Raw genomic sequence first — 72,089 nt, 5'->3', positions numbered from 1 at the left:
CAACTTTGACCATGTGTCCTGTCACTGGATACCAGGGAGAAATGCTCAGCACCTCCCTCTCCAATTCCCCTCCTCAGAAACTGCAGAGAGTAGTCAGGTCACCTCAGCCTCCTTTTCTCGAGACTAGGCAGAGTCTTCAGCCACTTCTCATAACACATCCTTTCTAATCTTTTCACCAGCTTTCTTGTCCTACTCTGGGCACATTTGAGTACCTTAACATCATTCTTAGATTGTCACACAGAATTCAAGGTGAAGCTCCATTAGCACTGAATACAACAGGAAAATCATATCTGTTAATAAGCTGGTGATGCTGTTTGATGAATCCTGGGATGTGATTTGCCCTCTCAGCTGCCAGGGACACACCTTTCATTCAGAATGAGCCTGCTGTTGACCAGAACCTCCAGATCCCTTTCTGCAAGGCTGCTCTCCAGCCACTCCTCTTCCAACTTATACTTGTCCCCAGCATTAATGTTTTCCAGATGCAGAATTTGGTATGTTTTTTGTTGTGTATCTTGTATATCTTCCTACAAAATTTAAATGTTTGACCTTTCTGGTTGGAAAAAACTTTATTTTATTTCAAATATTTTCATAGCGTAATATAGGGGAGTTTAGTTACTGTATTAAGACATCTCTACTACCCATTATCACCAAGGTGTGTGAGGAAGAAGTTCCTAACAAATATAAATGTAGGATACATTATAGTCATCCCTGACACTAATACATCTTGCTGATGTACAAGTCACAGACAAGAATATATTCATAATCTGGTTAGATTTGTCCATTTGCAAGGGATAAAGGAGCAAAGTGGGATTTTTTTTTTAGTAGCAATAATGATGCAAATTATTATTCACTTTTTGTACATAGTTAATGAATCAAGCAAAACCTTGAAATCCAAAAGCCTCATATGGCAATATTCACAGGAGGAGCCCAAAGTGATTAAGAAGATTTCTCCCACACTCGAACCAAGTTTTAAAATGTACCCTTGGGTACAGAAGAAGCACAGTCAATTTCCCAGGCTAAATATCAAGATTGAAAATGTGAGATTTATCACTGATCTCTGTCTAAAAGATATACTCTCGAGCACTGCCATCCAATCACATAAAAATGTGGATTACACTGTCAATTTGACTACTGCATGTTCAATACATCTGTAAAGATAGTAATCTCTGTGACAGCAGAGCTGAGGGACCCTTAGAGGATTTTAAGATGAAACAATGCAGAGAAGATGATTACAGAAAGGTGTCTGCGGGAAAGAAACTCAGAAGGAGATTTATGTTTTATAAATTTGCACTTGCTACCTAATTGCAAAAGACATTCAGAAACAAATCTCTTCAGGGGGAAAGAATGTGACTTTAGCACAAGTTCAGCTTTGCTGTCAATACTGCTGGTAGACTTTTCTGTCCAGAAAAACTGTAAACAATTGTTTCTTAGATAGATCCTGCGTATCATTGAATCACAGAATGAATTGGCTTGGAAGAGACCCTAAGGATCAACTAGTTCCAAATCCCCTGCCATGGGCAGGGACACCTTTCAGTGGCACAGAATGCTCAAAGCCCTATCCAAGTTAACCTTGAATACTTTTTTGTACTTCTATTTTTTACTAGATGATCAAGTAATTAGAGTTTTACATAACATTATTTGTGTCACCAGTAAATAGCAGGGTAAAACTGTGCCATATTAATTATCTTTTAAAAATTAGACATTGTTACAAAACATGCAAAAAACCCCAGTGAAAAACAATTGAGTAGTAAGACTAAAAGTAAATATGAAACTGTTATCCCGAACCCCATAACACATGAGAATAAAGGAATCATTTGACAAATCTCATCACAGACTATTTCAGGCAGAAAATAGAATATTTGAAAATATGTTAAGAACTTATGCAATCACCGACCAATGTATGTTATTGATAGAGGGCAGAAAATATTTTAAAACTTCCTAATTAAATTATTCATCAATGTAGAAAAGGTAATCAATAAATAAGAGAAGCATGGATTTGAATATTCTTTGTTATTTTGCATGATAAAATTGCGAGAGATCTGCAAATTCATCAACTGGAACTATTTATTCTCAGTCTGACTGTTTCAAAATAGAAGGTGAATCTTATCAAAAAGAACACTAAGTCTTAACTCAGAAAATTATTTCAGGTTTTACAGGTGACACAATAAAGACTGACAGAAACCTCCAGGCATTACTTCATGAAATGCTTTTATTTAACCAAGTTTTTGTAAAAAGTTAAAAATGAAAACACTAGAATGGAAATTGCCCTTTAGACAAATGGTGTAGTACACGTATATCCCAGGGCAAAATTTGCTGGATGATGCATACATTATACAGAAACTCCCCAGAACCCTGGCAACCAGTGTCTATTTTAATCTTCCTCTAGCATGGGTTGAAATACAGATAACTTTGTAAAATGGCCTTACATGAAGGCAAAAAACAAATGTCTATGGGACATTGAGCATCATGTCCAAGGGACATGAGGGACATTGAGCATCATTTGGAGCGTCAAGAAGACATTGGCCACTAAGATAAATATAAACTACTATAAATTCTTTGCCCCTTTATGCAACACAACATATTTGAAAACTATGTTGAAAAAATGTTATACATTAGTAAATTGCTTATATACAAACATCTCTTTGGAGATTTATAAATGAACAAACTACCTTAATTGTGTGGAATTTTCAACATGTTCTCCCAGCCTACTAGTTAAAATGAAGAAACATGTACTCCTATAGTAATTTAATGGAAAGGATAGCAGGGATGACAATCTAAGAGAAAATATTATATTATCTGTGAAATATCAGTCTTCTAGGAAGAATAATATAAACATCATAATCTCTTGGTAAAATAGTAGAAATCTTTCCATAGGCTAAGTAAGCATTACAAAGAAACATGCCTTCACAAACTTGTTCTGTTAAAAAAATAGGTTTTGTGTTTACATGGATTTGATTAGAAAGCAAAACCAACCATTTGCTGCTGAGGGAGATTTATGTTTCAGTGTTAGTAAATTTTTTGTTTGTCTCCAGCACAAGGAAGCAAGAAGATAAAACATGGGGTTTTTGTTCTTTCTTTCCTTTTTTTTTTTTAAACGTCTCTTTAAACACTCCAATGATATGTATGTTATAAATACCGTGCATTTCCAGTCTTCTGCTGCTACAAGCACTGTCTCCTGACTAGTAACTGAAGTGCTAAAAGTGGCAAAACCCCTGAGTGTCAGAGAGGTTATTGCATTCTTCTGTCACTCACAGCTTTAAACTTCCAAGAATTTATTATTGTTACTTTATTTATAGATTTGCTTGTATAACCAAATTCAGAGACATAAACAATGGCTTTTGCCTTATTAGGAATAAATATTTTTAATTACATTTTTCTCTGTCGAACTTGACTGGAAATCACAACTATTGATAAGAAGTTGATGAAAAATACTATTATGTCCTTCCTCATGGTGTTATGGTTAAACTTGAGTCCTGATTCAAAAGGAGAAATTTGCTGCTTTAAGAAAATATAAAGTATGGTCATAAAGAAACATAAAAAAAATGAACTTCAGTTAGCTCATCAGATTCATTTAATAAAACTTGTGACATGAAGACCAAATTACCTGGGCTATGTTGACATCATCAATTTTGCAAGATCCAAGAATTTTGCAAAATCCAAGAATTTAACAAAGTTTCATTTGAGTTCCCTTAGTACTTAAATTCTGTGTTTTTCAAATACCCAGAAGCATTTCAGTCCTGTTTGTGGGCTAGCTGCTCAACAGATTCCTCACATTAAGGACTTTTCTGGATCCACATATCACAAGTTTTCAATGGGATTCTCATGGGTGACAGCACTGAACTCCTCCTGTCAAAGCAAGATTTACCTAAACGTCCTTGGCACGAGTGACAAGTGAGCTATTGCTGCACCATTAAATACAGGTTGGAACCAGGAGCTGGAAGACTAAGGTGATTAAGTTTTACTCCCAGCTGTGTCTGAAGCTTTCTAATCTGCTCCTCACACCTTCCAAAAGTGCCCTAACTCCTAGTTTATAGACTATGGGGAAAAGTAGAGACAGGTTTCTCTGCACCACTTCTACTGGAGCTGTTTCCTTCTGATTAGAATAACAGAAAAATTAATAGATCAAGAAAATGAGAGAATGTGTTTATCAAGTCTGTTGATGAGATCACTGCTGTGGTTTAGGAATGGTACTCCCCAATTCAGTGCACCCACCAAGACTCTCCCAAACCACATGCTGCTCTCACTCCCTCTAACCCATGCCCTTCTTGCTTTGGCAGGATTTGGGAGCACAAGAGGCAAAAATCAAGGGTTGAGACAAGAACAATTTACTGGAAACAACAGTGCAATTATGTTGCAGTCCTTCTCCCCGATGGGACCCCTCTGTCCCACCCCCCGTGGTGAGAGCCTGCTCGTCTCAAGGCACAGGCGGCCGAGGGGGTCCTGGAGTGGATACAACACGGACTCAAAGTATCTAGACACAGGAGGCTCAAACTTGCTGGAGTAATCCCGGGTTTATTGTCTGTCGTCCATCCGGGGCAAGAGAGAGAGCGAAATGCTCTGGGTCTCATCTCTTATACCAGGGGGCAGGGGTGATTAGGGGATGCAGGGAGGTCACAGCCAATGGGAAGGGGGAAGGGAGAAGGTTCTCAGGTAGGAACTCACATTACACAACCAGAGGTGAGTTTTACCCTTGGGAGGTACCAAGATTTTTAGATACACTACAACACCTCACCCTTTTCTGTTACACAAAAATGAGAAACATGGATTTGAGTAAGAGGTAGGTTATTTCTAAAAAAAGGAAACAGAAATTTTTTAAAACATATTCACAGTTATAGTATGCAGGTCAGAGGCTAGAGAGGTTTCTTCTTGCGGCGTCTTCTCTTGGAAGCAACAGCCACTTGCTTCTCTCCTCTTCTTGCTGGTGCTGGATTCTTTGGAACAAAAGGTTTTACCCATTTCTGAGGAATCCATCGGGGGCCTGAAGGGGTGGATACACACGCGTAACCTCGCCCCCAGGTGACAAGTTCATAGGGACCCTTGGTTTGCCGAGTTTCAGGGTCCCTGATTAACACCGGTGGATGCTGTGACAATTTAAACTGATCACCACTGTTAAAATGCCGAGTCACAGGAGGATTCATGTTTTCAAATGAGCAGTTTAGGAAGTTAATGGTAAACAGAGCTTTACAGAGTTTCTGTTGTGGAGACATCCACACAATTAGAAAACAACCAGTGACAGACACAATATTAATAACTAAAGGAGAGAATTAGTCACGCGCAAAAATGCTCACTGCGGAGCCTGCAACAATAAACGTCTCTCCCTCAAACACTTTTTCTTGACTGAAAGGAGTCCCTGGTCCTTGGAAGGGAGAGTCCCTTTCCCCCACACCTGGTAGTGACTGTGAGGAAGTACTGAAAAACCATCAGGTCCTGGCCATAGACTCTCAGGGTACTGCAAAAACTTAATCCAGTCCTGGCCAGAACCAGGACAATCACTTAATAGATCTGAAGTTGGTCTCCTTCTCAGGCTGTTTTCACTTAGCTATAGAAAATTAAGTGGTGTCTTGCAATAAACACCAGAAGACTAGAGGAAGGCAAGAATCATTGAATCCAGACCCCTTTTACTGTAGGAAGTGCCATCATATACCTCTGCTGGTATAACATAAAGATAATTACCAATGATAGAATCATAGAACTAGGGCCTGGGGAGAGGGACAACTTTCACTAGACCAGATTGCTCAGAGTTCCATGCAGCCTGATCTTGAACACTTCCAGGGATGGGTCATCCTCAGCTCTTCTGGGCAGCCTGTTCCACTACTTCATCACACTCAGTAAAGAACTTTTTCCTAATATCTCATTTAATCCTACTCTCTTTCAGTTTTAATCCATTCACCTTTATCCTGTCATTACAAGTTCTTGTGAATAGTCTCTCTCCACCTTCCTTGTAGGCTGTCTTCAGGTACTGGAAGGCTGCAATTAGGTCACCCCAAAATCTTCTCTTCCCCAGGATAAACAAACACAATTCTCTCAGTCTTTTCTTCACAGGAGAGGGGGTTCTTCCCTCTGATCATCTTGGTGGCCTCCTCTGGACTTCCTTCATCAAGTCCATGTCCCTCCTGAGCTGGGGACCCCAGAGCTGGACACGGTACGCCAGGTGGGGTCTCACAGTCAGTCAAAATCCTAACCAAGTTTGGACAGTACAGTCATTAAACTTTTAGGTTTCCTCTTGAAAGTCACTTCAAATGAAAAAAGTAGCACCAGCTGAACTGTGTGTCTGTAGAAACAGAACAGAAAAGTTTGATTCAAAGGCTCTTATTTCTTCTGATGTGCATAAATCATCTGATACCACTGAACAGATCACAAAAAATCTCATACACTGTTGGCAGGAATCTGTTCAGACTGCAATAAAAAGATCTGTGTGGCCATTATAAATTTATGTGGTATATTCCTCTTCAGTAAGATTTTGGACATCAGTCTCTGTGAATTATGAATTTCAGGTAAAAACCCAGTTATTCTAAAGCAAAGTCCTCTTAATCAGATATACATTGGTACAAATAATTGCTCCCCATGTGGTACTAAACCTCAATATGTTAACATTTTTACTGGAGTTTCAAGTAGTGTTTATGCATACAAAAATTTAGAAACAAAATATATCATCTTCAAGAAAGTAAACATGAAAGAATATCCCTTATATACAATAGTAATTAAACAACATGTGGAACTTCCAATGCCATATGGATTTCTTGAGATGCCTCATGCCTTCTCATGTAATATTCCATTCTGTCTTCAATCATTTATTCATCAATGAATACATTCTATGTGTGTGGTTCTGCCTAGTGAATTGGGAACCAAATATTACTTTTCTATTTATTTCAAACTAAAATAAACCTACTTTCTGGTTTGTCCTGTGAATTTATAATCTTATATCCTTACATAGAAATTATTTAGGCATTTTTTGTGGGAGATGTGGGTATAAGATAGGTGGTCAATATTTAGCCAATGCACAGGATACGGATTGAAGTACTTATTTGCCAATCTGATTGAGAAAAAAATGGTATTTGTCAATTGAACATGAATAGAATCACATTTTTGGACAAGGAAGATAACAGTATTCACTTGATCAAGAATATAAGTTTTTGTATGCTTGCACACTTTGCTTTCTAGTCTTCATTTATTTGACAACCAATAGGGCTGTGCACAACATGCACTATAATTCTTTAGAAACCCCATATGAAGTTTAATTCCAACTCCAAATGAGGCATTGATCATTTCAGCAGGAGGCAGATATGAGGAATACAGGTGTCTTGGCTAGCAATCTGCCCACTTAGAATGCTAAATTAAGATTCCATTCTTAGTGAACCTTAATAGCAGTAGACGTTATTTCCAGAGGTAGGTTTTCCTCTGGGACTTGACAACCGCTTGCCTCTGTTTGCTGACTAGAAAAAGATTCTTGCCACACAGCATACAGAGTGACTGCTTTACAGACCCCTACCACTGACGGAAAAAGGTAGATAATACTAATTATGTCTCATACTGACAAGTAACTTTTCTGAGAGCAAAGACATAATGACAGAGCATTAGCTGCATTTTGTTACACCTGAGAGTGATTCAAAAATCAAAAATGGAGATTAATTGGACTAAATTTTTACCTAAAAGTAATGAAGGCAGATGAGGAGCTAACAAAGAACATCTCATCACAAGCTAAACTTAACTACTTTTTGCACATACTTTTACTATATTTTTACTTTAGCACATGAACAAGATGTGGTAACTAACATACGAGTTAAAAACATTCATTTTGAAATCTGAATAATAAATTCTCATATCCCTGGTTCCTTCTCTGTTTTCCACCACATTATGATTTTTCTGCTCAAATTTGTTTGAAGAACAAGAAACGTGTGGCAGAAAATTTCCTGTAAGACTTGCCCATGGACAGAAGAAGCCTTTGCACAAAAATACCTGTGAAGTGAATCAACAGAAAATTCTCTTGTGCACCTGAGACTGAATTTTGCATAATATTTGATGTAAAAAGAACAGAGAATGTTAATGGCCAATAGTAAATTCTGATCACTATAAATTTAACCTGAGAAATTGCAAATAAGTCTTCCAGTTCTTATGTTTTAAGAAAGAATGTGTTCACTAAAGATCTGAACTGGTAACACAAGGGCTAGAGAAGCAAACTTGCTTTCTTTAAACAACTTCAGATTAATCCTGGCATAACTTTAGGGGGGAAAAGATTACTATGTATGCTGCAACTTAATATTTACTCCACTTTTATGTTAAAGCAAAAGCATTTATAAAATTGTTAATTTCTTTAATGCTCAATTAATTTAATTCATTTCTATCCATTAAATTTGATAAGTACAGGGATATAATTATATTATATAATATTTCATTGAAATCCTTTTCACTTTAGAATTTAATGTTTGAGTGCTTAAATGGAAAAAATAAATACTGTGTCCTTATTACCATATTTTCACCATTTTAACAAAAATACTAACAAATTTCTCACAAATTTATAATTAGAAGTCTCCAGGATCTGAGCCTGAACGATTCTGAAGAAACATAGCAGAAGGTTTTCCCTATAATTGGTATATCTTTAGAAACATGACCTGACATGCAGTATATCTGCAGATATCCATAAATATATATTTGAGAAAAATCATTGATACTACAGTTAAACCCAAACACTGTTTCAAAGTTATCCATTTCGCTGATAATTTGCCTCAAATGTATTCATAATCAGGACTGCATCAATGGCTGCTGGTATAAATAAGCCAAATTGACTGTCATCATCACTTTGTGAAAGTAATTCTTATTTTTTTCTAATTATACTCCAGAGAAAAAAGAATTAAACTTTATTGTCACTGAGATATTGCATGGAAATGCTAATGAAGTGGATCCTTGATGTATTTTATATTTTTATTGAAGCACCTTAAGAGAAAGAACAACCACTTTTTCTGAAAAGTTAAATAATTAAAATGTCAATATGATAGCTATCTTCACTGAACATCAGACATTAACACTTCCTCAACATGAGAAGCAGCAGCTCACAAATCTCTTTTCAACTGAAATCACAGACCTTCCTTCATTTGATGATCTCAAGGCTCTCATTTGCAAGAACAAGAGGTAGCAGCTAAGAAGGGATGTCAGCATGTGCATCTTTATTTTTACCTTGGGTGCTGGATGTTTTTGTCAGATCCAAGATACCAGAGCACCTTGATTAGGCGTATCACCTCTTAGGAAACCCCACAGCAATTAATACAATTGTGTCTGCCTTGACCAGCACAAGATCACTTTATTGTATTATTCAAATTATAAATAAAGACAGTGTTGGTGACATTCCATAGTAAGTCTCAAAACAGTGCAAATGGGCCTTTCAGAACTGAGACAGAAAACTATTTTAAAATCTCATTGATGTGTCACTTATTCCTATTACAGAAAAGTTAATCTTAGTCTAAATTCTTCACTGCTGGTAATACTTGGGAGTATCAAAAATCTTGTTTTCAAAATGTTTACTTAATAAATATAGCTTTTCATAAAATTAAATCAGAGTGCCTTGGTTTTATTTTTTTCTAGTATATTTTAAAATAAAAACACAACAGCAGTCTGTCATTAATCTCTTGTCATAGCTAAGGTCCTCTGCTAAAGTATCAGACAATGACTATAAAGTTTTATACTTCAAACTTTTTATGCAGTGACATATGGCTAATTTATCATAGTTATATTTTTATTTATAAATAGCTTATGTATCTATTCTCTTATCACACTGTGAGGGGATATATTTAGTGTTATGTCTTTGCTGTCATTTACTTTCTAAATTAAAATCAGAGAATTCCACATCAGGCCTCTCCCACATGAAATAGATTGCATGTTTCCAAGAATCAATAAGTATACTGCAAGAAATATCAGTGTATAGAAAAGATAAAATTTTCTTAAAGATCTCTTTGTTTTCCAAAATCCAATATTCACTTAATGAGGCTAGGTAATGCTACTTGTTTGATAAAAACAATCTATGTAATAATAGTGATGAAGATGATAATGACGTTAATAATATTTCCTCCAAATGCAGCTGTCCATATAAAGTTTTATGGTACATCATTCTGAAGATTTTGATATTGGAAACTTGTAATGAGCATTAGACATGAAAGTAAATTTAACTTTGTAAACATTCTATCTTTTAAATTTTGTTATAAATATTTTCCCTTTCAGTGCACATCATAGCTAAGGGTTACAACTATTAAAATAATTTGATCTTCTTTTTATATTTAGGTTTTGTTTTTCTCTTTCATTGTATGCCCTCAAGTGCAACAGAGCCTGGAAAATTCATCTTACAAACCTTAAGCAGTTATGCCAGTGGTTTGAGAACAAACATAAGTTTAACTGTCCATGTGAATAGCACACTTATCTCTAACAGGACAGTGAAAGCCCTTACATATGCACATGTAGATATGTACTTTCAGGGGTGATGCCCAGTTAAAGGAAGATGTGAATAGACTGTGTGATATGAGATGGCTGGAGGTCACAACCCATGTGAACAGTTCACAAACCAGCTGATCCACTCTATGCATAGGCTCATTTTTTAAGTGCTTAATGAATTTAGAAACGATATCTCTAATTCTTATCTCAGAACAAGCAATATATATTCATGGAAAAAGTAAAAGGCAAGAATTTTCTTCCTAGGGAACTAATCTTTATAGGATGCTTTGCTGGTTATTACATTAAGGCAGAATACACACCTTTCCGAACAGCCAGTATTCAGTGCATGCATAATGTCTGAGATTATAAAGAGAGTCAATAATTAAAGAATGTACTAACACAGTTTCATTATACTGAACATCAAAATATTAACAAAAAAATAAGCAGCTGAGGAAGAAGGAATGTCAAAGTTATAAAGCCTAAAGTGGCAAACACTAGATTTAGAGACTTAGCTTTTAAAAAAGAGATGGCAATAAAATGTAACTAAATAAATAACTAAATAAAATGTAACATTAGAATTCACCTGTGTTAGCAGTTGTCATCTGTCCTTTGTGCAAAAGCTGGAGTGTTCTCAGAGTCCCCAGAAAACAAGACAAATTTATGGTGAGGTCTTGAACCACATGGGTTTGTGAATGATACAATTAATTCCAAACTCTTCATAGAATCATTGCCACAATTCCCATGCAGGACTCATAAGAAAGAAACTCTACTGGGTATCTCCTGAGGGTTTCTGCAAAAAATGAGCCTACCTGGAGTCAGCACCTTTCATAATGGCAAGACTTTCTCATTAACTTCAATTGTGTCTGTTGAAGTAATGCATTATTTCAGACAGGAGTTACATTTTTTAACAAAAACGTACTGTATGTGTATTACAAAAACATAATATCATCTGAGTTGTCTTCCTGAAGTGATTTTATAGGAATCCAAGAAGGAATGGAAGGCAAAAGGCATGTTAAAAAGTTTTAGTTGTTTTCTCAATCCACTGGGGGACCTGGTTGAATCTTCTGTCCTTGCCAAAATTCTCTGAAGCAAAACTATGCTGAAACAAAGAGAAAGGACTTAAGTCATGCTTGTGGAGTAAGGCTCCAGTCAATTAGCTACAAGGGTTTTGAAAGTGGTTACAATGGTTCTAACACTCTGGTTAAAAATGCAGTGGGGAAATACTGACCAAGTATTTATTCTCAGCAGGCCAAAACAAGACAAAAATAAAGTTTGTAAAGTTTACTGCCAAACTTTATAAAAATGAGGAAATTTTGGCAAAAGATTCAGTACAACATCAAAGCAACACAAAACACTTTCCTCAGCACTAATGTGGCTCATTCAGCTTAGCAAGCTTTGAACTCATTTGATGTTAAGTTACTCAAAATGTTCCAAGAAGAGGGAATTAGAAGAGAGAAAGACAGACAGAGAGAAAAGATACAGAAAAGCATACATACAGCTACCAACTCCTGGGTTTCAGTGGGGTCCAGATAGCAACTTCAAGAGGAAGGTAGGATCAAGACGTGCTGTCCTCGTGCTCAGCCTTATATACCCCTTGGCCCTCAAGGGTACTTCTCCTAGGTGGGAACTCCCATCATTTGGCCATTCAGGAGCTGGGTTAGGCAAGAGTGGAGCACTGCCTCTGGTGTGCCATGACTGGCAGCTCTGCCAGGCTGGAATACTGCCTCTGGGATGGGGGATGTGGGGCAGTTCACTGTCTCACCAGGGCAAGGCCCAACCTGCCCCCTCTCCCACACCCCAAAATGCCTTGAGACATCAAAGCTTTCAGTCTCAGACACATGGTTTATCATCAAGTTACATGTATGCACATTACTAACAATCAAGAATGTTTTAAAGACATTTAAAAAAATGATCTATTTATTCTGTAGAAGGAAACATAAACTATATCATGGAAACAACTGCAATAGAAGGTTAATAATAAACACCATTTCTGGTGTCCCTTCTCCAATTAATTTCCACTTTGAGTGTTGACCTTTTCAAAGTTTTTCTCTGCAAACATTATGATTTTGTAACCATTGTTTTTCAACCTGGACTATTTATAATTACTTTTACAACTGAAAATTTTATTACAAGTAATATTTGTTGCTTTGCCTGGTTTTTGCATACGGAATAATTTAAAAACGGATCCTATTTTTTTTTTTCTTTGTTTTTTTGTAGTTTCTTAGTATTAGATGAAGATCTGCATAAATAATTTCCAGACTATGTTTATAATTAAATTATTTATTCTGACTGTGGTTTAACTGTTCTATATTCCTTTTTGCAATTTCTATAGTTTGGTTGTTAACCTAAGTGAGATAGCTTATGAGTAACTGAGCATTTTTAAATAGGAGAATGATAAAACCAAAGCCAAATAATGCACCAGTGGGATGACTTTTCATGTTAAATCTTATGAAATGTTTTGATTTTCTATTTCTGCATGAATTCCCAGTACCCATACAAAGGCTTCAAAATAAACAAATAAGTAACACTACCTGTACATCAGGGAGAAAAATTCAACAAAATTTTTTTTTTGTCTTTTCAAAGTATGAAAACAATTCTTTGGAAACTTAACTTATAGTTAGATTTGTTATATATATATATGTATATGTTCAATGTTGATGTTTTACTTATAGAATAAGACAGCAAAAATGTCAAGTGTTTCTTTAATGCTAGATATATTAGTAATAAACCACGCAAATACATTATAAAATGTTTTATAATGCTAAAAATATTTCTCAAGCTAAAGCAACTGCTCTTAGAGAAAAGGTTAGATAAAACTTTTCATAGGTTACAGAATACAATATTATATATCAGTTAGCATAGGCCTCTTCATGGATATGTCTGTTAGCCTTTCTAGATGTATTTCTATATATATTCCTATGAATTACCAACATAATGTCACTTAACTTTTATTATCACTAGACAAAAATGAAATTAAACTATTTAATCTAAAGTCAACACTATTCAACTACTTATATTTTCTTAAGTTTGCTTGCTTTAAGGCTTTTTATTTCATTTTTATGTGTTTATTTTTATGCAGACATGAATTTTCCTAAAAACCCCAAAATCTAGAAACTAGAGGAAAAATATGGATTTGAACCAAGCCTCATCTAAATCCCAGGCAAACCCAGAACAATCTCACAGCCAGTCATGGTATGTATGAGAAACTTAACAATACCTACAAGTATTACCGGACAGTCCCAAGATGTGCAGGTCAGTCACACAGCAGATACGAGTTCTGATTTTGCAGTGCAAATCTACTTCTTGTTGGCAGCACAATAGTGATTGCTTCACACCTACTTCATTTTATCCTACATACTTGGAAGTATTTTAATTCTTATCTACCCAAATAGTTAAAGTGTGCCTATGTGACTCAGGCAGAAAGGTCACAAGTCTCCTGCTCTATAAACAGGATCCCTCAGAACCTCAAAGTGCACAGATCTTGCCCTTCAACATACTTTTATGAGGAAGAGAGATATCCGCCCTTCAAAGAGAAATCTTTGCCATGATTGTTAGGATAACTTTATCAGTTTCATGATACCTTCAAGCATAGTTTCATAACTTTGTCCATGCTTGAGCCGCTTTAGTTGTTTCTGACGGAATGGGTTTCTGTACAGGATATCCCCTTTGTGTGTTTACATTCCAAAGTCCATTGAGCCTGACTTTGAAAGCTTACATTATATTTTTTCTTTCTGAAATCCCCAGGATGAACATATTATAGAACCTAGATTTATTTTTAAGCTTTTCCACTTTGTTATTTAGTTCCTTGTTATCTTTCAGTAGCACATTACAGTAAACATTTTGTGTTTTATCTGCTTAGCTAAATTTCTACCTCCATACTGTTATTTATGTGTCATGTTTAATCTGCTGTGTTTCCTTCCCATCAGTACATTGTCTTAGTGGATTTGTTTAGACATTAGATTATTTAGCATTCCATCATGTGTGACCCCAACATAGCAGAACCTAAAATGATATTAACATGTTCTGTGGGGGCTCTTAAGAATTCTGGAGTAGAGTCTGAAACAATGTTTTTTCTCCAGAAGGAGAAGTGCATATTTTTTCTTTCTATTTCATTCAAATTAATTCAAAGGCTCTTCAGAGGGATCTGAACAGGCTGGAAGAGCCAAGGCAATCATGTGAGGCTCAACAAGGCCAAGTACTGAGTCCTGAGCTTGAGTCACAGCAGCTCCTGCAGTGCTACAGGCTGGGGAAGTGGCTTTTCTGGAGCCACTTTCCAAAGTGGTCTCCAGAAAAGGACTCAGGTGTAGATAATATTTTAACAGAAGGTGAGCATGATACATTAGTAAAGTCCTGTCTGCACAAACCAGCCTTTGGAATAAGTCGTGATATTAAAGACTAAAGTCCCTGGAACTTTCCTGCAGGAGAGAGAATAAGGCAAAACAATATCCTTGTGTACAGGATTAAAAATGTAAACCTGTGTGTATTAGCCAATGGTAACTTGCTTAGCCTGCGGACCCTGTAGAACCCTATAAAAGGTGTGCTAAAGATAGAAATAAATGGCGTTCACTTTTACTTCTGTGAAGGCTCGTGAATAAGCTGGCGGTCTCTCGGTCACTTCGGTGTGTTGGTCAACAGCAGCTGAACATGAGCCAGGTGTGCTCAAGAGGGCCAATGGCATCCTGGCTTGTATTAGCAATAGTGGGGCCAGTGGAGCAGGACAGTGATTATCACCCTGGGCTGGGCCCTGGTAAGGCTTCAGCTTGAGTGCTGTGTCCAGTTCTGAGCCCCTCACTGCAAGAAAAAGTTTGAGGGGCTGGAGCGAGTCCAGAGAAAGGCAGTGGAGCTGGCAAAAGGTCTGAGGCACAAGTCTGATGAGGAGCAGGTGGAAGTGTTTAGCCTGGAGAAAAGAAGACTCAGGGGAGACCTTCTCACTCTTTAAAACTGCCTGAAAGGAGGTTGTAACTGGGGACGGGGGGGTGGATCAGTTTCCTTCTCAAGAGAAAAGTGGTAGGACAAGAGTAAATGGCCTCAAACTGTTGGATGTTAGGAAAGATTTCTTCACTGAAAGGGCTGTCAGGCATTGGGACAGGCTGCCCAGGTGAGTGGTTGAGTCATCATCCCCAGAGGCATTTGAAAGACCTGTAGATGTGACATTTAAGGACATAGTTTAGTTGAGAACTTGGCAGTGCTGGATTAATTTTTTGGACTTGATGATCTTAGAGGTCTTTTCCAACTTAAAAGATTCTATGATTTTGTGATTCTATTTGTCATGCTTCTGCAGAAAACTTTTCATACTTTGGAAATACAGATTGGTTTAGGTTGTTCTACACTTTGTGTTTGACTTTTAGGCATTAGAATAATCTTGTAATCTTCTTAAGCTTATTTCTAAAAAGAAGGTAATACTTACTTTAAAGTCCATCTGAAAAGGAAAGGCAACAATTGCAAGCATATTCAGACCTTTTTGTCATTAGGAAAAATAAAAGAACCATTGAAAACCCCAGAATCAGGAAGAAGGACTACCAAATGAGAAGTGAGATAGAATGAACCTCTCAGGACTCCAAGAAGTCCAAGGTCTACAGCTGACTGGAAGTTTATTAGACCCTTACCTATCTTATAATTTCAGAAGATTTTTACACTGAACAGGTAACATAGAGATTTAATTTACTTTTATTAATAAGTAATATCATAGTTATGATCACAGTTCAAAAATTATCTCAGAGGTAGATGCATTCGATGGGCACAACAGTAAAACACCATAATGTCTAGTTTGAAAGATGTCAAAGTGAACTTTACAGAAAGTAAGCAGTATGACAGAGAATCAATAAAATAAATTTACTGGTGCTTAGCAGGAGTTAAAAGCAGTATTCCATTTTTGCCTTCCAAATGTCAGGTCACCTTGAGCAAGGCGTTCGCTGGGGCTGGGCTTTTAAACTGCCTGGGAATGGTACTCTAGTCTCTTACACCTATGACAAAGATGACTGTTCCAAAAGAAGTCATTATCCCTTTGGGAAATTCAAAAAAGGACACCAGAGTTTCAAAACTTGTCAGAATACAGCAATTCTCATTCAGCACCTAAATTGTTCAACTATTTTAAATAGATGTTGCACTTTTATATCTAAGATCTTCTTCAAATATAGCTATTAATCCTGAAAACTGACAATTTGATAAAGTCAAGCAGGTTTTTTTTTTAACATGTACCCATTCAGCACAGAACATTTTTATCCTGCAGACTTTCTTCTGATATGCAATTGATAGAAAAAAAGGATGAGGTCTAATTTTTAGACTTAGAAAAATAATTGTATTGTTACAGTCCCAATCTCCCATTTTGAAACCTGGAATACTTAATCATATCACTATTAAAAAGGAATACATTGTTCTTTCTGATTCCTAAGCAATACACATGTATGAAAAATTGTACTGCAGAAGTGAGAACAAGTATAGAGCACAAACACAGCAATTTTAGATGCCAGAACAATTGGTAATATAAAAAACTCTATAGCTTGTGGTATGCTGTTAATAAGCTTGCTTTCTCCTTCTGCTACAATGGTGTTTGTTGAGATAGCTGGCCCTACCAGTCTCCAACTTTGTTAAACCTCAAAGAGTATTTATTTTTAGAATTGGAGACATCCAGTAAAGCTCATGGTTTTGATGACATCTTTTAAGAGCTGAATTTAATTGAATATTGATATTAATGAACAATATGATGGAAGAGTAAGTATAATTATTGAAATTTAAGAGCAAAACAGTGTTATAATTAAAATTATCTTGACAAACAGTAATGGTGAAATTAATCATTGACATGTATATATTTTAGTTAGGCAATGTGAAATGAGAAGACCTGGCTAGGAAGCAGAAGTAGGAAAAGAGAGAGAACTATTGTGTTTCAGATTCTACACTGCAGTAGAAGAATGTTGTGGTGGAAAAATAAGTTACATTCAGATGGATGAATTGGTGTCTCATGTGGAAGACACCTAAATAAAGTTTGTTCTCTTCCCTCTCTCTCTCCCCACCTCCAACTCCTCCCACCCCTCCTGTCCCTCCTGAAAGAGTTATTTCTGTTCATGCCATTCACTATTTTGTACTGGACTTACAATTTAAGTAACTTTTGAGTACTTGAAAATTGATCTTTTCAGGTGCTGAAAAGATCTTCTCAGCTGCTCCAGCCTGCAATTTTATAATGAATCTCTGACACACACATCCATACAGATTAGACATTAGCATTGCACAGCTAACAGTTTGGAATAGAATTTAATAAGAGAGGGCAGACTATGAACTAATGATGTGCAGGACAATCTGACCAGCTGCTGGCTTGCACCCAGGTGAACACTTCTATAGCCATTCTCTCTAGTCCTTCAGGCTTGTACTTCCCTTTCCTTATCTTTGGCCCTTCCACTAAAAATTGCTTAATAGGTTTTGCAGAACTCCCCATGACCTCTCAAAAATCACATAATATGAGGACGCTTTCCAGTGAGACCCATGAACATCTTGTTTTGCTTGTCTTATCAGCTACAAAGTTAAGGTTGAATGTCATCAAGCCTATCCATGAATGAATGTGTTCCTCAATAGCCCAGAATTCAACAACACAAAACATTTCACCTTTCTTATTATCTATTATCTCCAGCCATTAGGATTTTATTTATTATTTTTCTTTACTGGTTTTTTTTTTCCTTCATTTCTGTCTTTTTTTTTTTACTGTTGATTCCTCACTAAGCAGAAATCCTTACAAACTCGATATCCTCAGGTTATAAAAGTTGTTTCCTATTCCCTGGTAAGGATGCAATTCAGATTTTATTGATGTAGACAGATTCTCCTTAATTAGATGGGGTTTGAATAATTTCTGCAATAACTGTCTATCAAGTTCCCTTTTAGTTACTATCTTTGAAGGTGATCAAAATGTCTGAGCATACTGATCTAATTGCACTTTCTTTGAGCAAAGGATGGAATAGTTGACTTCCTGATCAACCTTTCTACTAAATTAGTGTATGATTGAATTTATTTGTTTATTTTACAACCTTGATTTTAGACATCTGTTATTTCTGCTGAGAAATGACTGTGTTTTTTATTGCCTCATGAACACTGCAATAAGGATCTCTCTCTCCAAAACAGCAGGTGTTTTTCCTTCCTTTCTTCCTTCTTTCCTGCATTCTTCTTTTTCTTTTCTATTTCATATAACATAAATAATACTGAATAAAGTGTCTACAGTGTTGTTGTCTGATATAAGGTCCATTTCAATCTCTATATATTACTAATGCATGTATCTTAACCACACAAACAGATTCTGCATTCCAATAACTTTTCAGCCAATCTGACATATTCCAGAGCTGAATTTTCCTTCAGTAGGTGGAAATGTTTATGAATGTGCAGGCACAGAGAGCTGGTAACAACCTCATGACTGAATATTGTCTGCTTGCATCATATAATCCCTTCCAGCAGACTCAATTTGCCTATGTGCAGCATTTGATGACACAGCCATGCTGTTTCTAAGCCCAGAGCTAATATGTTTTCTTTATATAGAACTCTATCAGGTAAACATATAAGATGACTAATTTAGTGCTGCTTTACTAGTGTGACTCAGCATTTACCAGGCAAGATATTCTCATTAAAGCATTTAAACATTGTTTTATATGTGTGTATATATATACATACATATTTATATATATGACACAGTACCAATTAACTCATCTATGCTTTTAAATAGAAGGATCCCTTTTTTGTTATTTAATACAAGAAAGATGCCTTTGCCAATAAGTAATGAAACACCAACACCCTCTTTTGGAACTTAAGAGTTTAGTCATATGAATTTCATAACTGGAAAAAAAAAAAGGTGGCTAGTTTTTTTGTGTATTAATACAGATGTAATTGACTGTGTGCTCAGTACTGACTGTCTCCATCTCCAGGTGCACATAACAACATTAACAGTCTGAGTAATGACTGATAAATGTACACAAGCATTTTCATCTAACATTCATACTGCATAGCAGCATTGCAAAAAGAAAAACAAAAAACCAAAACAAACAAAAAAGACCTATTGTTGCTGTAGGACACGAAATGATTCACACAGACACCACTTAATGTATGATAGGGAAAAAAGAGCAATTTATTCTGTGGCTTCAATATTTATGTATTCTTGACAATGACCAGGGATTGGATAGTTAGGTTACCACCTTCTCAATCACACTGGTCGTGAGAAACATCCATCAAAAGATGTTTCTTTAATGGAATGTATAAGCATCTATGTTTATAGTTACTTTCCTGGGAAAATGGTTAGAAACTATGAAAACAAAAACAAAAAGTTTAATTTTCAGAGTGACAGACGTACGAGTCCTGGCAGATAATAAAGTGATCATGAGCCGGCAATGTGCTGCTGCAGCCATGGAGGCCATCAGCATCCTGGGCTGCACTAGGCAGAGTCAGCAGTCTGAGAGAAGGGATTCTTCCCCTCTACTCAGCTCTGGTGACATACATGTGGAGTACTGTGTTCAGTTCTTGGTCTTCCAGTTCAGTAGTGACACAAAAATCCTGGAGTATGTCCAGCAAAACGTTATGGAGATGACCAAGGGACTGAGGCATCTGACATATGAGAGGCTGGTAGAGCTGGGGTTGTTGAGCCAGGAGAAGAGAAGGCTCAGTGTGCACAAACAGCTAAGGAGGAAGATAAGAAGATGGAGCCAGGCTCCCAGTAGTATCCAGTGACAGGACAAATGGCAGTGGACAGAAACTGGAATACACAAAATTCCACTTAAACACAAGGGAAAAAAAATTAAAAAAATCCCAGGGTAGTGGTCAGACACTCAAACAACTTACCCAGAGGTTTCAGTGTCTGTTCTCAGGAATAATCAATGCCCATGAACAACTTGCTGTAGCTGACCCTACTCCCCTACTCTAAACAGCAGGGATTAATTAGATGATCTCTAGAGTCTTTTCAAGCCTTGACTGTTCTGCAAGTCTCATATACAAGTACATGTACAAGCATGCACTTTTTGCATATTCTCCATATAAATAAATATTATAGTACTGATCTCTCAGTGTGACTATAATGTTGCCAAACACTTTAGACATATATTTTATATTATTTTTATGAAAAGTGCATGTCGTATTTGTCTACACAATGTTCTGACTAACAGGCATACAGAGGACAACATTTTCCAGGAGTAAGAACTTCCAGTACTTTCAAGTAAACAAAACTCAGTGTCTGCTTTCAGGGCAGATAGAGGACACTGCTGGTGTCCTAGATTTACCTTACAGTTCTCAAATCTCCACAAAAACACACAAATAGTATAGTCCACTGGAAAAAAAAAAAAAAAAGTCACTAATTCATTCTTTTATAACAAAATAATGAAATCAGATATCTTTGCTCAGTGTTAGAAGTGGCCCCTAACACCAATCAGAGAGAAGAAAACACGAATAAACACCAGCCTCTCTCTCCCCTGCACTGTTCTTTATTTTACTTAAAAGACTAGAGAAAATGGAATAAATCAGAGCCTGATGTTCAGCTTCTGACACTCTACTAGAATTTTCCTCCACCTTCTAAGCTAGAGAATTTTATTTTTGTTAGGCAAGGTATTGCCACAACACAGTAGTAGCTTATACATATTTCTTAATCTTGTAGGAAACAGTAAATATCCTCTTGTACTCAAAATGTAAGGTCGTTTATCTGAATTTCTCTTTGCTTGCCTACATCACATTAGAGACATGTGGGCAGATGAAAGATTTTATTTTTCTTTTTTTCCAGGTTCTCTTCCCACATGGCTTTTCCTTCAAAAAATTCCCTTTATATGTTGGAGCAAAAAGATAAATTGCTATAATTAAGCATCTCCTCTTCAGATTTTTCCCTCTTCTTTAATACATAGTATGATTTTTATTCAGTGAAAGGATTTTCTTCAGAGACAAAAATCCAAATGATGGGATATCACAAAGGCAGTGTGGCATTTTCCATGAGTAAAAATCAAGAATATATCCTTAAGCACTGTTAGCTTTTCTTTCTTTGGAAGAGTCCTCTCCTTAGGGGCAAGACATAAGTTAGTTGGATTTGTTCTATTCAGAACAGTGACAGTGCATTAAAGCCCAGTGGTTAAGATTTTCACTAAGAAAACAGAAGATATGGTTTACCTCAGGAGTGAGATCTCACCTCTTGTTTGTCAAAAGAATACTCTGACCTGTAAACTACAGGATGAGGAACAGAAAGGGCAAGCAGAAGTGTTACCTGCTGTGTCTTATTTCTCCAGCTACAACTGAATTATTTGAGAATGATGACTGTGAGAGTCAGAGGACTGGTAACATGGGACAAATGACAGTGATTCCTATAGCTTAGTGAGCAAAACCTTCAGCAGGGACATGACAGATCACAGCTGTAGGTTTTGCTCCCTGTATTACTGGTATGGTGCATTTCATTGCTTATTTTTATTATTATTTTTTGACAGAACGTCAAATGACAAAGCTAATGCCTCATTCCACAAACAGTAGTGTGGAGGTCAGGATGTCAGTGCACTGTATAATGCTGCTGTGTTCATGTTTCAGGATCAAAAACTGTGTAAGGAAGCTGTTTCTAAAGATCAGATGTTAAAAGTTTACCCTCTCTGTTTGTTTGCCCGCTCTTTCAAAGTCTGCTGGATCATCCCTTCTATTCAGATTTTTGTTCTATTAAGCTCTGCATTCACTGAAAGTTGTATTAAATCTAGATGAGTTGGTTTCTTATCTGTTTGTTAAAGTACAGAATTGTTCCTTTAAATACATTTTGAAACTGCTGCATCTATTCCCATCCAGTGTTTCACAGGATTGTTGAGGTTGAAATGGACTTGAGGAGACCTTCCAGTCCAACCCCCTTACTCCAACAGGATCACTTAGAGCAGGTCACTCAGGACTACCCAGTGGGCTTTGAATATCCCCAAGGATAGAGACTCCACAACCTCTCTGGAAAACCTCTCCCAGTGCTCAGTCACTCCTACAGGCAAAAGAAAAGTGACTGTGATTGGGTTAAATCTCATGGGATTTTTTAAATTTGTGTCTATTTTATCTGGTCCTGTCAGTGGATAGCAGTGAGAAGAGCCTGGTTTCTTCACCTTCTTTCTCTCTTGCTGGTTATTTTCTTTAACCTTCACTTATTCAGGTTAAACTATCACAGTTCTCTCAGCCTTTCCTTATAGGAGAGATGCTCTCATACCTTTGTGACCTTTGTGGTCCTGCACTGGAATCACTTCAATAAGAACATATCTACTTTTACTGGGGAGCCAAGAATTGGACCCAGAACTCACCAGTGCTGAGCAGAGTGCAAGAGTCACTTTCCTCTGCTGTCAGCATTCCACTTTCCAAGGGCTTGAGGTGAAAGACTCCTGGATCTTCCTTCTTCCAACAGCCACAATTTCTTTCTTATATAACATATTATCTTGTATTATTTTCTCTATACTACAATTCAGAGGTAGAAACACAGGCAGAAAAGAGCATTATAAAAATAAATTTGTCTGTTTATGTGAACTCCTGACCTTTCTATTTGCCTGAGGAGACAGACCCTGTCACTTTGCATCAGTGACTATGTCTATACTGCTATTTTAACAGTGCCTGGGAGTGTGCATAGGCACTGGAAAATCCCTGTTATATCACCAGTTCTTCAGGATGGATGTGGTACTGTCTAGGCCACCTTGTACTCTCCCAAACATTGTCCAGGCAGAATTGAAGTGGAAAAGAACAGTGTATGACCATTCTCATTACTTACATACAGCTTAACTTCTTTTAGGGCTAAAAAAAATTGGTAATAGAAAATGTAAGTTTAATGACAAAGAATTGTCTAATCACTTTTAATTTACTAATTGAGATATAGCCAATGTTTTGTTCGTTTGTTTCAAACAAGTTTTTGGAAACAAAATCATAAAGGTCAGGGTGAAAAAATAAAAACAGAGTTTCACCCACATTTTATCCTTTTCAATACAAAATATGTTACAGGATTGGCCAAAGTTTGGCATAGTTCAACAATCTTGTTATCACCTGCAAGGTCAAAAACATTGCAAGCAGTCTAAATATTGACATACAATAAACTGCAAATGACTGGTGGTTTCTGCACCTGCTTCACTTGTAATAATTATTTTCTTTAAAGAAGCATAGTTAAAAACATAACAGAACAAAGAAATTAAAATTGTAAAGCAAAATAATCACCATTTTTTATGCTCTTCTATATGCCTAGAGTGTTTTTGCATAAAAGACTTGATCTTAAGTATATCTTTGACTAGAATATTATGGAAATAAACTAAAAATATAGGGAACATTTATATACAGCAACAGAGAAACTTAGCCTGGGATGTTTATCACCATGTAAACTCTTCAGAAAGGGAATGTGAAGCCTCTGAGATTTGAAAAGATGTGAATATACTAAAAAAATACTTCTGATCAATATCAAGTTTATCAACTTGCCTCTGAACTTTTTCTGGTGTCTCAGTATTTAGCAATAATTCTTCTTAATCTCTTGGAACAGATGAAAATGGAAAGGTAATTGCTTCAAGTAACAAAAATAAAAAGAATTCTGATGTAAACCTGTGTTTTCAGCTAGGTCTGCCTTAACCATACACATTTCTTCATTCTATTAGGAAATTACTGGTTTTGCAAGTTTGTTCCTTTTCAAATTTCTCTTTAGTATGTCAGAGAGAACTTATGAGAATGTGTAGGGCAGCAGTGAATCCATATTTCAGACTTTTTCTGATAATGCACTCACAATACTCCCTAGAGTTTCAAAGCAACACAAACTACAGGTTTCCATGAGAGATGGAAAACATTCAATAGTTTTATTTGCCAAACACAGCAAGCACATGCTCGTGTGTAGATCAGAGGGAAAATCAAAAATTATATAATGGACAGAGATAAAGATTTGAGTTTGTTTTATTCCCTCTGTCATTTACATATAAATATATATCTATATAAAAGAATGCTTAAGTCACTGCTGAATATAGAAAAATACGATTACACAAGTGTGAGCTATATAACATCCATCTAACAGGAAGAGGTAAAAACACTGGCCAGAGAAAGCAGTTGTCTTTTCTTGACGTGATTTGGCTCTGCAGAACTTGCATCCATATGAATAAACTTTCTTACACTTCAAAGTATCATGGCATCAGACAGCAACTGGCAATTGTTCCTGGCTCACAGAAACTCTGAGGGCATTCTAGGGTCTGCAGGTGAGAAAAATAGCTGTCTTCAGAAAAACAAACAAACAAACAAACAACAACAAAAAAAAACTACCTCAAAAGTACACAGAGTTTATGGTGTAACTATATTACAGTGTTTGTTATTACAGTGTATTGGAAAATGGTCTGAGTGAATAGTGGAAATTATCAGGCATTCTTACTTAGCAGATCATGGGAATCATAGAGAAGCATTTGAATAAACTGTCCTCTTGAGAAGAAGTTTCCTCATTAGTTTCCAATGAGAAAGAAATCAGTCTTCTGAATTCCTTAACAGAATGCATAAAAACCTCCGAGTATCAAGCCCAAGCACATACCTAAACTTCCCATCCACTGTTTTGCTAGGACTGTACTGTACTACTGATGTAGTAATTATCCAAGGAACATGCATTTCATTTCAGGAGACAAGGAGCAGCTCCCAAAACAATTTCATTAATGTCCTGTATCAAACTGAACTATATATGGTAGCTCTGTCTCAAATTCCATCTAGATAAGCAAATCAGTTTATATGTTTCCCTTTCCTATTAAAGTGATGAAATCAAAAATAGGGTTTCTTTTTTATATTTTATATCAGTAATAGCCTTTTGATGATACTCGTCATCCTGCAGTGAAGTGTAAACACAATAAATTTAAATGTAGTGTGAAGATAATCTAAACAAAAAGTGAAATAATATTCTCTTCTTCCATATCATCAGAAAGTCTATTGTTGCATGAGACAGGAATGCAATAACATCCCATACAATATTAAATATATGTATTTTAATATAGTTCACACAAATTGCATTTTTGGTGATATAAAGCATAAACTCTTTGAGAAATTAATCATATTACTGAGAGAAGTTGTTTTGGGGGTGCATTTTCTGCAAAAATATTTTCCTAACTAAAACATAAAATACTAAAGAAATGCAGGAATAATGAAAATTCTTTTTTCTGTCCTGTGAACTTCATGATACAATCCAATGTTCCAATGAAAGAAAATAGATGACTTCAGAATAATAAAGCAATGTTTAAGGCCCTAATCTATTAACAGTGGAAGTAGAAATCTATACAAATCTAAAACATGGTCTAGGAAAGGAATAAGGAGAAAGATGCATATAGGTATCTTGGGGAAAAAAGATCATCTATTTCAGCTATTTGAATCTGCATATTTACATGTTTCACAACTCCTAAATAATTTTGTATTCCTTTGTACAAGAATGTCCTGGACTCTTCCTGAGCAAGACTTCTTTCTTTCTAACAACAGGGTATGCAAACTACATTGTGTATTTGTGATTTGTAAGACGTTTATAAAAGTGAAATTACAATCTATTAAGCCAAATGTTCTTTTGCTATGCAAATCCTCAGTTTCTTATGTGTTGATACAAAATACTTTTTTTTCCAGTTTCTTGACAATCACTCTTTTGCTGCTGCTGTTCTGCATCTTAACTTCATTTTACCTTCTTCTAAACATGTTTACCCATAGCTTGGAAAAATGTCAAATAGGAGTTTCACTGCTTTCATCTCATCAGGTGTTGAAAGAGAATAAATTCAATTCCTAGGGACAGTGGCCACTGTTGAGTGGGAGCTAACAGTGTATCCACCCACTACATATTCTTTATTCAGATGACTTCCAGCTTTTTTTATAAGCCCTGAAAGAGCAATGCAACACTGACAGCAATAAAAACGGAACTTAACCTTCAATTCACAACTGTAAGGAAGAGTCAGGGATACTGTGGAATCAGTGCAGTAAGGGAACTACAGGAACTGTGGGAAATACCAGTGTGTTTCTTGATGAAGTCTCCTTGAATATGAATAATGCTGGTGATACCCCACAGCAAAATTGTTCCAATGATACGCCAACTCAAATGTGTAGTCAGCCATTCTTCCTAAGGAGGAGAAGTGGATTGCCCAGGCTTCATCACTAATTCATTTCATTTTGCTCACAGACATAGAAAATCTTTCAAGTCTGCTATTCCAAAAGCTGTGCATTACCCCATGTGTAGCTACAAACTCAAACTAAGAAATCTTTTCAAAGAATCAGTTCTTTCTTCCCTTGTGTTAGCAATTTGTCTTTATGTACTCTGTCCTACTTTACTTTTCCCAACTTTAAACTATTTTATTAATATTAGTAGCCACCATAATGCATTTTTGTTGATCTGCATAGGGTATATTTTCTTTGTCTCAAACAGGTGTACTACAGAATTTATAATATTTTATTTTGGTTATTTTTGCCTAAAAGATTTAGAGAGAGAGTTGTATTATGTTTCTGCCTATATAGCTCATAATGTTTGCTTTCCTAAAACTAATGAATTCAAGAGAAGAACTGCATTTTTTCTGCATTCTGATGTTTAATTTACATTTGATTTGTATAGTCCTTCAGCATCAAAGAGTGCACCAATACTTGCAATGTGTCACCTTAGCCATATAAATTTATCTTATTAGAATTGTAATGCAGGTTACAATTTCTGTTGCAAGTATTGTTTTTTGCTCTTTCATTTCAAGATGCTCACAACCAATGATCAGGTTCATTCTGGTATATTGCTGAGGGATTTTTATGAGTTTTATGTTAGGATTACAAAGAAATGATCAATTTCAAGACCAAGAGATGAATGGGGAATGAAGGATGATTTCTTTTACTCTCAAGTATTTGAGGAGAAAGAAAAATCAGTTTTGGTAATACAATTCTGTTTGAGATATTTAGATATCTGGATGCATGTAAGCAGGCACATAAGGATCTGGATTACCATTACAGCCATAAAACTTTATTCAATGTTTTTAGTATCTATAATTGTCTGAGAAGACCCATAGAATCTCACTTGGCTTGCATGCAGATCCAGAAGGATGCAGGATACAGGATATCCTGTAGTTCTTGTCTCATGCTGTCATACATGTCAGCTATCACACGTTTCTGATTCTCTATGGCCCCCCAGCTGATGTTACAGGCCCAAGTTCAGGTTTTTTGTAAAATCAATAGGATTTTACAGCAGGATCAAGACGAGCAGTTGTCCCTAGAATATAGGTCTGCAATCAACCACCAGGAATGGAACTCAATTTATTGCATACAAGAATTTATGCCCTAAAGTAGCCAAGGTACACGGATACAGCAGTTTTGACAAAGGACTTAAAGCAGACTCAGGCTCTTGTGTCAACTGGAGTCCTGGGAAATTGTTACAGGGTGTCACAAGGGTCACTGAATATTTACAGTTAGGCAAGGATTTGTGCCCCATATTGGACTGGGCTGGATTTCCTAAGTATAGTTCTTAACTCCTACTTTGAGCATAATTAGCAGGGTAATGTTGGATATTATGAATGACCCATTCTGGACTGCCCCTGGTCTCAATTCAGTTTTCTACACACAATTTTCTGGTGCTATTTGACTCATGCCCAGTAGTCTAATATGTATGCACAGAGGTAGTAGACATGACATGAGAAATACAGGGACATTGGTCCTCTCTCTAGGCATACAGCAGAGTCTAGGACATCTTAAATGACATTTAAGATGCCTCTTAAATTCATTAGATGAAACCAGATCATTGGTAGTGAGAATATTACTGAAATGTAAGAGAAAAAACAATCATTGTGCAAAGCTTCAACAGAAACTAATTAACCTGTACTACAATTCCAGAAAGGTAAATTCAAATAGCTAAGGTGGAATTAATGGCCAGCATTGTCACCAGTCTGGGAAATTGAAAGGAATTTTCTGCACCTGCAACACCTGAAAATTAGTTTTATTACTCTATAACTTTATATATAGAGGAAAAAAAAAATATAAGCCAAAGTTGTTTGGATCAAATTCAGAATTCCAAGTATGATTAAGAAAGTGTACTGTATTGTGATTTTAATATCACTGCAGAAATTAGACATTATGAAAAAGGAAACAGGTACAGAATTATAATATCTATTAAAGTCACATAGAATGGTTTCTCATATCCTGTAATAATAACATCTAAGTAAAATCTAAAAGTAATCTAAGTAAAAATTAGAATTTCATGTGGATTCATCTTCATTCAAATTGATGAATCAATTTGAAGAATTCTGAGAATTGTCAGGGCACCTTTCTGAAAACATGTAAGTTATGATTACTGATTAAAAAAAAGAATAAATAAATAAAGACTCATTGATTAAAACTAAAACCTGCTTGTTTGTTCAGATATTCCTTGGGTTTTGTTGGAAAAGCACATAGAGGCCATGTCTCATGACAGAAAGTGTACATTATTTTTTAAAAAATTCATATATTTGCACTCTCAATCCTGAAATTTATTCATCAAATATCTGCTTGGAAATACTTCCAGTTTTAGATTAGTTGAAATATAGGTCAGATTCTGTGGTGTGTTCTGAAAAACAGGGTAGTTTTAGACATCCCTTTCATTTTGAATGTCTCCTGTTGTGAGGTGCCTCAGGGAGGCAAAAATTTAGTTTCAGAGAAGCATTGTTAAAGTGAGAGGCATGGCTGTAAGCCAAGCCAGTGTGAATTTTGACCTCTCCCCCCACAGGGGGCTGGATGAAGTTACCCCACCCCAAACCCCTTGGGAGGAGTGGCCCAGGAGTTCTGATTGGGTTTGAGCCCCTGGAGTTTCCCCTTTGTGTTTCTAGTGGTCCCTGACCCTGAACTCCACCCTCAAAGGTGGAGACCCTCAAGGGTTCTGTCCCTCAAAACCCATCACCCTGCCTTTGTTCAGGGCTCTCTGTCTCTGGAGGACAGTTTGTTCCCATGCTGAATAAATGGTTTCATGAACAGAAGCCCGTCTGCTTTGTATTACATGCTGGTTCCCAGGAAATGTAGCTTCCCTGGACTTGATCCTGCAGTTGCAGACTGCAACAGTCTGCCTACATGCCTGAGAAATCTGCTGCGCTTGCTGCCATTACACATCTTGGCTAACATTTCCAGGACTAAGAATGTGGTAAGTTTCTTAGAATACTCCTAAGGAGTCACCACATTAAAGTTCTCAGTATTTTTCCTCCATGTCTGACATTCTGCAGACCTCACACTGCACCAATGAGAATGAAAAACTCAAAGGGTAATCACAATTTGAAAATAAGACTACCAAATTAATTCCTCAGTAAATAGAGGAAGTAAGTCTCTATGACTATTACCAGCTATAAGTGGAACTTTCTTTGCTTAAAAAAAAATAAAATAATTAAATTTATTGTCTAGAGGTTGTGTGGACAATGTTTTAGAAATATGATTTGACTTACTTTTGTTCATATTAGAAATAGAAGTCGACATCACAGTGGTCCTTGATGAGTATTTAGAGAAGACAAAGAGCTAGGCTTAGTCATCATATTGAATTCAATTCCACAATCTAACACATTCAAGCTATTGACAGAAGGCACCAAATACACAAGAAAAAGCAAAAAATTATTTTCCCTAGGTGACATTTTAATTTAATCTCTTATTAATATAAATCTTAATCTCTTATTAATATAAATCTTAAAATATAGCTGGGTCATTAAGTGAAAATTTAATAAAAAAAATAATTATTCTTGTCTGTAACATAAAGCACATTTCTAAGGCAATTAGTTTATCTTTTTAGAGTTGCTACAGATAATTATTTTTATCCAATAATATTTAGCAAATTTTGTTTTTTTGGGGTTTTTTTTTGGTTTTTTTGTTTGTTGGTTATAATTTTTGGAAGACCTTTTATTTTAGTATGTCTAGGTTTGGTCTTGTCTATCCTTTTTCTGGCAATTTTCTCTCAACTCTGACTAGATTTCTTGACTTTTGGCTTTTTGTAAAGTAAGGCACCAGGGTTTCAGATTATGAAAAAAAAATATTATTATAATTTTTTTAAAAAAAAAGCCTGTAGAGAAAACTACAGGTTCTTGGAGCATCTTCTTAGAACTGAATTACCTGTTAAAGACCTTTAGCTTCTTTGAGACCAGACCCAATGAAAGTGTTCATAAGACTCAAACCTTCTTGCTTTTCACTTCAGCTGCAAGCTATACTTCTCTGAAGTTACTTTTACTGGCCTAGATGTGAAAGAAAATGAACATATGAAAAATTAAAACACAGAGCTGTATCAAAACACTGAAATGTTAATATTGACAGAAAGTGAGATGGAGAGGGAGAGGACTGCATCTGACAGTCAGCTCGCTGCTTAGTGCTTCCAGGATCTGAGGGGGTGCTGCAGTCTGGACTAGAACTACAATCAAGTAGCAAACTTGATTGAGTTTAAAAGAGTCTCATCATTAAACCAAACTACAAGAGCTGCATCATGAAGACACGTATCCCTAAAGGGGAGAAGATATTGTCATGGAAAAAGAAGTGGCTGATGTGCTTTCAATAAAAACAAAAAATAAACAAAAAACCCAAAACAAAACAACAAACAAACAAAAACAAACAAACAAACAAAAACCTTAGGAGAATAGTCCACAAATGTAACAACATAATTACCAAACATAATACTGATGCCACCCATGAGATTCACAGCAGCTTTGACATCTTTAATTTTGCTTGTGTTTTTAGTGCACTTCTGAGAACATCTGTATTTGTTTTTTATTCCCAATATAAAGTCCATCAGATATCCCACAACAACCTCTGTGCCCAGTTTCAATTACAATGAAAACCTGAAGACACTGTAATCTTATATTCTTTGCTCGAGAAATTTGGTGGAAAATGCTTCGACTTAAAGAGCAATTATATATTAGGGCCCACATTACTTTTCAGCTACAATATGGAGATTTTTCCGCCATCAAACATGAAGTGCTATACAACACATGGAATTTTAGGATTCAAATTACCAGCATTGTGGAGCAGAACACTGGTGTGTCTTATATTTAAGAAAAATATAATTTATTACTTTTATACCATGAGGTTTTTCTGTTAAGCATTTATGAAATCTGTCTTCCTACTTACCTTTAGTTATCAGCACCACAAATAGAATCAAAATTAAATATTCTTACCATAATTTCATATAATTACATACTGAAGCAAATATAAAGATATATATTTTTTAAAATAATCTGTTGTTCTCCCCACTAAGGCTCTCAACCAACTGTAGGAACTGGTACTGACAGCTGCACTGAACTAATCTGAAACATGGGATTCTTGGTGTTTGGGTTTTTTTCTATGTTTAGGCCTAAACAAGCCATGATGACTATAGAGAAGTGTATTAAATAGCAGTGCCTACACTGAGGAACATGTAGCTTTAATTTAAACATGAGAATGTTCATGTTTCATAAACTAACTTCAAGATGCACTCATAAGAAAAAAACCACCCATTTTAAATATTTGCTTTGAGTGAATAGACATAATTGAGTAGACAAAGCTTGGAGAAAAAGGCTTTCAGGTGTTACTGATACTTCAGGCAAGTACGAACTCCCTCTTGCACCTTACAGTTTATCAGTTGCAGTTATCACCTTACTGCTTTATAGCAGTCCTCAGGCTCCACATCACTGGAAGTGAACCCAGGAGCAGCTCACATTAGTGGGGGAGAACTGAACCCTGAGTGCACCTTTCCCCACAGGAGCTCACTCCATCCAGAACAAATGTGCATGATTCTTTGGAAAAAAATTAAGCATGCTGTACCTTTTCCTCTCAGCAGTGGCCCAGAATGTGAACTACATCCCACGTATTAAAAGGATTTTATCCTTTATAGACTCTATTAATGCCTTACTAAGAAAAAGATTTGATTAACTTGTGGTAAAGGACAAGCTTAAACAAAAAAGACAAGGAGGCAAGACTGTGTTCTGCTCTGAAATCTCAGATAAACTAATTTCCCTCTCAGCTTCTGAAAAATAGAACGGGAGTGATAATCAATAATGTTTCATGACCTTACAGAGATACTGTGTGCATCAATGCATGGCAATATGATGGAATCAAGTCTGTGAAGAAACTCCTAATGTCCTTATTTCTGAACTCTGCAGGAGTTTCATGGTCATAACTATCCTGAAAATTTCCATATCAAAATTACCATAAAGTTGTTGTGGTTGCTCTTGCTGTAGGCAGAGAAGGAGAAAAAAACTGAGAAAAAAAACATTGAAAGGCAATTTTCTGAGCCACTATTTCCCATTTCTATGCACTCAAGAAAGACTTCAAAAGGCTTGTGAATTAAGCACTCCACCCTCATGTTTTTGTAAGACATGTGCCTCCTAGGTCTGGGCCTTGCCCCACATGATGAAATTGCAGTGCCACAGTGATTCAACTTTGCAACTTTTACCATGTTGTAGGACTTCTTGAACAAGCAGGATGAATGAGGAAAGGGGGTTGAAATGACAATGGTTGTTCTATCTCCTTTATAATGTCCAGTAAATTCAGACTTATACAGCCAAGTGTGAAAACACTTGAACTATAAAGCTGAAGACACTGAAAAGCTTCTGGCCATTCCCTGACTATTACTGAACTAGGAATGACTAAAATACCATAAAGCATCAATTATATGAAGTCTGCTGGACGCTAATAAATTCCTTTCTGTTTTGAGATGTTTTGAATTAATTGTGCCAACAAAAACTATTCTTTGGCATATGACAGGTGTCATTTATCTCATGCAGAATTTATCAGAGAGGGAAAGGTGGAAAAATGGGTATACCTGCTGCTCTGTTCACTCTGTCCAGAGACAGGCAGAGTGAATAAAGCACTGCAGAATTTGGCAATGTGTTCTTACAGTTATAATTAATGATGACTTTGAATGAAAAAATCTATGGTGCACAGAGATCATAAACTCAGAGAAGCAGCACTGATGCTGTACATTCCCAAACAATACTATTTTTAGGCTTACTTCCCAACACAGAACATTTCCACACTGGCAATCCCAGCTATGTCCTGTAAATCAGTACAGATAATGTACTTCAAATTTTGGCAACTTTCCAGGAAGACTATGCAGCTCATTGCTGAAGAACATAAAATATAAATTGAATGTGAGACCTTGTTTTGAGGAGCTTAATGCTTTCCACTGCTGCTAGATGTACTCATACATTCCACCTGACCTTTCTTAGCTTTCACAGCACGAGGGACTAGCTTGTATGTGCCACCCGCATTGTCCCTTTTATCCATCCCACCAGAAATTTAGGTAGCTGAAAATTAGAGCAACATGAAGCTCCAGGGAATGAATTCACAAGCAATGATATTAAATTTTCTTTCAATCTGATGGCCCATGGAGCTGTGACACTTGGATTTCAGATAAAGCCTCATCAAAATGCCCTCACAGGGGGCTGGTCCAGGGAAGAGGCAAAGGACAAGGCTGATACCAGGTAATTCTAATTCTTTCCTTATTCCCTCTACAAGTGGTCTTCTAGGAGAGAATAATTTTTCTGGAGAAAGAAGAAGGAATTCTCAATTAGGACAAAAATATACAAGGTAGCTGAGTTTGCTGAGCCACCTGCATGAGCAGAAGAAACTTAGTTCAAGGTTTTGAGATGTAGATTTCCAAATTATCCAAATACTCTTAAAATTCATGAAGTGGGAGGTGGCAGATACTTTTGAGAAAGTCTTGGTTGCTAAGGTTTGCTTTTAGCCATGTACCCTTCCTCAAGTCAAGATTCTTCATACAGACTGATTGCATTCTATGTTCACAAGCATGCAGAACACAAGTGGATTGTTTATATTTGAACCCTTTGGCATCCTGTCTTGGGTTGCAATGCGAGATATAACCAAAAGTATGAATTCTATTAACATCTGTTAAAACCAGGTGGGGTGGTGTTCTTTATCTCTTCCATGACCCATCCTCTCCAGGGAGATATCTCCTGTTAATGGGCCATTGAGTCTCACTACATGACTGATAAAATTACATCATCCCATTGTGAGATGCTCCACCCAGGGGGAGGAGCCAAGCATTCCTACCTGGGTATAATCTGAGATCTGGAACACCACAGCCTTTCTCCACTGGATTCCCAGAGGAAGACCAGACCCATCTACACCACTGGACCTGCAGAGGAAAACTATACCCTTCTACATGATCACTGCTTCAACAGAACCACATCTGTCACTGCAGGAGGACTGCAGCCACCATTTAATCAGACTGCTACCAGCACTCGGACCAACAGGGTGTCAGGTTGTATTCTGACTCTCTCAGTGGGCTGTTTGGTTTTTTTTTGTTTTGTTTTGTTTTTTAATATTACTGCATTTTAATTTTAATTTAATTTTAATTTAAAGAACTGTTATTCCTATTCCCATATCTTTGCCTGAGAGCTCCTTGATTTCAAGATTGTAATAATTTGGGGGGGGTTGTTTACATTTTTTCCATTTCAAGGGAGGTTTCTACCTTCCTTAGTAGACACCTGTCTTTTCAAACCAAGACACATCCTAACCTACAGCTGAATTTTCTAATACTTAGAAATATTCCAGCCCCTGATTTCTGATTGTCAAGGCCCGAACCAATCCAAAATATCAACCTAGTCACTCAAACAAAATAATCTATTTATCTGCTTGAGGCCTCTGCATAGAGAGATAGGTTCATAATTAAAGCAAGTTTCTGTTGTGTTTTTTACAGATACATCGCTGTTCTGTTAATGACATAACAACTGTGGTGGTATTTATTTGTTGACTCCACAAGTGAAAACAAATGCATCAAATGCAAACAGAGTGTATGAATTCTCACAGTATCATCCACCAAAGAGAAATCTCTTTACAAGACAGGCAAGAGCAATGATATTTTTACACTCCTTCCCCAAAGGAGTTTTTCATTCAATACATATTTACTTAGAGATAAAGTTCAATGGTAATAGTTATTTTACAAATAGTGTCCTGCAGTTTATGATTATTGAAGTCAACTAGTCAGCAGAGGGCACTGAAGGGAACATTATAATAGATTTTATTGATATAATCATTGCTGTCACCAACTCCTGATGGCTTGAGGCTCAGTATAAATTAAGGTCTGCAGTCCCTTGTATTTTATTAATATTCAAGCCATTTACCTGCTGTGTGTGATGAGGTTCCTTGACAGATGTTATTCTTTATTTTCCTCTCCCTCTGTGCTTTGGGTTTTGTAGAAATCTGAGTGATTTTTCTGGTGTTTGTTTTGTTTTGCCACTCTTTTGAAACTTTCCTTTCAGGTATCTGAGAAATTCATCACCAGTTCTAGAAGAATAGTTTCTACTGCTTATCCCTACATATATAGCTACCTATATTAATTTAAAAATGTTGGAGTACTTCATCAGTGACCTATGATTCTTCAAACATTGTTGAAACCAGACAATGAATAACTGCTCTTTTCCTTAGGGCAATTGTTGAAAACTATTTAATATTTTCTTTTGATCTGTTATGGTTTAGCACTGGTATTCCATTTAAGGAACAAGATCTGATATTCTGATATTTATGATGTTTTTCACTGTAGCAATTCTTGGTAATTCAAATGAATATTCATTCTCATTTGTTATTTTTTGAGAACCTAAATTACTTCCTGTAGTAATGAGCCTCACCATCTAGAGAGGCAATTAATTTCATTTCCCATCAATCCTGGTAACTGCAGTTAAAGACTTGTGAAGATACTTCCTGTGACATTATATGTAATATGTATCATCATGTGTATCATGCTAAGCCTATTGTGAATGTAATAACTCATCCTCAGTGATCCTGTGTTTGTCATTATTTAACAATTGTGCAATAACAATTACACATGAAGTTGAAGATGCAGATACAAATCTGCAGCATTGATTTTATCTCATCTGCTAATACTAGAAAAGACATTTACAAAAGGTTGGGTTTTGTTTTTTTTTTTTTTTTTGTTTTGTTTTTTGGCACCAGTACATTTCCCACAATAGAAAAGGTATCAGTTTTATAGATCTTTGACTCTCCATGGAAATACATACCTCATACCTGTATGTATTGCTCACACATATACACACACATATATTCATGTGTTACACAAATATGTACAGATACATTTATGTATCGCACCTTACCCTGAAGTGACACAGGCTGAGCACACTCCGGTGGGAGCACAGGTCTGCCAAAAAGGAGCTGGGATCCTCTGGGCACAAGCTGGAGCATAAAACCCAGGCAGCTCAATTTTCTAACTACAAACATGAGTCCAGCCAGGAGACAAAGGGAGGGAACCATCCTCTGCTCTACTTAATGCTCATTAAACCACACCTGGAACAATGCCCCAGGTTTTGGTACCTTGAAGAGATCTTAATAAACTTAAATGATGTTAATGAGTCTGAAGCGCATGATTTATGAGCAGAGCTCAAAGCAGCAAAAGTGAAAGAGGGAGTGAAAAAGTGCATAGGGTGAGCTGAATAAAACCCCCAGGGCCACAAAAATGTTGAAATCGCCTGGAAAGTGGAACTGCTGACTTTTCCACAGTTCTAATACCATTCTACTCTGACTTTGAGGCATTTTCAGAAGTCTAAAATCAGTTTTCTTATAATCCCTGCCCTACTGGTGGTTTTTGAATTATTATTTCAGACTTCAATGCTAAATCAACACTCTCTTGAGTATCCAAGAAAAAGTTTCTGTAAATAAACACATAATTTTGAAAGTGATGAAAAGTTTGCTGAGTGGGAAAGGATTTTTTCAAAATTCTTACAATATTATTTCAAATGCCATTCCTCATTTATCCATTAAAGGTTGCCACTGTATGTTTCAATATATCTTCAGTAAACAAAACACATAATCTGATTTACCGTTGTCTGCAGTTGTCTCCTGTAAAACCAATGTTTTCATTGCTTGATTATTGGTCAGAGTAAGAGCATTTAGTTAATTAAAGAATAATTCTAATATTATATAGGGGTTATGACTACATATTGATGCAGAATTGACTAAAACCATCAGTGTTCATTTTGGCTGAGGTAATGTATAGGTTTCACACCCCAGAAGCATACCTAACTGTCAGGAGTTTTATTAACACTCAAGATGTATCAAGGCCCTGGGAAATATTTTTTTTTTCTCTCAAAATAATGAAAAGGGAAATCTGTAGGAGAAACAAAGCCACTCACTGAAAAAAATTAACCAATATGCACTTGCATATTGGATTTTCTCCTCTTATCACTCTATCCACACCATCCCCTATGGAGACAGCAGCGTGTTTTTAGCTACATGCCAGAATATCTGGCTAGAGAATCGTGAATGGAATATCTAAAAAATACTGTAAATTATTTTGAAAGAAGAGATTGGATATGAGCATAATTTTGGAAATGGGAAGTGGAACTTTTTTTCATTTTTTATTACTGGTGTGTGCTTTTAGATTCAGATTGGAGATAAGAATCCAAATACTGTTTTTTCACGCTTCAGAATGCAATCACAGTTCTACTCTGTATAATTTTTCCAGTCTGTATTCTTAGTTATAAGTGGCATGCAGTTTTCCAAATTGAGTCTCTGCTTTACAAATATCATTTAAATGTCTCCTGCATATGTGTTAGAACACTTAATTTGCATAATAATTTTGGTAAACAGAAAACACTTTGAAATAAAACATCATTTACAATATTAAGTAAAAGAGATGCTGACATTGAAATTTCAAAGTACAATTAGTTTTGAAACCCATTGACTTCCCAAGCACAGTGGGGTTGTAAAGAGTGCAATTAAACCTTATTATGTATGACAAATAATGCCATTATTAACAGTATTTTTTAAAGAAAAAAGAGGTTGTCTGGTTGAATGAAAATCTAAAATGCTCCATATATAATAAAAGCTACTGTCAAGCTCTGCACACAAGATAATTTATGTCTGAAAAGACATGAAGGTGTCAAGCAGAGGGCTGAGGGTGAGTAGTGCCCTGCCTGTCACTCAAGGCACAGGTACAGCCAAGCTCTGAGCCTCCACATGGTTGCCACAGCTCAGATAAAGAAGCTCTGCAGAGGAAGTTTAGCTCTGTGTTCTGATGGCTAATTTGTGAGGACCACAGCCTAATGAATATTATATACACAAAGAAATGCCCATTACATGCACTGAACTGCAGGACCAGAAATTTTGACTTCTTTTGTCTTCTTGGTGCTGCAGACTTGTGGGAAAGACTTGTTATTCTTGGTTATGGTTATAGATTTTTAAACTGGCATACTGTATGTATTATTATTGCACATAAACTAGACTGCTCATTTGCAAGATAAGAAAAAGGACTAGCTTCAGAACCATTTAAGTCTGACATGTTCTGAGGTTCTCTGCTGCATACTGAAATGCCCAAGTAAGTTACTGACTAAACAATCCTATGCTTAGTTTTCTAGTTTCAAAAGCAGTTTAGTGAGGTGGTTTTGCAGAGCTAATTTCCTCTTCAGTTTAATTCAAGACATATGTGCTTTTTTGGTCCTCTTTACTAGAGAGAACTAGACTGTCCTGGTTCTCTGCAGCAGACCAACAAAAGGCCCACTAAGTCTCCACGGAACTGGTTAAATCCACCTCAGAATGAGCCATTTTTGTGTTCCATCATAGAGAGTCTGGAACCCAAACTCAGAGTGTCAAAGTTGCCAACAGCTTTTAAATATGTACACGTCAACATGAAAAAATAAATTAATAAAATTGAAGAATATACATTTGCAATATATGTAGCAGACTCTTCAGTTTTCCCTGATGCCAATATATTCTATCCCTGCTATGATTTTCTGGCATTTTAGGCCATTAGCAGAGAATTTTCCATATCTGTATTTACTTGTTTTGATCAGATCATGAGAGCCAAGATATATTTCAGGAGAGGACAAAATAAATTAGGGAGGAAATACACCCTTTTTCAGCAGGTAGAGTGATACAATTTTTCCTAGAGATCTTTAGGAAGGGAAAGATCTCACCCATTGTGAGTGCACTGAAACATTTGGTATGGCAATTCTCATCAGGAGAGGTAGCAATATTTCTCGAGGACATGACATTTTCTGGTGCCTTTGCATATATTTAGGTCCACTCTGTTCTTCTGACAAACACCTAGAACTTCCTTAGGATCTCAATAAGGCTTTAGTATGTGGACATTTGTATTTCCATTTCCACTTCACTTATTTATCAATTGCCTGGTGACATTCTCTTAAATGAGTTTAGTGGTTGCTTACACATACTGGCATACATTGCTATTATGCAAGTGCATGCATTCATATAGCAGGTATTTAATCACATTTTAATATATATATATATATATTCTAAGAGTCACAGGAGCATCCTTTATGATAATAGACTGTTTAAAACAAACAAGACATTCATAAAATTGTTGGAAGGTATAGCCCAACATTTTTAAAAGGATTTTCAGGGCTAGTGCACAATATACTTCTAAGTAGTCTTTGCCCTATGAAACAGTAATTACAACCTAGTTTGAAGTGTCAATGCTTAACGAAAACAAAGGGTGAAGATTAAAGTATATCTGGCATGGACACCCCAATTTCATGATGGCGACTCTACCTACCTTTTTGAACTATTTATCAGAAGAGTGAACTCTTATTCCCTTCTGTGTAATGGGTTTGTCTGAGAGCAGGTGGAAGCAAAATATGTCCCTCAACTGTTGCATTCTTGAACAGGAGCTTTTGGACTTCCTATAGTCAGAGTTAATAAACACACAAAATTGAACAGATTAATGTAGTAGTTCAGAGCATCTGGTACTATTTAATGATGGAATGCCTAAGCTGTGAAAATAGTAATTTCAGTTACTTAGGGTAATGAAATGTATCTTTACAGATGTACCTGATAGATTTTCTGTCTATGAACATCAAATTGAGAATTCAGACAATAATTCTCATTACAACTCCATTCCTCATTTCAAAGACAGTTTCTCATTAATTCACTCTCCTTTCATCCTTTCCAGAAGTAACAAAATAACAGACATGGTTTCTCTGGAGATACAGTATAATTTCTAGTAAACTAACTGGCCTGATTCACACATTGTATTATAGCTAGCTGTACTCCAAGCCCTGAGTACTGGTTCACATACCTGTGAACAGAGTAACATGAGTAAATGAGAGGCATTTTAAAGTCACAAGAGAGACATCACCAAGACTGGTTACCTTAAGCGTAAATTGTAAAAAACATTCTGTCCTTTACTTGAACCTTTGAATGGGTCTAAATACCTGCAAACAGTTCTTTTTTTTAAGAAGTAAAAAGAATGGCAAGAGAAAAGACTTGGAATGTGTTCAGCCAACGTGGTGCTGCTTTCTCAGCATCAAAATAACCCATTTGGAAACATGAAATGTCTCCTGGTCACTCTGAACTCAGGGCAACACTTTTAAAGCAGATGTTTATTCTTAGGTTTCAAAGTAGTACTTTTGCACATTACTGCCAATCGACAATATGGTAATTTTAAGTTTCTCATTCCCCTAATGAAAGGTAGTCCTAGAATTTACTTCATTACGCTTTTGATGAAGACACTTTCATAAAGTATGCCTTAAGATAATTACAATTGAACAAAGTGTTCCCCAGGTAAATAGTCTATAATTAGTGCAAATTATCCCATGCATGTATTTTATTTTAGGATTGGTTGGTTTGGTTCCTCAACACGTAAAGGCATTCTGAATAATTACCAATGCAATCTGCATGATGCACTATAATTTCCTACTAGGGACAGAGTGTTTATTTATACTGATAATGTCTGATCATCTAAGGAAATTCTGCCATGGCATCATAATCAGTCTTGGTGTTGACAGAAAAGAACTCTGCTCTGCAATATTTAGGAGATAAAAGAAAGCTAAATTAACCCTACAATATACTACTTTTATAGTCTGGTTAAAGCCTAATAACCTGAACATATGAGTGCATATATGAGAAAGTTAACTCAATGAAACATATTTCTACATATTATACCACATCATAAACTGTAAATTATATTTAATAATGAAGTCCAAAACATTTAGGACTCATTTAATATATCCTGGAAAAGTAGAATTAATTATATAAACTTAAGCACACTTATTTAACTATTTTGTTTTCTATAAACCTTTTGATATTATACATTAATTTTCACAGATATGTTGATAATAAGTTCTCCAACTCTAAAAACTGTGATTTCACTGACTTGCAGTGAATGTGGGGTGCACCACTTAAATGTTTCAGAAAGATGTATTTTTTCATGCAATTATTTTTTTTATTTATTTGTAAAAATCATGGGTTAAAATTCCAGAACTATGGTATGAAAACTGTTGCATTTCCTTGACAAAGGCTTGAAGACTGCAGAATTTAGTCCTGTTGTTATGAATGTAATCTACCATTGGGGTATAAAGGTATGGCCTTACACTGGGTTAAGGGTGTAAATCTGGTACATAAAGCAATTACATATACTTTTTCTAGAAAAACTATATGTAATAATCCAATTCATAAGACATTCTCCGTGAAAACTTAGGTATAAATATAACCCTGCACTAGTTAACTTGTTTGATAATTTTTTCTTTAAGTACCTCCTTCTTTGAAAAAAATGCCATTACATATTTATAGCTGTACATCTGTTTCTCCTTGTATTCAACATTCTCCAAGTTTGTTTTTTTTCAAAATTAAAGTGATCTGACTTCTTTCATTTTCCTTTCCCTTTATGGCCAACATTTGGTGTTTCAGTACAAAGATATGTAATAGAGCAGAAACATGAGTATATTACACAATTTGTTCCATGTAAATGTGTTTTGTATTTTTGGTACACAGTGATGAAATCTCCTGGGTTTTTTTCAGTTTAGAATATATTTGAAGTGGATATGGTCACTACTGGTCACCTCCTATGCTTTGGTTCACATCACACAATGACTCTTGAGCACCATGATCTGGATGAAATCACAAGGAACTGAACCCATGGGTATTTGGCCCACAGAAATGGCCTAGAATTAGTCTGAATCAAATACCTTCTAAAATATGTGCAAAGTCACTGAGATCACTCTATAAATCCACTCCTATTTGTCTACACCACTTGCAAATTAATATCTAGTGAAGCCCTGTTCAATGATTAGTACTTTTAACTGTAACTTAAATATAAATAGATAACTGGTGAGTTAATTAAGTGCAGGCACAGGTAAGTGCCTGACCACAACGTACAAATACCTTGGTTGTGGCTCAAGAATACTTGAAGTATAAATAAGTATAGATACTTGGACAATTTGCTGTTGCTCCATTCACTCTTGTAGAGTAAATATATTTCTTAGGTTCAGCTGCAAAGCTTATAAATAACAGCATTATCACCTTGTTCCTCAAGAAGCCTTCCCACAGTTTTCCCACAGTCCAGCTCTGCTGAATCTTCTGGATGCTGATCAGCTTGAGGACCACCTCAGCATGGATGGCAAGCCTCCTGAGGCTGAGGTGGCAGCACCTGCAAAAAAGAAAGGTATATTTTCTCCTTCCTACCCTATATTTTCTTCTGAACTTATGACAGGGTTATTAGGCACTAAGTAAAAACAGGGAGGAGAAAGTGAGTGACAACACATAATAAAAATATTGACTAAGTGTCACAAGCTGAGAGACTGGGAGATATGATGGGAAGAAAGGAGAATCTGCTAAAGTAAAGAGAAAGTGGAAACTGGAATTAAAAAAAAAAAAAATGACATTTAGGCCTTCTTTTCAAGGTTGCAATAAATTAATATCCTATGAATTGACCCCACCTCAAAAAATATTCCTTTTTATTTTTTCTTCATCTGAAGCAAACTTTTTCATTTCAGTATAAACTCCATCTCATGTTATCAGAGCATTTAAACATTTACAGCTGTTGTAACTTCCAAAGGGACCATTCTGACCTACTTCTGTATGAATTTATCTTTCATGATGTGAAGCAGAGGGTTTTTTGATAATTCCTTTTATATTGTTACAAAATATGAAAGTCATCTTAACACAGTAAAGAATAACATTTAATTTTTAATGCTTAAAAAAAAAAGAAAGAAATGAACAGCCAATCTCTACTATCTAGTGCTAAAGCTATAGATGTCTTAGGCCAAAACAAAAGGTACAGTAGAATATACCCATGGGTAAATCATGTATTTAGTTTTACACTGAAATTCAACTTTTCTAAAAGTAAAATTCTGGTTTTAATCCTTCCAGCCGGCTCTTGTGCTTCCTTTGACAATTCCTGACTTAAAAAAATTTAAGATATATTTCTTCATCTATTACTACTTTTTTTCTAGACAATTTTGAATAGTTAGTAATCCTTTACTGAGGTACATTTACCAAAAGTGGACACTAAGTAAATAGTTATTTTGAAAGTGCATATAAAGGTATAATTGCCTTCCAATTTATATCTGAAGTTTCCTAATTTATCCTTGAAATAAGAGAAGCACACATGGACACACTGAAAATCCATGTTCCATGAATTATCACATTATCATGTGGCTTTTTCATCCTTCTTGAAGTCATTGCTTTTCAGAGCAATGGTAAACCTCTCATGCTACAAATATTACCTTTTTCTTATTTCTGTGTGCATGATCTTGTATTTATTTGAATTAAAGCACAAATCCTAAGGCCAGTTTCCTCCTCCACCTGTTTTTGTGAAATTTATAAAACCTGTCTCTGTGATCTGGTCATAAAGGTACAAAACTGAAAAAAATGCAAACTTATCCAAAGGAATTATACAAGAAGTAGCCTTGTTAAAGGAAGATTTTCTATTTATGTTTTATCCTAATTGACTGTTTCTATTCAGAAATCCCTGTTTTCATCTGCCCATATTGTTTTGGTTTTAGATCTGTTCTTTGTCTAGATTCCTGCTATAAATTTTGAATACCCTTCCTTCTTTGACAGTATGAAGCATTTCATTTTTATGGGAAAACAAGAAAGCTAATCCTGTTCTTTCATTAAGATTTATTTACTAATGTGAATATCACAAAACAACCATTTTTTTTGTGGGAGCTGGACTGTGTTTTTCATACACTGACAAAAATATTGAAGGACAGGTGATTGGTGTCTGCTTAGCTAGATGATATTTTTCAGACACATGTCTAAAGCATATAGGAATATTAAAAGCCAGTCTTAATGACTCTGAGAGAATAATAAGGACTAAGCTGCAAACATCCAGTTTTTAGTAGCTGACTTGTAATGCTTTCCTCTAATCTCTGCTTTTTATCTAGTGTTGGCTCTCAAAAGAGAATAAGGATTCTTAAATGCTTGACTTACTAGAAGGTAATTTTTTGTTCTATGTGGGGATTATTAAAATCAGCAAAGGAATAGAAATTTTGCATGATCTTTGATTAAATTGCATGATTACTAACAGAAGAAAAATAAAAATAATTATATACTTCAGGCAAAAATTTATTTGTATGAAATTAATGCCATTTATGTATTAAACACTGTTCTATAAGCTAAGATTTTAGATTGTGTTTCAATGCAAAACCTACTGATTAGGTTTGTTCTGTTCCTGACCCCAAAATATGCATAAGTTGTATGATAGAATTTAGAAGTGTAATCAAAATGGAAAGGGTTTTATTCCACCTTTGTCTCAAGGTGAAATAAAAGATATTAGTCAGGATCACAACATCATGGATTGAAGTACTGTAAAAGCACACAAAAATTGTAGTATAAACCCAAAAATATGAGAGTGCACAAAGAACTGCACTTAGAAGTTTGTAACTGCTGTTGGCACAGTGGAAGCTCAGGGGTGAACATATATTTAATTTAAATTTCTCTCATTTATATATAAATTCTGTCTGGAAATGAAATCATCAGTAAACTAAACAACAATAATAACAATATAAAAGATGCTACTATTAAAATCTAGACCTGGAAAAACAATACATCCAAATCAGAACAATACTCATCAATAGGGAATAGTCAGTATCATTTGGAAGTACTTGATGACTTTTAACTTTAACCCAGAGCTTCTGGTGCTTGTCTTTTGAATTAATAAAACATGTTCTAGAGATTACTACAAACCTTTTATAACTTTATATACGCTGCAGTACAGATGTACATTATCAACTATAATTCTATAGCAATATATTTGAGATGAAAGAAAAATTACAGTTTTGCAAACAGGCTGGGACTAATTAGAGCCTAAGTTAAAGCTTGTCTTACCTATTTTCGAAGCTATTAGAACTACTACATTATTAAAATATTAGACAATTAAAACTAATATAATTAGTTTTAAAACTTCATCTCAGGTAAAAAATTGCCCTTATGAAAACATGGCATCTAATTTTTGCTTTTCCATTTAAAGTTTTGTATTTTTACACTGGAAGCAAATTGGGTGTTCTAATCACTCAAATCCTAATCCAGTGGGGTATCACATTTAGATTTTCAGATCTGATTCGTAATCTTTTGACCAAAATACATGAAAGACGCATAGTTTCTTACAAGGCTCCCAGTTTGAGAAAGTCTGTTGCTGTGGTATAAATGTATTGTCGAATTTGCATATGGTTGCACAGCTACACAGTAGTCATAATATCATAAATGTAATTATTTGTGTAGAAGCACGACTGGAAAAGCAATAAATTAAATAATACTGTAAACTATTAATAAAACATCTTTTAAAATGTCACTGTTATTTCAGTCCCATGCATCAGTTCAGATTTTTATCTGAAGTCTAACTATTTCTGATTATCCAGATTTACTCCTTGACACATTTACTGATGCAAGGCAGACACAGGCAGACACTGTATAATTCAGTGTTAGGTACAGCAAGGCCAGTTGCTCATTTCTTGTTCTTTAGGCCTCTAAGGTAAGAAAATACATGACTTTGTTTTGCAAGCAGTCCAAATTCAGTACCCTGGGAAACTTACTGCATATTCTTTAGACAATGCACAGCCCCAGCCCATAATGCTCAAATGAATATAAAGACCTACACAGCAAGACCACCAGTCAGGAGAACTGAGCACAATCATGAGGATGATAATTATGTAGGAAACAACAGATTTTTTTCATCTCTAGCCTTGAGATTAAGTGGACCACCATAAATTGCATTGCATTAAAAGCAGTTAATTTCTTTTACCTCTCATAACAGGATGGTGCCATCCACAGTATGGGATGGAAACGATCCCTGGCTCATGTTAAGCTCATAATGTATGTTCATGGGACCTTGTCCAAGACAAAACTTCAGCAGGAATCCTACTGAGAAATGAAAGATTTAGTCAGTCATGTGGCAGAGCTCAGCCTTCCTCCCTCATCCTTTTGAGCTCGCCTGTGTAATTTGTCTCAGTTGTATACACACACCTGTAGCTCAAAGAACACAGTAAAGCTTTTTACCTGCTCAGACCACTAGAGCAGCTTTCAGATGTCTGGATTAACCAAAATGACACCAGGCCAGGCTGTAGAAATAGAAATAGTTGCAATCAGAATTGATTTAGCGGTATGTGTTGTCTTCTGCACAATCCATTCATCTTCTGTTACTACTTTGAAGCTAGTTACATTCTCTGCACTTTGCACTCTCCTTTCAGAAGTGCTTCCCCTTGGTCAGCTGAGTTTCTACTTCTTGCTTGTCTTATATTGAAATCTTTTGAATTTTTAAATAAAGCCAGAATGGTGCCTACAAGTCATCTTGTTCCTGGATTACAGTCAAATACATGTGTTTTTAGGAGTAATAAGTGAACTTCATGAAAAGTCTTTAAGAAATATTTTATTTAGCATCAGTAATAAAATTCCACTCTACAATATTGTTAAATAACAATCACACTGCTAAAATCCTCCAGATACATTTTGTCTCTTAAGTCTATACTTTAATCTAAGCTAAATTAGATAAAATTTCTTTGCAGAATTCAAGAATACCCATACAGAGAAGGCTCGCTCTAGAACTTTCTTGGTTTTCTCACTGTATTTCTTCCCCTGAATACAACAATGCAGGGATTGATTTCGTCTCCACTGGCAGGATTCATCAGGATAAATATAGACATTGATGTCTGAACTACTTGTCTAGACTTTGGATAATGTCAATGGAAAGAAACAAATACTCTTTGCTTGTGATTCATTTCACACTAAAATAAAAGTCTAAAGTAAGTCAGATGAATCATGTTCCAAGACAACCTCCTTCTCTCCATTACTTATAAAAGGACATCAGTCAACTAGCTTAGATAAAGAGAGCTACATCTGCTCTAATGAATCTCACTCCAGATATTTTCTGGGTTGGTACACTGCCAGTCAATCCAGTCCTCCACGTTGTAGGAGGTACGGGAGCAGGAAATAAAAACCTTACCCTGAAAGGGGAAACTGTTGTCTGTGTCTGATGGTGGCTAAACCTCTCTATCCCAAAAGGTGCCATATGCAGCACTTTTTAAAAGGTAGTCCTACAACTACTGCAGGAAGCTGTTCTACCACTACAGGATAAACTAAGACCATTCTTCTATCCAATCAGTCCTCACAGATCTTGTCTTCTGTATTCTTTTTGGGGCTCTGACACCACAATTCAAAAGCTGTTGTGAGTTCTATGGTTTCCTGCTCATTTTGTGTGGAGGAAGTCAGAAATAAGCATCTACAACAGCTGAAAATGAGAAACAATGCAAGCTATTTTCACAAGGCCTTCAGGACATAACAAAAGGTGGCTACAGTTTCCTAACACTTTTTTAGTGTTTTTTAGTTTTCACAACTGCAATATAAATAATGTCATAGTGAAATTTCAACCATCATTTTCTAAGAAAGCTTGATTCTAAATTTTTGTGGTTGGGATTTTAGCCTTGGTTTTCCGTCATCTAAAAAGACCTTCCTTGTTGCATTTATTTTATTGTTCTGTAACAAAAAAAAAAAAATTGAGAGCATTGGATAACTAGCTCTTATTTGCCTCAAAATGTGTCATTGTAGCTTACTATCAATCTGTCAGAGAAGTAATCACTATTCATAAAATGTCATCAAATATGACTATTCATAACATCACTATTCATAAAAATGCCATAATTTCTCAGGTATTTAGCACTTTTGGGGCCTAGTTTTCAGAAGTGATGAGCATTTCTGTGCTTGGAGGAGCCAGCCTTTTGTGTGATTGTGTGCTATAAAAGTCACATCATGATACTGAAAGGGAACTGAAACAGAAAGTTGTTAAAAGGTAAGCAACTAACTTTGTACTGAAATTTCTGTGATTTTCCAGAAAGATTTGTAAGTCCTAAGAGAAACATTTCCAGTGCATTTAACAACAGACATGACTAATGCAACTAGTGTAATAGCTTAATGAGCTTTTGAGAAGTAAAATCAGCTCTTTAAAATTTGTCCATATATCACTAAGCATTTTATCTTAAGTTGAAAACAAAAACCCCTGTGATTATTTTAATTAACCTTTCTGTGACAGCATATAGAAGTGGATGGAATAGATAGTCAATGTTAATCAATCCTTAAAAATGTGTTCTGATCAATATTAGACTGATTTATTTATTATTAATACTTTGTGACAAGAACAGGGAAAAGAAATTTTCATCAACCTCAACAGGTGTTTTCTCTTTATTTCACTTGGGCAAGTTTTTCACATGAGAAGGTACAACACTGGAGTCAGTCAAGCTGCTCATCCCAAGTTAATTATGTTCCTAAGCACTTTGCTTTTTCAGAGTGTCTGTGATAAGTACAGTGCAGCCTCAGCCCTTGGTGCACAGGAATAACCCACTGATTTTTGGACTTTCTCATAATAATAGCCATAATAGCATGCACACAGCAGAAACAAGCTGTAAATTGAGGCAAAAGTTTCCTGCATGACCTTGATTATGATCTTCATTCTCCCCATCTCATAGCCATTTTAATTAGTAGGATAACTGCAGAAATGCACTCTCTGAGGCTAGGAAAGCTGAATCTCAGGAAAATAGATAAAATCCTATGTATGCAGAATTTGAAGCTATCACAAGTTCTAAAATACACTCTACCACCATGTCTGATCCATTGAATGGTCACAGGAGGATGGCTGCCCTCAATATCTGCAACAACCAAACAGCCCCTTTCTTTCACTTTGTGCCCTGTATCTGTTTTGCTAACATATATATAGATATTCTCTCCTCCTAGTAACTTTCTGAGAAATTAAAAATCCAAAGTTCAGGTGCTTTCTCTAATTAGTTTAGAGCTTGTCCAAACAAATTCCCTTTTCTTATCTACCCTAATGGCTATGATTCAAAGCTTAACATGACTCTTTTCCCTTCAAATATAATATCAATACAAGCAGTTCCTGTTTCTATCAGTTTATCCTGCTCTTTCTAGTTCTCATGTCAAACATCACTTTTCCTTGGCATGTCTTTCTACACTTCTCTTGCAAATCTCTAGGGTCCTGTAACCAATTGAAAATCTATTTCCTTCAAGCAGTGATTCAATTTTCTAAGTCTGCCTCTAATATACCTTTGACAATGTTCTCATTATGTTTTTATTAATCCTGCTGATGGCCATCTGCCATAGCTATAATTATGAATTCAAATGTGTCTTTCAATTTTTAAGAGGCCCAGAAATAAAACCTCTACTTACTCTAGAAATCAACTTCTCAGTGATGGGCTTCAGGCACGGCAGTTCCTGAAATTGAAAATGAATTAAATTAGAAAACATATAGATCTCTTAGAAGGCCATATTTGTTCCTGTAAACTGACAAAACCTGTTAACATACAAAAATCATTCATTGCAAGTTTTAAGTGTTATTCCTTATAAAATGTGCAAATACCTTCTTTTATATTTATTGTACCATTCCTAAGGTTAATATTTTTTGAGCTTTTTTTTCTCATCCTCTAGGCATAAGGACTGCTGGTGTTACTGTAGTCAGGTGTGGTGGGATGATATAAAGTGCTTTCCACCAGACTGAATGCTTCTCAGAAACAAAACTTTAGTTGTTCATATTTCATTTGCCATTTATCTCTCTCACAGGCTTTTCCTCATCCTTAGTTTTTTTTTTTTTATTATTTTCCCCGCCTTTATTTTTTCTCATCCCCCTGAACAATGTCCTTTCCGCCTTAAATTTCTTAATCTAATTTCTTAATATACATCTTGGCTAAGAATTACAATTAATTTCCAGTCATTATACGCTGCATTCTACTTTTTTTCTCCCCATAAGTTTCCTAATAAGCTACAAAATCATGCATGTGAATCCTCTTAGAGACCAGAGATAACATTAAGGTATGCAATTAGACACTACAAGATTATGTATGTTAATTAGTTTCAACCATGTTGAGAGGGAATTGTCCAGGCCTCAGAATAACAATATTTTGGTGACTTATATTAACGTACAAAGAGCATTTTGGTGAATTATAGTAATACTGTAAGAAGAGCAAAGATTTAGAGAAGCTGAATTAATACAAATTAAAATATTTCCACATGGAATATGGATGCTTGATGGTAAGTAGGATATATAATAATCATTGCTATAAAATAAAGCAAAGATTGTAGAAATGCATTAAGACTGGAAAACAAATATACAAAGCTAAAGACTATCTAGCTAAACAACTGAGTCAGCACATAAGGGATTTATCTTAAGCCTTAATAAGAAGTACTGTGGTAATTGATGTATTTCTTCATACAATTTGGTGTTTTAAGCATTCCACTGCAGGAGAGCTTCCATAAGAGCAGATCAGAATTTATGCCATAAACCCCAGAAAATTCTACTCATGAAAATGTAACAGATATTAAGATGGCCAAGAGATTAAACAACCATAAACATCTGAGTTATTTGTTGTCTTAGTTTAGGGCAAATTAAGAAGGAAAACTCCAAATGGGGATTTCCCCAGGGAAATGCCCCTCTCTACTAACTGGTCCGGGAAAAAAAAAAAAAAAATTCTTTGGAGAGAAGTGGAAAAAGCTGTTTATTTAACAGAAATTGAGTAATATTAAATAATAAAACCTCTTGCTGTTCGATGGGATGGCAAGTCTAGGAAGAAAAGTCCTTTTCATGTGGTGTAGCTCGGCTCGCTCAGGTTCTTATCAGTCCCTCCGGCGCTGGAAAGTGCCGAGGCCCAGGCCCCGGTGGGCCACAGGCGTGAGCTCCCGGGGTTTGGCTGGGTGTTCAGTCCAGAGCAGGCTTGCACAGATCCAGGAAAAAAGGGAAAAAAGAAAAAAGCAAAGGTCCAGGGACCTCTGCTTCAGCTAGCTAAAACTAACTAAAAGCCAGAGAGAAGCTCTGTCCCGCTGTCTGTCCGTGCTGCAGACACCACAGTCCAGGAGCGGGATGTGTGGGAGTGATGTTTTTCCTTAACACAAACTGCGGCTTCTTCTTCCCCCTCTCTTGCTCTCAAAGCCAGTCTTAAAGGTGCAGAACTTAATATATAACATAAATCAGACGACTGGGGATACCAGTATCATAAAGTCACCCCAGGACAGTTGTGTGACTTTTTTTTAAAGCACAGAATTAACAAAACAATGTGCGGCTCTACATCTCTCTTTCCAGAGAGGGGAACTAGCTGACACTTGCAACAAGATACTATTCCACTCTCCCAAGAATGTAAAAAGAGATCCCCAAGGCATTTGCTAGTGAGTAACATAATAGAAATCAGGTCTAGTTCCTCAGATTTTTAAAATTGTTCTGTACTTCAGGCACACAAAGGACTGTTGATGCACATAACTTTTTCTTAATCTGTTGACCCTGGTGAACTTAAGCTACTTCACATTCTTCTGAATTTATTTTAAACTCTAAAAAGATAATAAAATCAAAAGTTATCAACTGGAAGAATAAATTAGTAAAATATGAATCTGGTTTAATTGAATTTAATTTTTTCCTTTTCAGCTGCTTTTCTACTTTGGATATTCTTTATTCATATTTAGTAATGCCTACTGAATTTGGCTCCCTTTCTTCAGCATCAAACCCTTCCATCATATTCTCCTTATGTTCACTGTCAAGCCCTGAGTCCCATGAGCCATTCAGTAAAAAAGGAATTGCCATTCCTTGAGGGCTTTCCTGGTGGGTTTTGTTTTATTTTCCTTACTAGCACCATTGTATTAATTGTAATAAGTTTATAGCAGTTTTCAGGATTTCTGTTACAACACCTTTAAAGTAATTTATTGTTTATAAAGTAATTTATAGTTTTAAAGTAATTTATTGTTTTGAGTCATAGCTCACTGCTTGCTCTTGACAGAAATCATGCGTAACATTTATAATGCTGTTGAGACAGGCAGTGTTTACAGTGCTTTTCCTGCCTCCACCTTTGCCATCTTTAGGGTTCTTTTCTTGCATTTATAACCCACAGCTCCTAACCTCAACTGTAATGTGGAGTAATATCTGCATTATTATCATCAGATAACCTATACAGTGTGGCTTGTAACTTTTAGATTTAATGAATACACAAGGCATAATCAGATTTTGTATGATAATAGATTTTCATTAATTTTGAACTATAGGGAGAGGAAAAATAAATTTATGGTAAATATATATTTTTATTTTTCACCATAGATGTGCATTTTTTATTTTCATGTCTGCTTTTAGTCATGGCCTTTTTTAATCTACTCAAGTAATCAAATTGAAACAATTTTGTTTTATCTGATTTTGAGAGGTCCCACTGTTGGAGGTGCTTTGCCTTTTCCTTGGGAAGTACTAAATCACCTATAAACATGCAGATACTCAGCCTCCTTGTCTGAAATATCTAATACCTGGTAGAAAAAAAAATGCTACTGCATGAAATTGGAGAGCTACTTGCCTGACTGCTTTTTCCTGTTTGAGGAAAGTTAGTGAGAAAAGTGTCTTGGCATATTTCAGAAGGTTATTTATCTTTTGAAAATAACTATTGATTTTTAGTTTGTAATTTGAAACTAATTAAATAGATCTGAGTTTCTGAGTCAAGTTCTCATAGGTTAATGGGAAAAAGGATGTTTCATTGACTAAGCTGCTAAGTGTTGCTTGAGAAAATGTATTATTTTCTTTGTTGTAGTAAACATTGCATTTATGACCTTGGAAATTCAGAACTAGAGTTGTAAAGTAATGTAGTCACTTAAGGATGTAGTTAAGAGCTAGGAATGGTGATTTGTTCATTTTTTGCACCACTGAAGAGCAATTAAGGCTCAATCTAACTTTTGGTTGGAATTAATCTCCATGCTGTAACTCACCTACAGAGGTATCTATCCAGTAAAGCAGTCAAAACTTTGGCAGTAGAACATTCTATTCTGATTCAGCTTTGTCCTTGGCCAATTCTTACTCTTCCAGACTATTCCTAAATGCACTTGGAGCATTCAAAGGAGTAGGGAATAAGTTTCCAAAGGCAATTTGGATGAATAAATAATGTTTGGAGGCAAAAAGACTAAGCCAGCAGAGAACATGCCCCTATACCCTGCAGGCCGCACATTAATTTACTATCAGATAGATATAGCCCTTTCTTCCTGGAGATGTACTCAAGTTGGCAAATGTTGCCAAAGAGAATATAATTATGCAAAAATAACAGGTTAATGAAACTCTCTGGCTCCCAGATCAGAATGGCTTCTTGTCTGGTTGTCTTGGCAGGAGAGCAGAGCCAGCTATGATCTGTACACCACATCCATGTAACCCTACTCCAGGCAAAAGTAATTCTGCCTGAGGGTAACAGCTTCTCCAGCTGGCAGGAATGTGACACTGTACCTTCAAGGCCTATGGAGTTACTGAGCTAGATCATCAAATGATTCAATACTTCTGAATATATGCCATCTTGTTTGAAAGAACAGGTTTAAAAACTGCATCATTTTTATTTAATTCAGTGTTCACCTAACCTAAAATTTCCCACACTGATGACTGTTTATGTCTACATCCTATAGTTTCTACAGCCAGTTTCTACTATAACTGGCATATTAAGTGTTCACATGCTTCAAATTACTGCAAACATAGCAAATCATCAGCTTTGCATTTGATCTTCCAGAAACATTTTCACAATGAACTTTCACTCTTCAGAGGATAAAACTGCCAGGATTCCCTCTCCTGCATCTGAGTTTAAGGTGGCACTTTCCAGATTCTTCAAAGAATAAAATACAGCCAACTTGAAAAATAAGATTGTTTTCCTCTCATGGAAAAATCACTGTCTACTGATCATAATTTAAGGTGATAACTTAAACTAATACTCCCAAGACAGTTGAATCAGAGCTTCTTATTTCAATGTAGTTTACCTCAATTAAGAACAAAAAAGTCCAATATAATTTGAAAGGCAGCAAATTATATTAGGCAGGCTCTAAAACACACTTCAGTCACAGAGTTGATCGAAGTCCTTCATTAAAACAGTACCCACAAATTTGTTTTTTTTTTTCTCCTTTAGGGTGCTCTGAACTCCTGCTTTATTGGCCTTCTTCAATATGTTCCAAGTGAGTGATAGCCCAGACACAATGTGATTAAGCAGTTCTAAAACTTTAACAGCCAGTGAAATTCCACCTACTGAAAAACATATCTTTTGGAGAATGTTTCAAAGAAATTCAGTAATATTATATGTGTCTTAGGAGCCATAACCAATAATTAGTGTTGGAAAATGTCTGTAGACACAAGCTCAGCATCTGCAAAATCTGTCAGTAGTAAACTGTAGTCCTACATTCTGGCCAGTAATATTCATTTGAAAAGAGCAAGACTAAATAAGGACATTTTCTTTAATAATCCTTTCAGCGGTAATTCAAATATACATAAAAGTCCATCATATATCACACATAAAATGCATGTTAAACTACTTATTTTCACTGTGATTTTACTGGTTGTTCCAAAACTAATGGCATATGGGTTCATTATGATGACAGTGATTCCTTTACATCTAAAAATTATGAGCTTACCTAAATTATGATATTTGGAATGTAAAACTTCTTTTTTCTGTCTTTGGGGACTTGATGTGGAGATGAATGTAGACATCCAGTCCTGGTCACCAATTGCATAAAAGTGAGAAAAACCCCACAAAAGGAGAATAAAGGAAATATTGAATTCATAGAATTTTTTTTTAAGCTTGTAGTGATTCATGAAGTTCCTTATCAAAGCCAAATGGTATGTCTAGAACTCAGGTTTCAGGAAATATTTCAGGCCAATCAAACTTTTAAGAACGGAAATTTTGGGTGGTTGTGTCTCTGTGGGGCACTGAAGCAGCATCAGAGCTGTTTTCAACTGGTCTCAAAAAGAAAAAGATACAAACTATCGTGTAGCATAGTAATTTCTAGTTGATGAGATTATTTTTGAACATGGAAATTGAACTCAGCTATACAGTGACCAGAGAATCAGGAATTTCATAGTGCACAGATAATAGTTTTTTTCCACAGATAATCTTGCTCTATATGTCTGTCTGCTCCTATGAGCAGATATAAGTTTTAACTGTCATTTTGATGTTACTTAGAACATCAAAAATGCCATATTACATCCCATACCTGTGAGTAACTTTGACTCCAAATATTATTACATGTTCTTTGTAAAGCCTCAGTAGTATGGAAATATATTCTTTTACACAAAACAAGTTACACTATAATTTTATAAGCTTTTGGAAAAAAAGGGTATATTGACAAAAAATTGGAATTTTTTTTTTCTATGGGAAAATATGAAACCACGTTTTTGAAATCATACTCTTGAAAAAAGAATATTTAATTTAGAAGGGTCTGGCTGTAAAATTACAGCATAATATACAGCAAAATAACAACATTTATGAAATCCATCAGATATGATCACCCTTTGGTGTAGCATCCTTTGGCTCTTTTCCAATGTGGCTAGCTGGTTTGTCTCTTCTCAAAAGATAAAATCAGCAAAAAATATCCAAAACTTCAATAGTAGAGTTGTTTTTACATCATAAAATATTAACTGAAAGTCTTCTTGTGCCACCACCATGTACTTCCGAAACAGCTAGCTACTCCTCAAAACTATGGCAGTAGAGACTTTATCTGGGCACGAAGTGGGCAGGCAGCTGGTGGGGCTGGGTGGGTGTGCCTGAAACTGCTCTTTCACACCAGATGAAGCAGCCACATCCAGACAGCATCTGCAGACCCCAGGCTGCTCCTGGATGTTCACTGAGCGTGGTGTCTGGGCTGGCAGAGATACCACAGCTCTCAGATCCATGCCCTAGTCATTTAGTTGACTAGGACACACACAGCTATGGGGCAGAAAAAAAACAAAGCCAAGTGAAGTAAAGTGAATCATACAACAAATAAAAACAGGAAAAAGACAGGTGTTCCACCTTATCCAGTCCCTGACATCAGGCATTTCATTCACTGATGAACTGATAAAAATCTTCAATTACATTGAAATTATCTGAGTTGGGTCACCCTGCCTTTGATAACAAATTAAATATTTATATATATATATATTCCAAGATGAGTCATGGAGGCCTGAACCTTCTATCTCTTGTCTTAAATCGGGCAGGAGCCTTGTTCAGCAGGGTTGGTGCCTGGCTCACAACTGCTCAATGAACCCAGTTAGACACATCCTCGAATCTCTGATCTTTGAAAACTACATATTGTGAGGAAAATAATTGTTAGACTGATGCTGTTGTGCCTACAGAGTCCTTGAAGAACAACTGGCTTTTAGACAAAGAAAAGAAGGATTTTTTTTTCTGCCATTAGTATCTTAAAATTATTCTTGGCAAATCAGCTTTGTCCAAGATACCAAATTATTTACATGTTGTTTAAGACCCTCTGTTCAAAATTAGATAAATTGAAAAAACAAATTTTACTCAATATACAAAGTCTAAGTTAAGTATTTTTTCTCATAATGGGAAGCTTCTCTTTAATAGTTTCAATTTTTCTATTATTTTTCAGATCCATCCTATATAGAAATAAGTTAACCAGTTTTCTCATTTCCCTCTCCCTATATAAAATCTGCTCATTAAGAAAGATTATGGACTATTAATTTGATGATTCTGAAGTTCTACAAAATGGAATGGTGTAAATGGACATAAGGAAGAACTTTTGTCCTCCTTTAATGTAAATACATTTTGTTGTGAAAATTATCTTCTAAGAACTGCAGTCTTTGAACATGTGAATGACTTTTCCTAGCTTTGAAAAGATTTCACAATAATTTTAACAATGCCTTTATATCTTAAAAGTAATAGATTTCCCAGTATATTTCTGGATAAGTAATTTTTGAATTAAAATGATATAACCAGAGGAGAATTTTTCAATTTTCTGTTTCTATGACATTCATTTTGACCTTTCATATTTACACTGAATATTTCCTTCTCAGTCATGAAGTACCTTTCTTGTGAACACTAGAAATCATCCTACTCATTACCAGTTCAAAGTAGGCACATTTTCCAAAATCATCTAGCTGGAGAACGTTAGTCCAATTACTGTATTGGAATACATTTCAATTGCAAGATGCAATCTAACCAGTCTTACACCAGTTTTCAATGGATAGGTTTTATTCTCCAGTAAACCTTGAAAAAGTCTTCAAAATTTAAAAGTCAATGACAACAAGGAAGCTTTTGTGAGATGAGATGTTTTTCAAGGTATCTTGATGGCTGTTTTATTCTTCTGTATAACACAGTGATTTTCACGACATCTTATGTTTCCTCTGAAATCTATATTCAATCTGTACAGAATTTATATGCCATGATAATACTCTATAGGATAACGTTTTGTTTCGTTTTTCCTTATTATCCTTTGTAAGGAAAACAAATGCATGTGTTGTTTTCAAAACTTTATTAAAAGAAAAAATATCTTCTAAAGCTATTTTTGCACCAACAGAGAAAAGCATAAGCTTTAAAAGATAGATGTATTTTTCAAGATAGAGTACATTTTTTCTAAACCTTGTTCCAGTTCATTAGCCTTCAGCCATTTATTTTTCAGTCTCACTTGTACTTCCTCAGATTCACTATTAAAGAGAATCATGATAAATAAAAGATACTCCATGGGCCTTTCTACTACTTAGTGCAGTGCTTAGTATAATGTTTTCTGGATAAAATTTGCTTTGTATGTGACTTGATAATTTACTTAAGTAAGTGTAAAGTGTAAAGAAAATACCTACATTAAACACCTGACTACTCAGAAGTAAAACTTCTCAGTTATCCCTTTTTAACCGATTTAGAACATGACATCCCTCACTAAAGTTGTTTAGAAAATATGTGATATGAAAAATACGTATGTGTTGGCTGACTTTAAGACCTGATAGAATTTCATTATCTATGACTGGAAAATAATAATGGGAACAACTAGTGGATATTCTACCCTTCACAACTGGAAGTATTCCCACATATGTTTGACAGTTCAGTTGGTCGGGCTCTGGCTTAAGACTTGTGATTATTTTCATTGTCATCATCATTCAGTATAACCTTAGAAAGTCTATTTATCCCCTCTATGTTCCTTAGTTTCTAGTCTGTCTTGTATGTTAAGCTTGTCAGTTTTGGGGGCTTTTACAAGACTTTAGGGAACTTTACATACTCCCAGAATACTGTTAATAGTAATAGATAATATCTTCAAGAAGTTCTGAAGGAAAGTAGGGAAAGATTTATGAATGGCATTGTGTTATCTGTGGTTTCATGTTCAGCAGGAAAAAATTGTGCCCACTTGGAGAGAGGAACCCACAATGGAGCAGGGCTGCTGGCAGGACCTGTGACCAGAGGATCCACGCTGGAGCAGCCTGTTCCTGAAGGACTGCACCCCACAGGAGGGACCTGGAGCAGGGGAGGAGTGTGAGGCATCCTCCCTGGAGGAAAAAGGAGCAGCAGAGACAGTGTGTGATGATCTGATGGCAGCCTCCATTCCCTGTCCCCCTGTGCCCCTGTGAGGGAACAGGAAGAGAAATTGAGTGAAAAGCAAGGAAGGGGGGAGTAAGGGGAAGGTGAGTTTAAGATTTGAGTTTACTATAATGATTTGCAATAAATTCAGTTTCCTCAAGTGGAGTCTATTTGGCCTGTGACAGTCACTGGTGAATGATCTCTCCCTGCCCTTAATTCAACATAAAAACACATAGACTTTAGTTGTATTTTCTCTCCCCTTCCCAGCTGAGGAGGACAGTGATAGAACAGCTTTGGGGGACAGGGGTGGGGGGCACCTGTCATCCAGACAAGGTCAAACCAACACAAGAGTGTTCTTTTTATTGCCAGCATTTTTAATGTTAATTTTTCCAAAAAAAAGAAAAGTACATTTTTCAAGTTAGATCACTTCCTTGTAATTTTTGTTGCAGTATGCAAATTAAAATTCATCACAATATCATCTAAATACATCTTCCTTAAAACAGCATGCCTATTTCAAATCTAATGCAGGTATGTCTCCATATACCACTGAAATACATTATCCTTCTGTCTTATGTTGAGTAGGTGCTTAACTCTCCTAGAAGTAACATGAAGCACTTTAGAATAAGAAGTAGTTAAAATTTTTGTTAGCCTAATTTCAAGGAGTATTTGAGATGAGCATAGAGAAGCAGATTAATATTTTTTCAAAAGATTTTGTCTAGCACAAACTCAATTCCAAAGATGACATGTTATGATAACTATAAAAATTAGAACCTTCACCCTTTCCTTTCCTATAGATGATTTAATCCTACCTAATTAACTTTTTTTTTTTCCTTCATCTTCTCAATCACCTGTAAGAGTATGTTCAATGTATTCACCTACTCACAAGAACTGACAAAAGTTCAAAAGCATATTCCAGGCAAGCCAGAATTAAATTTACTGGTTTTCTTCTCAAAGATATTTGTTCCTTTTGTAGCATTAACTTGCAGCAGTCTTGGTATCTGTTGTTCATTTATTTATTTGTTTATTTATTTAAAATTATTACTTATATTACTTACATTACTTACATTTATTGTCTGTTTTTTTCATAAACTTCAAAACTTCTGTTTTGACTTTTAGTCCAGCCATTAAAAGCCAGATTCAGGCAAAAAACTCAAGACAGAGTGGTTACCTGAAGTAAGAAAAAGTTAAAAAGGAAGGTGAAATTACAATTCCCTTCAATTCACTGTCAAGGTTCTTATGAAGAGTATTGAATTAAAGATTTTCCTGAAAGTGAAAATATAAGCCCCCTAATGTAATTTTGCTGTGTACAGACAGTACCACTATAGATTAAAGGCAAACCTCACTTATCCTTCAAATACCTAATGAAAACACATTTCAGTGGCAGAAATTTCTGCAAATCAGTACTGTATAATACTACAAGCTCTGCATTTAGTAATATGTGTGCTAAACTGCAGAAAATAATGGTTATATTAAAGTACAGGCTAATAAAAGTTGGCGCCTTTGCCTCTAAGTTCTAACAATGAAGGTTATAAGTATTTTTAAACATAAGAAGTTTCAGTTTTGTGATTTCCATGCAAGCTGGTTGATAAAAGACATGAATCAAGGTTTGCCTTCCACCTGTTTCACATAACCTCGAAATCTTCCCACACAGAGAGATGAGTAGTAATTTCTTCAGCCTTCCCAATGGCTTAGCAAAGTTAACTTTCTTTCCTGGATTGCCATCAAAATTCCTTGTTATCTATGGGTTTAGACTACAAGGGGTGACACAGAAACAGTATGTTTAATGTTGGAGAATGGAGAAAATATTTCAACAACAACCTTATGAGTATGAGAAATGGAAGTTATAGTTACATATATCATTTTCTTTTCCACAGTGCTCAAAAATGCTGCACACTAAATGCTTACATAGTGAATTCCAATCAAAAATTGTGAATGATGAAGCTATATATGAAGGGACTTTCATGACAGCATGATATGATACAATTACAAGAGATGCCTCTCTCTAAATTAAAGTACAAACAAGATCTACCAGAATAAACAGTATGGATTTTATTTAACAGCAAATGTGAGGTAGAGAGATAGAAATATGGGGGGGATGGGAGAAAAGAAAGAGTGTGAGAAAGAGAAACAAGTGCAAAAATTTTACCACCACATGGATCCCTGCAGCAGGGTCCTTCTTTGCCCTGGTCTCCAGTGGTGGAGGTCCCAGTGTACCACGGGGATGTACTTCTGGATGTACCACTTCTAGACAGTCCAACTCCTAGTTATCCATGGGATGTAGATGCCATTCCCACAACTTGGACTGCCACGAGTTTCCTTTCCCACAGTTTACCACTGTGTGAATTTTGCATCCAGATCAGTCCTATTTTAAGTTCCTTCAGGCTGCACAGTAGAATTTTGTCCAATATGCTAATTCCAAATCTTCACCTTCATCAGGCCTGGAATTAATGTCTTCCTGTTTTGCCATCTATATTTATCTCAAGTTCCTGTTGTGGTGGCTTATCTTATGGGAACTTCCTTCTTGAGACATGCAATTCAATTCTTCAACTCCTTACTGTCCTGGGGTGACTTTGTGAGTGACCTGGGGTGACTCACACAGCCCCATTATAATTTTCAGAGTTATATGGAGTTCTGGAAGAATATTTACACAGGATTTTGTAGAAAGATGCTCCACTTAAATTAAAAGGGAAAAGGAAAAAGGAAGAGGTAAAAACATGTTATCAAAACTAGAAGACATTCTCTTATGCAAATCATGCTAAATACATTTAGTAAGGCATCTCTAAAAGCATCATAAAATGTGAAAAGTGAATCTTAAAATGAAATTAGATAAAAAAATTACTTTAAAAAAAAGCACTTATTGTAGGTGGAAAACAAAGATAAGTTTAAAGTGTATATCTTATTCAAATGACAGAAAAAAGTATGGAGGGATCTAAAAATGCAGAAAAATAATCTGTATAAAATTCTACTTATCTTTGCAAGGAAGCAGCTGACATTTTTAGTAAAGTGCTTGAAGTAATATAGTTTTAATATACTGCAATACATTTTGAAAAAGTTTTCAGTTTGATAACAAAAATTGTCATACTGCCTTTGAAAAAATCCCCCACTTTGCAGACTAGAACCTTTCTGTTTAAACAAAACGATTTTGCACCATGTCATGTCTGTACAAATGACGTGAATAAGTTGGACTAGCTAGAAGAGCAAGTGGTTTCACTCATCATGGTTTAGGGCTTTTCTCTCAACATTTTTCTCTCATGCTGTAAATAGTTGAATAGAAAATATATTTAAGATAATAACCATGACAGTTGTGTCCACTAACAGGAAAAGAAACAACGCAGCACTGAAATACAGGAAATTCTTCTTAAACATGAGAGAAAAAAATCTTTCTTATTTAAGTGTTGTTGGCACAGGTTGGCCAGGGAATTTGTGGAATTTTTATCCTTGGGATTATTCAAAATTCAGCTGAACATAGTACTGGGCAGCAAGTTTTAGCTGATCCTATTTTCAGCAGAAGGATCAGACTAGTCCGGTGCTTTCCAATCTCAGCTGCTCTGTACTCCAGCAGAGTGGCTTTGGATATGATAACATGGAAAAGCCTCAGAACAGGTGGTATTTTTGGAGGTCTAGCCAAAAGAAGCATAAAGATTGACTATCCTAAAATACCCTCTTACTGCTGAGTTAGAATTATAAAAATCTATGGGAATGTACACACTGCTGAGGAATGTCCATGAAGTTTCTTTCTAGACCACCCCAAGTGTTGACAATAGTAAATAAAGGGCTTGCATCTTTCTTCTGGCCAAGAGTGAAATTGTCAGGAGAGAGAGGAGAACCATCACATCCAGTTCCTTCAGCAGGTTTCTTTATTGCAAAACTGTACTAGCCAAGTAACAAGGCAGCCTGGTTTTGAGCTAGCTCCATCCTGTGCCAACCATCAAGAAGCCCCACTAAAGATCCACAGCAATTTTTTGCATATAGGGTTAGAAGAGTAAGGCATAATTGTCCACCTTAACTGCAGCAGCAATATAGCTGAACTGTATCTTTGTCTATTTTTGTGTTTCTTGAGGGTGAGGGATCCCAATTTGTATTTTCAGGAATCTAAACTATTTTCTCTTTTCAATTGGATCAGTAATCCACTAACCTTGTGACTGCCTCTTACAGAGCCTCAAAGCTGTGCATGTGTATTTGCACACTGTACTGCTCTGCTGGAGGAGCAGTTCACATATGCTGGGAGCTTTGCCATTCCAGTCCTTGTCTTTACTGATCCCATTTAACCATTCTGACTCAGCAGATCAAAGCCAGCATCTTCTAACTTCTTGGGCCTCAAAAGAGCTTCACCCTCCTCATGTAACACCTCAAAAGCATGGGGTCTCAAAGGCACCTATTCATCCCATTTTATCTATTTCTAAGGTCTTTGCCTAGCCCAAGTTTAAGACATTGAGACTGGAGAGTTTCCTTTGCTTTCATCTGGTGAGTGTTCCACCTCTTTGACCTCACTGACAGTTTCTCTTGAAGTCAGCCAACCCAAGTCTCTTTTGGGTTTCAGCTGGTTTTATTAAATGTATCACCTGCACACACACACACACAAATAAATGGCAGAAGAGGGGGTAGGAGAGCACATGGTTCTGAGTACTACACATAGGGAAAACCTAGGCACTCTGCACTAGAATGAGATTTATGGCTTTCTGGGGCATACCCCTTATTTTGAAAAATTTAAATTCCTGCATTATTCTTAATTTTCATTAACTTTCATTTTGTAGAAAGATGTTAATTAATTGAAATTTTGTAATCTCACAGTATATTACAGGGATAATTTCATTAAAAAAATAATGGCACAATAAAAAACATGAAAAGTCTCTTACTGAAAAATGTACACTGAAAGTTCAATGCTGAAATACATTTCAACAATTTTACTCAAAGTCCCACATATGATATCGATTGATCTTTTATAAATCTTAGATAAATAAAACAAAGGAAATCCCACAAAAAAGAAATAAAATATACAGATATGTTTTTCTTTTAAGAAATTAAAATAAAGGAACATTTATCAGGCTTGGCAGAATCCTTTTGTACAAATTAAAAATGGACTTAAGATTATAATTTTCCATCTCACACCAGATAATAAAAAAAAAATTTCAATCTGAAGTAAAATTTACAAAAGGATATATGCACCTTGAAACTGTATTTTTCTGCTGAAGATAAGCAGAAAGACTGCAGTCTATAATATAGTCGAAAACAAAGGTTTTTGCAATATTGCTTGAACATGGATAACCATCTGGGCAATTTAAATGTCTAATTTTCTAATAGAAATCTGCCTATCTTTCTGATTATTTTTTCTGCCCATATTCAATAACTAAAGGACATTTTAGGGCACAAGAAAGAAATATGCAACTCCAAAAACATTAAGAAAATTATTTTGTTTTCAGGCAGTTAGGGACAGTCATATCTAGCAAACAAGAAGATAGAGTTATAAATTAATTAAAGATATTTTAAAATATCAATGAAATCTTTGTACCAGTATGGTCTTTATTTCTTCTTTTACATGTGCTTTGCTTTAATATAAGCTTATTTCTAAAGTAAAGCAGAAGTCAAGCTCCTGTGTTACTGCCTACATTTTTTGGCATAAACCTAAGAAAGTGAGAATTGACTATCTGAAAAGAGTGGGGTGGGAGTGGAGACAGGGACAGGTGGGGAATCAAGGAAAGGAGCATAACTGAGTAAATCAGATACTGAAGCCGAACTTTGGGAAATTGGGTCCTATTCCCAATTCTGCTGCAAGGCTGCTTGGTGACTTAAAGCAAATTACTTCACTCTAAGCTTTGGTTTCTTACTCCACAAACTGCAGATGCTGTCTTGCAATCATGTATTGAGATTTATAGAAGGAAAAAGTATTACTCTGGTATCAATAATCTTTTCTCACAAGACCCTTATTGCAGCCATGTGCCAGTGGATGCCAGCTGATTGACTGGTGGGTTCTACCTATTTACTGTCAACAACAGGACACAGAGATACCCAAACAACACAGAGATACCCAAACAACAACATGAAAGAAATATCCATTGTCAAAGTTATATATCACTGCTGCAAAATATTTAGTAATACTTGATGCAAATTCTGCTCTGTAAATGAGCCACCTTAACATGTGTTATGCAGAAAATCAAATGAGTTATTACTGAATATTTGTTTCATCCTTAGAAATCAGAGACAGATGGGGAAAACATGATCACCATCAGATGCTGAAAAACTGCAGAATTCCCCAAATCCTTGGAGTGAGTTTCCCATACAGCATAATTGCAGGATTATTTTTTAAGGGAATGAAAAAAATATAGACATAATTTTTTTTTTTTTTATCCATTTTTCAGTTCTCCTTGCACACATTGTATTCCTATTGAGATATAATTCAGGTAGAGCTGACAGTTTTGACACAATTCATTCATAGAGCACTCCTAATTGCATATAAAATAGACTGGAAGCTGCCTCAAGAAATTACATGATTATTCCTCTAGTCCATGGCAAGATTCTTACACAACAGATGTTTGCTGAACTTGTTCTTAAAGACATCCCATGGTGGAGAGTTCAAAAGCTCCTGTGCACTTTAGTGGCCCTTTGATAGAAGATAAACTCTTTATGCAGAACTTACATGACAAAAAGTGGGGATGTCAAGTCAAAATGGGAACACAAGGTTAATAAATAGAGGAACAGGTAAGAAAAAATTTAATTAATTAATTAATTAATATTATAAAATTCTTAGGTAAACTTACCTGAAATGTAAAGTATTAACTAAATATATGTGCAATCAGTACGAGCAGAAGAGTATATTTGTATTTATTCATTTACAATGGACCATTTTCACTAAAAGAGAAAGAACAAACTTTAATTAAAAATTCTGCTTTTATTTTCCCCTAAGGGAAGAAGCCTGTTTTACATTACATGTGGAAAAATATATTAAAATAAATATTTTTACTGTAAATGTCATGCATCTCAGTACATTTTAATTTCATGAATTCCAAATCACTCTGACATCTTAGACTATTAATGTATGGTAAAATATTTGTTTTAGCAAGAATCAAGAGGCTTACACTTGACGAGAAAATCTGTGGAGTGGAAATATGAGAAGCATTGCATAAATAAGCAAATAGTACGAGAGACAACAAGATGATGAAACAGAAGCACATTTCATTTTTAACTTTGCTGATTATGAGTAAGATACCAGATATATTAATCTTTCAAAGCTGTTCCTCACTCATCTCCAGGAATGATTTATGTCATCAGATCTCAATGACATGTTCTATGATTGAATGCACTTTGTTTAGCACAAGGAGGACATTCTCTATCTATCCACAAGAAACTTAGGAGAACTAGAGATGATACATGATGGGACTCACATCAGCTCCTCTCTACCTTAGCAACTGAACCTTGTCATACACTATGAGAGAGGGAATAGTTGACATCTGGACCCAGAGGGCAGTGAGCAAGTGGCTGTGAACAGCACAGTGAATCAGGACTTGCCTCTGAAAAGGGGGATCTGCAAGTCTGGCCCAAGGAGTACTTTTTGAATTGACTTACAGGGTTTTCAATGCAATAGAAACTAAGGAGCAAAAACCAAAACTCTGAGCTGACCTCGAAACCCAAAAGCCACAAGAGCCAGACTTCTTTCTGCTTGCTTTCCTTCTAGCCTCCGTAATCTTGTTAACTCCATCAATTCTGTTGCAGCTCCAACAGACTGCATGGAAGATGCCTTCTACTTGTCTAGACTTGCAGCTGCAGTGTGATCCCAAAAGATCTGCTTGAATTCCTCAGGTCAAGCAAAATGTATGACGTGTATGTCTTCTTCTCAGTAATTGCTCTAGTGAGCATCAGAGAGAAATGCATGATGCTCTGAAACAGCCAAAACAGCAAGCACTAAGAGCTCAAATGTCCCTACAATTTGTTCCTTTTTCACTGATATCCACTTAGCTTGGATGTTTCTTGAGCACCAGACTTTCAGGAGCCTTTTTAGGTGTCTTATTCTCATTTTCCTGAAGCTAAGATGGTGTTGCAAAGCCTGGGCCACCCAAGGGGCTTTTGCAGATGCTGCTCAAATGCACTTAACTGGGCCCAGATGATCAGAAGTGAGATAAAAAGACAGTGTCTTGCTGTGCTTTATAATTTCCCAGAGTCTCCAGGGTACCCTGTGGCACTCACCTGCCCTTCAGCACCCACCATGGTTAACCCTCTCCTCCCATCCTTCAGTCAGTTATAGGTGAGCACTGACTCTTCAAGTCATAGAACAGGATCATAACGACCATTGGGTTGGAAGGGACTTTTAAAGACCATCTTGTTCTTATCCCCTGCTGTGGGCAGGAATGTCTTTCACTACATCAGGTAGCTCAGAGTCACTGATGTTTATCTTATCTGGTATTTTTATACTGGTAGAACAGGGGAAAAATGTCAGCTCTGGGTGGAAGGTACTGTGCATAGAAGAGTGTCAGATGAACCTGGGACAGAAAATCGAGTCACTACCCGTAGTAATTACTTGTGTGAGAGAAATTAGATTGTTTTTTAAGCACTTGTATATTTTTATCTTCTTCAACTCTCCTGTTTAGTCTTTTTTTTTTTAATTACTTCTATGACCATTTAGTTAGGTCGTGTGTGTGGGATGTTGCTCATAAATATTTAAAGATCTAATTGCTTGCTAGAGATGAATTCCTTTCCAGCTACAACACTAAATAACACAAAGCTGTCACAATGTGAAAACCTCCTACACTGTAATACTGTTCTGTCATGGCCATTATTGTACCTTGTCTTCCTGTATCATACCAAATCTTTCAAAACCCGAGATTTATGTGATTTCACGGTATAAAATGCTATATATGTTAGAAATTTTAAAACACTTGTTTTGGACAATCTGGTAGAATATGTCTCTACAAGGACTTCAAAGGGAAAAAATGGAAAAAAAGCATGTTCTGATAAACCAAACATCCTACCAAAGCCCAGAAACAGCATATTAAAAAGTACAGAGAGGATTTATATAACCCACACTTCTTGTTATATATCGTTTCTTGAAATTAAAGTAATTATGTTGTTACGGTTAGCAATTAAAATGAACATAAAATTGTTTAGAAGCCAGTGGAAACTCTCCAGGTACAACAATTAATGTGTCCTGAAATATATTTACCTGTCATAAGTGCTTACAGCACGAGGATGAATTAAAGACACACTTATACTGGAATTAAAAATAGACAAAACAACCTCACACTCTCCTCCAGTTGCAAACTTAAATATGAGAAATACAATAATCAAATGTCAAATATTTTACAAAACTAAAAAATAATGGGCATTCTGTTCCTATCCATTTATAAACAATATTTGATGGGGGGTAAAGGGGCAGACACACTACTGAATTTTCCACAGAGACAGCAAATTCATTTTAAGTACAAGGGGCTTTTTCCATATAGTGTAGTGGATATGTGTAATGCTATTACCAAGAAAAGAATACATTACAAAACGGCACCAATGTCATTGGAACAACTTCTATTTCTGCTTTTGAAACAGAACTAATTCTATTAGTAAATTGTTTTTTAAATTTGAAATATACTCCACTCAGTATTATTTTATATACTTGGAAATCTCCGTGGTTTAGTTTTCTTTGCTTTTTTTGTCCTCTTACAGTACAATTCAGTTCACAGTAGCCACTTACCTAGGCTAGTGTTATCCACTAGTTTTCAAGTCTTTCTTTCTAATGATGGTGTAAAGAGTGTGTCTTGATTTCGTCCTAAAATTTGTGCTGAAGACACATCTGATGGGTACCTGTGACAACAGTGATATGGTTACAATTAGGCAACATCAATCTCATTGTGTGACACCCTTTAAGACAGGGTTTCTCTGTGACTGCCTACAGATGAATATGCAGAAATTAAAACCATACCTTGAAATTCCCTCTCCATCCTCCCTTTGGACAAGCCCAGCAGTACAACAGAACCCATCTGAGCTCTCAGATGAGCAATGCAGCCTACCTTTCTTGTCTGTGTTACAGGCTGGTTTGCTCCACAAGAATACTGACTCAAAAAGGACTGAATTTTAGGAAAAAAAAAAAAGAATTTCCAGTATTTGTGCCCCCTATCTGGCAAAAAGATGCACAAAGAGAAGAGTAATGGGATAAAATGTCTCTTTACAAAATTCTGGGTTAAAAAGTTGTTTATTTTTAAAAGCAAAACAACTCTTTGACTCACTTTTGCAAAAACCTTGATGTAATTACATACAGAATAGAAGTCTAAGGAGCAGTGGATTCTAGGGGGATCAGAGGCAGGAAGGGCACAGTGGCCAGGGCTGTGGGGTAGGGTCTCACTTTTTATCATCCAGATAGATGCAGCAGTAATGACATCTGACCTTGACATGGTTTGTTACATTTTAAAAGAGAAGCTACAGGCTACACATGAAAAAAAAAACCAAACAACAAAAAACCAGTAATATTTTAGTTTCTTTACTAACTTCTTTAGTATATTTAATTTTGTACATTCATTAAATATTTATTTTTGATCTGTATCAATTTTACCCATGTGTACCTCATCTTCTCTGGCAGAAGAACAGTACAGTACGTCGAGCTATTTTTATCTGTTATTTGGCCTGAAACAATGTGGCCACTGAGCAAAGAAACACATTACAGATTCTGTGTGAGAAGTATACACATGACATTCACAGATGCAACATTAAGATGTGGCATTAATATAATACTGGACAATTAAAAACCCCAGAAATTATTTGGGCTACACACTGTCCTTCAGCAAGAAATATTTATTTTAGAAATGCATCCAAACACTAAAACAACTTAAAGCAGGATGTGAAGGTTTGTGGAAAGGGATGGTCATTGAACAAGTACAGTCAATATTTCCTGAAATATAGTGAAATATTTGTCAATGTGCAGCTCACAATTAAAAGCACAGGTTTGTACCTGCAAAGCTTTAAAAAGTCCCACAACAGGAGACACAGCTAATCCTCCTAATCTACACTGCTATGAAACTGATTTCCAGATGAGTTCCAAGCTAATAAATGAAATTTGGTGGGATTGATACCAGTTGTTCTTTCCAGATCTGCTTAAATTGAGGAACCTGCACTTACACTTAAGCCAGGGCAAAACAATCCATTCATAGCACTGTGGAAAGCCGGTGTGCTCTTCTGTGGACATCATCTATGCTAAGACAAAATCAATCTAAACCTTCCTTTTGGGGAATGAGATAAATGTAGACTCTACTCACTATCTCTACTCTGTCTATCAATAAATCTCTTCTCTTAGAGAAGCTGTACCTGGCACTGAAAAGGGGAACTGAGAATATTCTGTACTGCAAGCCCCACTGTGACTATTTCCATCACTCACGTTCACGCTGCCACATAAATTACAGAGAATAAAACTGAGTCCAGCTCCCACAGATTTTGACCTGAACTCCATGAAGTGGGGATGGTGCAGCTGGTTGTGCTGGTTAGCCAAAGAAGGGAGTCACCTTTGCTTGTCCAGTTGACCCCAGAACGATGTGTTTCACACACAATACCATGGTACCAATACCCAGCACAAATATATTTTCAGAATACAAGAGACAGGATACTTTTTTCAGAACATGCCATGTTTTATCTGAGGAATAGCAAGTGGACATTTCACAAGTGGTACAGGTGGTCAGGAGTGCCCAAAGTCAAATCTTTCTGGGTGCCTAATCAAAAGAAAGATCAAATCATATTAGTGTGTTCTAAACTGTGCTATTTTCTCCCTTTTTCTTCTCATACTGTATTAATTAACCCAGGAAAGTACATTGGACAGTGGGGTTATTTTTGCAGCATGCTGCCTTTTTTTGCCAACCACCACTCCAAACACTTCATACTCAGCTGGAGCAAGCCAAAAGCTTCTTCCTTGAGCATTTCACCAACTCCACCTGGTGAGGAAGCTGAAGGAAAGCTCCTTCAAATAATAAATATCAGAATCCTTTTAAGTAAATATATGTTTGACTTTTGTTTGGGAAATTATATTGTGAATGTCAGTGAGTCATTGTGAAGCTTAAACAAATTAAGATTGTGTTACTGTAAAAATCCTTCTGCTTCTGCTTCTAGTAAAATTATTAAGAGTAAACACATCATGGACTGTGTCAGAAACATGCAAAATTACCTAAATTACTCAAAGGAACAGAAAACAAGAAAATCTTAATCTAAATCTTCCTCTTTTTTATTATCTTACCACTCTAATTCATTTTACTTGTGCTTCTATAATCTGCAATGATTGTCAGTCTGTGAATAGTCAAATAATTTCAAATAAACACAAATTTTCAAATTGTCATTTTGCATCCCAGTGGAGCTCTCTAAATAACAATATATATCTTATATATAGGGAAAGATGTCAGCAGGATGAACAGTCAATAAACAAAAATGTACTTAATAATAATTGGTGAGAATAATACGTGCATTGCAGATCTAATTCACAGTATTGCACATCTTGATAAATTAAGAATCAACTGATGGCTATGACTGAATACATTACAACAACAACAACAAAATACATTACAATAATAACAACATGAATACACTAGGAGGGAAATGGAAAAAAACCAATTGGACCAGGAAATCTAGGGGACTCTTCCTATTTCCAGTTCAGAGGCAGGATTGGTATGTGGAAATTGTTGACTCCTAGTGTCCTGCTCAACCTATCTTTACTACCCAGTTTTGAACACATTTTTTCCTTTAATTTACTCCCATAATATTTTTTTAATATAATACTTCCCATATCTTGGAACCTGGTGATAAAGTGAATTTTATATAGAACATGAACTTAAGGTCAAATTTTGTTTCTGTTATTATTCTGGTTTGTATTGTTGTAATTATCTCAACGGGTCTATCTACAGCAAATGAACCTGTGGGCTAGAAGCTAAAGAGCTGTGTAATGTACTAAATAATTTCACCCAACTTTGATTTTATTTATTAAACTAATTTACATTGGAAAATGTCATTTTTCAGTGGAAGAAATCCTTTCCACAATATCAATTAGTTCAATGCTTGAAGGGCTCCCTAAGCTTGTCTATTAAAAGCAACTTCAAACAGGAAATTGTAACTTTTTATCCATGCTCGTAGTAGAAAATTTAAAATACAAAAAAGATTTACATTAGAATTTATCACAATTGTCTAATGATAATCAAACAGCAAAGGTTTGACATGACCTATCTGGAAATGCCATGTGGCTTTTGTCACCAAAGATCTTTAACTGGAAGAGTATTTTCCAGGGATAGTCCTGTCTTGGGGTAGGAGGTAGATTGGATGATTCACCAAAAGCCCCATCAA

General features: G+C 35.8%; 2 long non-coding RNA genes across 2 annotated transcripts; both read right to left on the bottom strand.

Moving 5' to 3' along the window:
• Window positions 1-24,378: 24,378 nt before the first annotated feature.
• Window positions 24,379-51,372, bottom strand: LOC148184712 (uncharacterized). Its single transcript, XR_015772283.1, has 9 exons — window positions 51,071-51,372; window positions 49,711-49,755; window positions 46,537-46,598; window positions 46,283-46,401; window positions 42,559-42,685; window positions 39,815-39,941; window positions 30,412-30,530; window positions 29,757-29,797; window positions 24,379-24,569 (listed from the first exon to the last, which is right to left on the bottom strand). It is a non-coding gene; the product is annotated as an uncharacterized LOC148184712 (long non-coding RNA).
• Window positions 51,373-57,932: 6,560 nt separating this feature from the next.
• Window positions 57,933-61,121, bottom strand: LOC148184711 (uncharacterized). The gene is made up of 3 exons (XR_015772262.1): window positions 60,949-61,121; window positions 59,867-59,970; window positions 57,933-58,846 (listed from the first exon to the last, which is right to left on the bottom strand). It is a non-coding gene; the product is annotated as an uncharacterized LOC148184711 (long non-coding RNA).
• Window positions 61,122-72,089: the final 10,968 nt, after the last annotated feature.

The sequence above is a fragment of the Pseudopodoces humilis genome, chromosome 3 (genome assembly GCF_049639895.1).
Source record: "Pseudopodoces humilis isolate 2021_Gansu_Grassland_sample_001 chromosome 3, ASM4963989v1, whole genome shotgun sequence".
Classification (NCBI taxonomy): Eukaryota; Metazoa; Chordata; class Aves; order Passeriformes; family Paridae; genus Pseudopodoces; species Pseudopodoces humilis.
Note: the sequence above shows the minus strand (reverse complement) of the source record. Positions and strands in the feature narration are given on the sequence as shown.